At 37.8% G+C, this 50,732-nt stretch overlaps 2 protein-coding genes, 1 long non-coding RNA gene and 1 other non-coding gene across 4 annotated transcripts; 2 read left to right on the top strand and 2 right to left on the bottom strand.

Annotated features, from left to right (window-relative positions):
• The first annotated feature begins 12,124 nt into the window (after nucleotides 1–12,124).
• Nucleotides 12,125–31,254, top strand: LOC121242712 (ERAD-associated E3 ubiquitin-protein ligase component HRD3A). The gene is made up of 6 exons (XM_041140647.1): nucleotides 12,125–12,782; nucleotides 13,346–13,837; nucleotides 25,817–26,032; nucleotides 28,903–29,226; nucleotides 29,350–29,592; nucleotides 30,812–31,254. The coding sequence occupies exons 1-6, from the start codon at nucleotides 12,219–12,221 to the stop codon at nucleotides 31,031–31,033; spliced, it is 2,061 nt and encodes a 686-aa protein (XP_040996581.1). The 5' UTR covers nucleotides 12,125–12,218; the 3' UTR covers nucleotides 31,034–31,254.
• Nucleotides 31,255–34,812: 3,558 nt separating this feature from the next.
• On the bottom strand, nucleotides 34,813–43,317 carry LOC121243027 (protection of telomeres protein 1b-like). The gene is given in 11 exon segments (XM_041141085.1): nucleotides 34,813–35,297; nucleotides 36,386–36,538; nucleotides 38,107–38,165; nucleotides 38,259–38,332; nucleotides 38,478–38,759; nucleotides 39,799–39,884; nucleotides 40,019–40,083; nucleotides 41,412–41,601; nucleotides 42,087–42,169; nucleotides 42,172–42,222; nucleotides 43,124–43,317. Coding segments are annotated over 11 exon segments (1,380 nt in total). The 5' UTR covers nucleotides 43,248–43,317; the 3' UTR covers nucleotides 34,813–35,084.
• Nucleotides 42,784–42,883, bottom strand: LOC121243761. The gene has a single exon (XR_005936250.1). It is a non-coding gene; the product is annotated as a small nucleolar RNA snoR113 (small nucleolar RNA).
• Nucleotides 43,318–48,627: 5,310 nt separating the features above from the next.
• LOC121241859 lies at nucleotides 48,628–50,428 on the top strand. Its single transcript, XR_005935822.1, has 4 exons — nucleotides 48,628–49,335; nucleotides 49,453–49,959; nucleotides 50,066–50,187; nucleotides 50,282–50,428. It is a non-coding gene; the product is annotated as an uncharacterized LOC121241859 (long non-coding RNA).
• The last annotated feature ends 304 nt before the right edge of the window (nucleotides 50,429–50,732 follow it).

Genomic DNA, 50,732 nt, shown 5'->3' with positions numbered 1-50,732 from the left:
AAGGGAAGTGTGACAGAAGCCTAGGCAGATTTTTATGTAATGCATGAAAGTCATATTTTTGTAAAAGGCCTTTTAATTTAACTTAATGATTCCGCTGCAAAACTCTCTCTTAGATTTATAAAGTATGTTTTAATTTAAAACATGGAATCTTTTATATCTTGGGAAGGAAAGAGAACAAGCTTTAAAAGGGTCAGTAATTCCCGTCTCATTTTCAAAAATTATTTTCTAAAGTCTCACCACAAGGACGGGCGTTACAGTAATGATTATGAATGATCACGACAGATACATTCTCCAAAATAAAAATAAAAATAAAGCCATTGAATTATTCTACCAAGTTCATTTCAATCTACATATCAAACCATTATCTACACATGTAAAGGTTATTATGAACAAAGTATCAAGACCTAAACAATTAGGAATCATTATTCAATAACTGTTATATCAAAATCAACAAAAAAATGTATAAAATCCAAGAGCAAAACTCTAAGCTACGACTATCAATCAAGAACACTAAGAAATATTCAATAACTAATAGAAGCAAAATCAATCCCATGCATGACAGTGTAAAAACAAATTAAAGTGTAAAAAAAATTACAAACCTTCGACACAAAGGAAGGGGACAAAGGAACCGTCGGCACAAAGGAAACTCGATTAGGACTCAGACGGAAGGGGACTATCGCACAAAAGGGATGAAGTTAGGGCTTAGGAGGAAGGCATGGACGAAGCTCAAGTGGTAGGAAGGAATAGGATGAACTCGGGAGGAATGGGGTATCAGACTCGAGAGGAAGGGGACGAACTCGGAAGGAAGGGGTTTCAAAGAGGAAAAGGGAAGGGGGAAGAGGTTTCAGTCTCCTTAAGCGTTTAGGATTTTCCCATCTAAAACAATTCGTTTCAACCATTAAATGAAACTGTTTGTTTCAGCCACATAGGGAGTGCGAAAGGGAGTCGGGAACTGCAAATAGAGTTTTTTTAATACTTTAGTTGTAATTCTACTATTTCTACTAGTGCTTTGTAACTTACTTTTTATTCACAATTTGCTAAGAAATAGTACCTTTGCTAAAGAAACTCTAAAACAAACATAGTAAATGGACTGTTATGAGTCCTTCATTGCAAGCGTCGAAGGACTAAAAGGTTGATTGCTATAAGATTATAAGGAGGAGCACTTTATAAAAAACTAGGTTGAAGTAGTCGTTGATGAACTCCAATTACACATATGTGCTTAGAAATGGGGGAAAACAAAATAAGAGTGCTAAAGCTTGGAAGACAACTAAAAATAAAGAGTTATTCTATTCTCAAACCAGTGTATAGAGTACATCATTCACATCACTTAAATAGTAATTGTTGATTTGTAAGATTCAAATTTTAAAATTTATATTTCAAGTTAAATTATGTCATGTAAACAGTTTACTAGCTGGCTAAATAATATAATTTTTCAAAAATATAGGATGTGGGTGAGAGTAGAATGAAGGAGTTATATGTAGACACAAAGAGTACCTCTCATAATATCAAAGCCTTTTGTTGCAAATAGTCATTAAATATCAATCGATAACATGCCTTGTACTTTCAAGTTTCTATCATTGATATCCTATTTAATCATTCATCCAAACTAAATAGAAAAAAAATGCTTTAACTTTAACATAGATGGACATGGATATGGAAAAGTTCCTGCTTGTATTCAAATTGTAGTCAATGCTTGATAAGTGCACGAAAGTATACTCTGAATATTACTTCTACGGGTCTAATTGCTAGATTATATGTGTTATTTAGGCAGTTTAATTATGTTTTTCCAACTTGAACTTTAATTCCATAGTATCCAAATCTTGATTCATTTTTAATGATTTTATGGCATGAATGAACTTAAGAACGATTGGGGCCAAGCCTGACATAAATAAGGAAGAAAAACACAATCAACTGAAGAATTTTCTATATCCAAAGCCCAATAGATAGTCTTCAACTCAAGTGGGCCTGATCCAACTCAAAAAGAAAACCTAGAACATGAAGCGCTGAGTAAATGAGTTGAGAGATGGAATTGACAAGAATCCGATCTGGAAGCTTCTTTGAGCAGCCGTTAGTATTATTGTCATATCTCTCTCGTCAGATATCTGATTGAGGCGAATCAAGATACATTGAAAAGCTAACTCAATGGGATACATTTGTTCAACAAAAAGTATTTTTCTAATGGGTAGTGATAGACTTACTATCCTATTACTACCCATCTACTATCCAAGTGTATTACAAGTTTTTTTATTTTTTTATCATTTTCTTTTAAGTATTTTTTTAACATCCTTAATCACTAAGAAAAAATTTAAAAAATATATTACTTTACTAATACTCACTTCCTTAATTATTAAGTGAAATAAAAAATTTAAAAAAATTAAATACAAAAAGAATAGTAGATGGATAGTAGTAGAGTAATAACCTTATCATTATTCTTTTCTGATACGAATGTTTACTAAGCGAAAAGTGGCTCGCAATCTGCGCCTGGAAATCTAGAGTATTACCTATGCAAGTTTTGTACGTGATTTTCTTTCCTTAGGAGGATGGCTGGTGAAGAAAAGAAGAAAGGTATAGTTTGGGAGAGGGCAATCTTTCATAAAAGAATTCTTTCTTGTTTCGAATGGAGGGCTGATTTTTTGGTGATGCTAGGAATGAACTTGCTTGAATGGTGATAATTTCAATTCTATTGAATTCATGTAATAAACTTTTATGCTGATACAATTTTTGTTTGTCATCTCTTATCAATAGACCTTTTCTTGTATTTGGATAATTTTTTAAACTGATTCTTTTCATAGATTTAGTCATGCTTTTTCTATAGAATTGTTAAGGTGCTTGATTATGTCCAAATCTAATTATCAATCTTATTGGTGTGATTCTCTGCTGCAATATTTAAAAAAAATATAATAATCAATTTGAATATGATAAAAGTGAATGGTACAAAATTCAAATAAATAAATTGGGTTATTAAATTATTATTTCTGGTCCGATCCGATTATGGTGCATATGGTTGGAGTGTAACACCCCGTATTTTAGTGTATTTTTATTGAAGGATTATTTTAATAATTCAAAAATTTATTCTCTTGTTTTAAAATTATCGGATATTTTAAATGGCTTATTTTTATGATCTTTAAATTGTGAAAATTAAATTTGATATGTTTTCTTAATATTTATTATTGTGATGCATTTAAATTGTTCTTTATTTTAAATTAATTGATTGTTAGATTTAATTATTTTATCTTCATTTTATCATTACGTTTAAATTATTTTAATTGACTTGCTGTTTTAAAATCTTTTTCGTTGAATCATTTTTGTGATCCAAGATGTGAGGATTAGACCTCATTTCTTTCCCTCTATTTTTTCTTTTTTTTTTCTTTCTTCTTCTTTTCTTTTTCTTCTCTCATCTCTCCTTCTCCCGCGCGCGCTGCACCTTTCCCCTCCGCCCGTTTTCTTCTCTTCCCCAGCCCACCGCCGCCGTGGCCGGCACCACCCCTCTCGTTCGCTTCCCCTCCCTCCGGCGACCACCTCCCTCCAGTTGCAACCTCCCTCGCGCCGCCGTTAGCCACCTCGAGCTCCTCAAAGCCGCAGCACTCTTTGAGTCCTAGCGCCACCGTCGCACCACCTCCGGCCACCACATCTTCACCACTTCATCCTCGACCTCCTAGCAACCCAATGCACCCATCCTTAGCTCCGATCAGCCACCGGTGAAGCACATTCAACTCCATCTCCGTTTCGGACTTTTTGGCCTTAAAACCACCATTTGCGCCGCCACCCACGGCCAACCACCACCACCATTGGCTTCACCAACCTCTCTAAACCCTACCCTATCAATTTCGGGTCTTGGATTGTCTCCGTTGAAAAGTGAGTTTTTGAGACCCACGGCCACAGTGTATTTTACACTGTTACGTTACTGTGTCGCCACATTTTGCAACTCCATGATCCTTCGGAAATTATTATATAGCACTGTAAGTATTTTTCCAAAGAACTATTGTGATTTAAATATATTTTTACACTAACTCATATTATTGTAAACTGGTTGGACATGCCGGACTGAGTCCGAGGGTTCGGGGGTCGGATGGATTGTGGACGGAGTTGTGTGTTTGGTTGGTATTGTGAATTGTTGGTTGTTGGTTTTGGTGTTATTCATGTACATGGCATATTGCACGTATGATCATTTTTGTAAAGGAAACTGGGTTTTCGTGTACATGCATTCATGTTCATGTGTTTCATGAAAACTGGGTTTTCATGTGTTAAATGATTTTGGGTGCGTGTGTATCACGACCCCAAGCCGAGATGGAGCATTATCTCGGTGGAACTCCTCTGGTCACTCAGGAGCGGAATATACTGAGTGACGTCCCCTGGATTGTCGCTGGGCGACGATGGGATCGGACGAGATGGTCTCGTGCCGACTCCGTGGCCCCTCTACTGGCAGGGGCTAGAGGATGCTTGGCCACGAACGCGCTGAGCGCGAAACTGGGCATCGCTCGTTGCGTAGTGGGTGCTTGGCCACAAACGCGCTGGGCGCGGAACTGAGCATCGCTCCGAAGCCAGGACGTGCGGATGATCCCTATGGGAGATCATGGTGCATTGGTTAATTAAATAATATGCTGTTTTCTGGGAAAATAGCGTGTGTTGATTAAAAGGATTTTATGTGATTCATTTTATGGGGAAATGAGGTTTTATTGATTTGTGTCATTTTCTGGGAAAATGACGGAGTATTATTTTTGGGCCAAAATGGAATTTTGGCGTGTGTTGAAAATATATATTTTCGGGAAAAATAGTATTTTTGGATCTAATGCATATTTCATCATATGCATGCATGTTGGTTGCATTAATGTATTTTTATCTCGTAGTTGTTTGGTCTATACTTACCTGCGGTACCATTTTGTGGTAACACAGATTTCGATGCAGATGAGGCTGAGGGTGAGCCTGAGGATTTGGCTCCGCCCGAGGAGTGATCTGGGATCACTCGTTTTGGTTTGAGACTTGTAAAATATTTATTTTGGATGACTGTATAATTTTTAATCCTTTTTACTGATTGTTTAAATTGTATTAACAATTCTGGTATTTAGTTGACTTAATTATCCGCTGCGTTGTTTATTGTACACTGTTGCATGTACACACACTTAGCACTATCGTTAGGATGTGTGACCCTGTTGTCACCATTCTAGCATCTCGATTCCCGTGTCTCCTTACATGGGGGTCGGGGGCGCCACAGGTGGTATCAGAGCAGTTCGGCTTTGGGTAAAACCACATGTCCCATAGGTGGAGTACCATAAAGTTTTAAAGTTGTGATTTGAAATTATTTGGTTTGACGTATGTTATTTTAATGGTTTTAATTTATTTATGTTTTTATATTTTGTTGGTTTTATTTATTTTATTGTATACTACTTGTTTGTTTATTTTATATTATTTGTTTTATTTTATGGCAGGTTATTTTATTTATTTATTTTTTAATTATTTTATTGTGTACTACTTCATTTGTTTTATTCATTTTATCTTATGATATTTTATTGTTGGTTTCATTCATTTTGTTGTATATTATTTATTTATGAAATTTTATTTTATTTTGTTTTGTTCGGAGTTGAAAAGTGGGTTAAGAGTTGTGCTATGGCATGAAGATGGTATAATTATGAATGTCATTGTTAGACTTGAACACTTAGTGTAGTAGACCTGAACTCTTGGCAACTGGTTTGTTTTAATATCGAGGCTTGAAGGGAACGGCATGATCTTGGTGAACTCTTTAGAGTAAGAACTCAAGTCGCAACTGAGGAGGGAAATAGTTTTAAATCGCTTAGGTTAATTGAGGTCGTAGCCTCCGTAGAAATTATGTAGTGAATTTATGGAGTAGGAGGTTGTAAGTTAAACGAATTCCAAGGTTAGATTTTTGGAAAGGTCACCTAAGGTTTGAGGCCACATAGTTTTTAGGAAAAAAGTTTATTGGATTTAAGGTGGTAGGTTCAACAAGCAATTGAGAGATTATTTAGATTAGAAGTTTTCGATCTTGTCGACCTTGATAAGCAATTTGGTAACATTCGGGATTTTAGAATTTACAAGTTTTATAAGGTGAATGTTTTAGATTTAAGGTCATGGATCTTCAAGGTTTTGGGAAATGATTTTTATCTGGTTTAAGGTTTTAAAATTACAGAGTTGAAGGGTTGAATTATAATAGGATTTGAGTTCTTAGTTTTGTAGACTTGGTACGCTAGCTTGGTCTATTCTATCAATTGATTAGTTGGACCATTAAATTGGGATTGATCAGAGTTGAGTTACTGATATTAGAAATTTTAGGAGAGAACTTCTTTGGAGATGAAAGGTAATGATCTAGTTTGTGTATTTTCTGAGGATTGAAGATGTTGATCTAGTTCTGATAATGATTGTTTTTAGCTCAAGGTTAGTGACAGGTTGAGGATTTAATCCATATCAATTTTAAGGAATAATAGATGGTGCGGACGTAGGAAATGATTCTTGTTGATTTCGAGGATATAGGCCCGGATGATGGAAATGGTAGTGACAGATCACTTTCACGTTTGGAGGATTATTGGTTATGGCTAAGTGTGCATGAGATCGATGCGTAGTAGTGGTGAGTGTGTATGCATTTCAAAGAGTACAGGGGTCCTTGTCTCATTTTTGGCTTGGAAGAAGTGTCTTGGGTAGATGTTGAAGATGAATAAATACAATAATATTAAATTCAAGAGATTTTGGTTTGGAGTTTTTGGTGAGTCAATCGGAGTGTGTAGTCGAAACGGATTACTTAATGGAATGATGGTTGACAATAATTATTGTGATTATCTATAGGAATTAATTGTGACTTGAGGTTACTTAGGAATTTAAATTTTGAGGTTATACTTTCTTTGGAGATTGAGCATCCAGTTGGTTGAATTAAGGACATTGTTATTTAACTTGAATAGAGATTGATGGGTCGTCATGTTTGGTGTATGATAAGATCTTGGAAGTTGAAGCTTAGGCATTAGCGATGAATAATATGATCAAGTATGTGAGTTAATCAAGCATTAGGATCCTTGGGTGATTTGCATTGGCTTTTGGTGGATTGATGATTTGAGTAATATGGCTGGTCTTGAGGTTTAATAGTGATGTGTTATTGAAGGAACTAGTCGTACTAATACTAGCTTATAGGAGTAGAAGTAGGCGGGCGAGTTATCAAATAGGTTTTGATAATGTTTTGGTGAAGTCAATGATGGTTCGTAATGAGTTTAGTCACCGCTAGAGTAGATGTTATTCTGAATGTCGATGATGAGCTTTTGGGTTTAGATTATTGGATAGAAGTTTATAGGTGCTCTTTTTGATTGGTCGGGTTGGAATTGAATCTTTTTAAGGTATGTTCCTTATTGTAGATGAGACGGATATATTTTGGGTTGAGGTTGCTTATTTTCAATTTGGGATGCTGAGGTTGGTTTTCTGTCTATGATCATAGATGTATTTTGCGGAATATTGATTTTGATCAAGGCAGCAGGAGTTAATTGAGGAATATGAGTGATAACTCCTGGTGTTAGGAAAAAGGGTATTTTCTACCAAAAGGTAGTAAGAGTTTTCTGGTTAGTAGGTATGGAGCCTCCTTGTACTCGATGATGCTAGTTTTTATGAGGACATAAATTTTATGCATGTGGCGAATTATCAGAGTGTGCAGCAGAAGCGTGATATTTATGGTTGTAGTTAGGAGTTCAGATTTTGTGCTGATCTTGAGGAATTAGTGGTAACTTGAATTTTTAGATGATGCTTGTAGTTGGAGATTAATCTTTTGATTGTGCAATTTGTTATTGATGGTTAACCTTGGAAGTGGCCATTAGATTACCAAATGTAGAATTCAATGGAGGTTTAGAAGTTGTAGCATAGGAGCTGATTGAGGTTAGTATGGATTATTGTATGGAGCTATTGATCATTGGAATTTTCTGGATATTGTATTAAGGTTCTTGTGGAAAATAAGATTTTGGTTAGCATAGTCATCTAGGAATACTGGTTGTGATGTGCTGCTGGAGGACTAATACGAGTATATTGGATATCGCCATAATTTTTTTTGAGAAATGTGCCACGTGCCGTCAAGTTAAAGCTGAACATCAAAGACCTGCTGGTAGGCTTCAACCTCTCCCTATTCCTGAGTGGAAGTGGGATGATATTTCTATGAATTTTGTTGTGGGTTTGCCGAGGACTCCTAGTGGAAAGAACTCAGTTTGGGTGATTGTTGACCGGTTGACCAAGAGTGCCCATTTCTTGCCTATCAATAACATTGACTCTTTGGGTAAGTTGACTCGGTTGTATGTTAAGGAGATAGTGCGTTTGCACGGAGTGCCCAAGAGTATCGTGTCAGATCGAGACCCGCGATTCACGTCCCATTTTTGGAAGAATTTGCAGGCAGCTTTAGGCATTAAGTTGAAGTTTAGTACTGCATATCATCCACAGACAAAAGGTCAATCAGAGCGTACTATCCAAACTCTTGAGGATATGTTGCGTGCTTATGTCATGGAATTTCAGGGGAGTTGGGAGAATCACATGCCGCTAATTGAGTTTGCTTATAATAATAGTTTTCATTCCTCCATTCAGATGGCCCCGTATGAAGCTTTGTATGGGAGGAAGTGTAGATCACCGTTGTGTTGGGATGAAGTTGGCGAAAGTAAATTGATTGGGCCTGAGATAATTCAAGAAATGAAGGATCAAGTTCAATTTACAAGGACTAAAATGGCGGAAGCCCAAAGTCGCCAAAAGAGTTATGCAGATACAAGAAGAAGAGACTTATCATTTGAGATAGGTGATTGGGTTTACCTTAAAGTCTCTCCGATGATGGGGGTTAAGCGCTTTGGCAAGAAGGGAAAGCTTAGTCTGAGGTATGTTGGTCCTTTCCAGATTATAGAGAAAGTTGGGCTAGTTGCTTATAGAGTTGCCCTGCCGGATTATTTTGGGATGTCCATGATGTGTTCCATGTGTCGTCTTTGAAGAAGAGTTTTGGACAGCCAGAGCCGCGTTTTGTCGACCCTGAACGTATTGAACTTCGGCCTAATCTTTCTTATAAAGTTGCACCGACGCAGATTGTGGATTGGAAAGAGCAAAGATTAAGGTCCAAGACAATACCGTTGGTGAAGGTGTCATGGGGCGATCCATTGGTTCAAGATTTCTCTTGGGAAAGAGAAGCTGACATGAGAAAGCAATATCCGTATTTATTTGATTGACTGGCGGTATGTTTCTTAAGTCTGCTCTTAGTCAAATCTTATTCCTGTTTTAGCGTTAATGTTTGACCTTGCTATTTCGAGGACAAAATTTTTTTAAGGGGGGATGATGTAACACCCCGTATTTTAGTGTATTTTTATTGAAGGATTATTTTAATAATTCAAAAATTTATTCTCTTGTTTTAAAATTATCGGATATTTTAAATGGCTTATTTTTATGATCTTTAAATTGTGAAAATTAAATTTGATATGTTTTCTTAATATTTATTATTGTGATGCATTTAAATTGTTCTTTATTTTAAATTAATTGATTGTTAGATTTAATTATTTTATCTTTATTTTATCATTACGTTTAAATTATTTTAATTGACTTGCTGTTTTAAAATCTTTTTCGTTGGATCATTTTTGTGACCCAAGATGTGAGGATTAGACCTCATTTCTTTCCCTCTATTTTTTCTTTTTCCTTTTTCTTTCTTTTTCTTTTCTTTTTCTTCTCTCCTCTCTCCCTCTCCCGCGCGCACTGCACCTCCTCCCCTCCGCCCGTTTTCTTCTCTTCCCCAGCCCACCGCCGCCGCACCGCCGTGGCCGACACCACCCCTCCCGTTCGCTTCCCCTCCCTCCGGCGACCACCTCCCTCCAGTTGCAACCTCCCTCGCGCCGCCGTTAGCCACCTTGAGCTCCTCAAAGCTGCGGCACTCTTTGAGTCCTAGCCCCGCCGTCGCACCACCTCCGGCCACCACCTCTTCACCACTTCATCCTCGACCTCCTAGCAACCCAATGCACCCATCCTTAGCTCCGATCCGCCACTGGTGAAGCACATTCAACTTCATCTCCGTTTTGGACTTTTTGGCCTTAAAACCACCATTTGCGCCGCCACCCACGGCCAACCACTACCACCATTGGCTTCACCGACCTCTCTAAACCCTACCCTATCAATTTCGGGTCTTGGATTGTCTCCGTTGAAAAGTGAGTTTTTGAGACCCACGGCCACAGTGCATTTTACACTGTTACGTTGCTGTGTCGCCACCTTTTGCAACTCCATGATCCTTCAGAAATTATTATATAGCACTGTAAGTATTTTTCCAAAGAACTATTGTGATTTAAATATATTTTTGCACTAACTCATATTATTGTGAACTGGTTGGACATGCCGGACTGAGTCCGAGGAGTTCGGGGGTCGAATGGATTGTGGACGGAGTTATGTGTTTGGTTGGTATTGTGAATTGTTGGTTGTTGGTTTTGGTGTTGTTCATGTACATGGCATATTGCACGCATGATCATTTTTGTAAAGGAAACTGGATTTTCGTGTACATGCATTCATGTTCATGTGTTTCATGAAAACTGGGTTTTCATGTGTTAAATGATTTTGGGTGCGTGTGTATCACGACCCCAAGCCGAGATTGGGCATTATCTCGGTGGAGCTCCTCTGGTCACTCGGGAGCGGAATATACTGAGTGACGTCCCTTGGATTGTCGCTAGGCGACGATGGGATTGGACGAGATGGTCTCGTGCCGACTCCGTGGCCCTCTACTGGCGGGGGCTAGAGGATGCTTGGCCACGAACGCGCTGGGCGCGGAACTGAGGATCGTTACGAAGCCAGGACGTGCGGATGATCCCTAGGGGAGATCATGGTGCATTGGTTAATGGAATAATAGGCTGTTTTGTGGGAAAATAACGTGTGTTGATTAAAAGATTTTATGTGATTCATTTTCTGGGGAAATGAGGTTTTATTGATTTGGGTCATTTTCTAGGAAAATGACGGAGTATTATTTTTGGGCCAAAATGGAATTTTGGCGTGTGTTGAAAATATTTATTTTTTCAGGAAAAATAGTATTTTTGGATCTAATGCATATTTCATCATATGCATGCATGTTGGTTGCATTAATGTATTTTTATCTCGTAGTTGTTTGGTCTATACTTACATGCGGTACCATTTTGTGGTAACGCAGATTTCGATGCAGATCCTGCTGAGGGTGAGCCTGAGGATTCGGCTCCGCCCGAGGAGTGATCTGGGATCACTCGTTTTGGTTTGAGACTTGTAAAATATTTATTTTGGATGACTGTATAATTTTTAATCATTTTTACTGATTGTTTAAATTGTATTAACCATTCTGGTACTTAGTTGACTTAATTATTCGCTGCGTTGTTTATTGTACATTGTTGCATGTACACACACTTGACACTATCGTTAGGATGTGTGACCCTGTTGTCACCATCCTGGCGTCTCGATTCCCGTGTCTCCTTACATGGGGGTCGGGGGTGCCACATGGAGAAGAGGATCGTAAACAATAACATTTGGAGAGTGGGATGAGATGAAAATTTTGTAAATAGTAGTAAGATAGTTTATGAATAGTAATGAAATAGTTTGAGCCAAACATTTTTTGAGTTTTGAAAAAAGAGAGAGAAAAAACTGAATAAAAAATATTATAAAATTAAAATATTGTTAGAATATAGTTTTATAATATTATTTTTGTTTGAAGATTTGAAAAAGTTGATTTTTTTTTAATGTTTTAAAAATTTGTAATGATTAGTTTGAAAAAATTACAATGATTAATTTAAAAATTTTATATTTGAATTATATTTGAAAAGAAGGTAGGATGAAATAAAAATTTTGAGATGGAATCTATTTCCAAACAAGGCCTAAGAGCTTATAGCGTTTTTTACAAGTATCTTATTTCATTCGTCGATTGTAATAAATTTTAATGGTGTAAACTTTCATAATTATTAATTTTTTTTTGGGTTTCTTTGAACAATCATGCATAAGTATTCCTATATTTTATGTTTACTCTCCTCTCATAAAGTTTTTATTTACCTATGAAAATAAAATAAAATGAGTTTCAATAAAATAAAAAGAAGATGTAATTCAATATCTGACATGGCAAAATGTGATTGGCCAAGTAACGTAAATTGAAGTGGCAACCAAACATATTTATACGTGTGAAATCCACCAGTCCAGAATTTCACCCTCACACACCCTCACCGTCCGGCGTCAGTGTCGTAATCCCTTTCTTCCTCCTCTTCCTCCTCCTCCTCGTCGACGAAACGATGCGTATCGCAACTCTGAAGCTCTTACTCTCTCTCCTCATTCTCTCTCTCTACCCTCTATCTCTCACCGCCCGACCCTATATCCTCATTCTCTCTGAAGATGATATCAAAGACACTTCAATCTCCTCCGACGACTCGCCCGACCCCACTCGCCTTGACAATCCCGAGTGGGATGAATTTGGCGAGTCCGACTCACCCCATAAGTCCGAGGACGAGCTCGACCCCGGCTCTTGGCGCCCGATCTTCGAACCGGGCTCCTCTTCGGCTGCCGGCTCGTCCGATCCCGTCCCTGAAAACGATGCTCTGTACATCTCCGGTGTTTCGAAGATGTTATTGGCGGCGAGCTCTGGCGACGCGCGGTTGACGGAGGAGGCGGTGGGGGAGATCGAGGCCACCGCGGACGAGGGCAATGCGCACGCGAGGTCGGTGCTAGGATTTCTTTACGGATTGGGGATGATGAGGGAAAAGAACAAGGCCAAGGCTTTTATGTACCATCACTTTGCTTCCGAGGGAGGTAACATGCAGTCCAAGATGGCCCTTGCGTATACCTACTTGCGCCAAGATGTGAGTGCTTCATAGTTCTAGAAATTTCGTATTTTCCTTTCAATTTGTGAACTTTTGTGGTTATGCAATTGTGTTCGCATAGGGACTGATTGAAAAAAGAAATTGATAAGTTCATGAATGAAAGCCCTAGGCTCAACTTGGTTGCTGGGAAAAGACCTCGAGCTTAGTGGTTCAATATCAAAGATAATACGAGTATTTTTTTTTTCTTGTTGTGTTCCCTTTCTTTATTTTCCTCACATGTATCATCTACCAAATTGAGTTATATGGTACATTTATATTTGGATGTGCAACTGGCTCTTGAAATTATTTAACACAAAAAAAAAAAAAAAAAACTAAATTTTTTTTGATAAGTTGAAAAAAAAAAAAAAACTAAATAAACGTTTCAAATCTAGCATATTCTTTTAAAATTAAATTTTGTCTAATTCTAATCATCGTTGAGGAAAATTGTGTCCAGTAATGTATGGCAATTTAGCTCTAGTAATAATGGTTTTGGAGTTCATGTCGTAAGGCTATTCTTCTTGTTAATAATTTTCTGCCAACTGTTTTATCTTGACTATTTGCAGATGCATGAAAAAGCAGTGAAACTTTACGCCGAGTTAGCAGAAGTAGCTGTAAACAGTTTCTTGATTTCAAAATATTCTCCTGTGATTGAACCGATCAGGATCAACAATGGGGCTGAGGAGAATAAGGAGGCCCTAAGAAAGTCCAGAGGGGAGGATGATGAGGAGGTCCAGATTTTGGAATATCAGGCATTGAAAGGGAACGCTGGAGCCATGTACAGGATTGGGCTGTTTTATTACTTTGGGATGAGAGGATTGAGGCGTGATCATGCCAAGGCAATGTCGTGGTTTCTGAAGGCTGTGGAGAAGGGGGAGCCGAGGTCAATGGAACTTCTTGGGGAGATATATGCTCGGGGAGCTGGGGTTGAGAGGAACTACACCAAAGCGCTTGAATGGCTTACCCTTGCATCCAGACTGCAACTTTATTCGGCTTATAATGGGATGGGGTATTTGTATATCAAAGGCTATGGAGTTGACAAGAAGAATTACACCAAAGTAAGATTATCTTGGTTTATTGATTTAGGGAACATTTGGATATAGAGTTGAGATACAGAATTCTCAAAACTTCACATAATTTCATTCTCAAACTTCATTCAAACATAAAATACCTTTCAATTTCAAATTTTTAACTTTTTCATCTAATCATTACCTAATCATTATCCTAACACAAAAACCAACACAACTTTTACAAACTTCAAAATAACAATAATATTAAAAAATTATATTCAAACAACTTTTTTAACTTTATAATATTTTTATTCAAACTTCTTTACTCTTATTTCTCAAAATTCTATAAAACATCTAACTCAAACATTTCACTACTATTCACAGAATTCTAAGATATTCCAAGTGTCCAAACGAGCTCTTATATGCTAAACTTTACATGTTTGTCTATACTCTGATTATGGACTGAGTTGCTTAACTTGCCCCTCCTACTCACTTTTTTCTCTACGTTGTTATGTCTTTCTCTTTTCTTTTTTTCTTTTTTTTTTTTTTTTTATAGGTAATAAGTAATTGTATTGATAAAGATAGGCATAGCCTAAGTACACCGGAGGTATACATATGAGTATACCAAATTAAGAACTAGAAATTGTTATAAGGAAATCATGGAAGCTGAGATCATTTAACTCTGAAGCAATGGCTCACATAAATAAAGTCTTCCAAAAAAAGCTCTTAAACTCCTCCGAGGAGCGTTGATGATCCTCAAAGAATCTACCATTCCTTTCACTCCAAATACACCAGAAAATACAAATAGGTGCCATATTCCACACCGCTACAATATGTAGTGTCCCTGTGATCCCTCTCCAGCTAGCTAGTAATTCCACCACCGTTCCTGGCATTACCCATGCGACTCCCTAATTGCTGAAAAAGTAAGTCGATATGTCTCTTGCAAAATCACAATGTAATAGTAAATGATCTACCGTTTCTCCACTATTTTTACACATACAGCACCAATCCGTAATTATGAGTCCACGCCTTCTTAAGTTGTCCATGGTTAGTATCTTCCCTAAAGCTGCTGTCCAAACAAAGAACGCAGCCTTGGGAGGTGCTTTACTCCTCCATATGTTCTTCCAAGGAAAATAGGGTCTATCCTGAGCTGAAAGAATGTCATAAAAAGAGTGTACCGAAAATTTCCCATTCTTGGAAAGCCTCCATTCCATCATGTCGTCAGCTGGACCCGCGGTAGTGATGTTATATGATAAGCTGAAAAAATCCACTAGCTCACTCACTTCCCAATCTTGTGCCTCCCTAATGAGATTAATGTTCCACTCCTGTGAACCTTGTCTAACCACCCTCACATCAGCCACCATAGCTTCATTTTCTATTGCAATTCTGAAAATGTTAGGATAAGCATTTTTGAAGGCCATATCTCCCACCCACACATCATTCCAAAAGCTGATTTTACTGCCCTCCCCCAAACACAGCCTAGTATTATTCGAGAAAGTCCCCCACCCTTGCCTTATGTGCTTCCACAACCCAACCCCATAAGCCCCCCTCCCCTCATTAGAACACCAACCCCCCCTTGCACACCCATACTTCGCATCAATTATCCCTTTCCATAAGGCTTCCCTCTCATGATTAGAACGCTACAACAATTTTCCTAGTAGAGCCTTATTAAAGAATCTAACATTGCGAACCCCCAACCCACCAGCGCTCAAAGGAGTACATACTTTATCCCATCCAACTAAGTGAAATTTAAACTCATCCCCTAGTCCACTCTACAAAAAGTCACGTTGGGGTTTCTCAATTCTGGATGCAATGCTTACCGGGAGGGGAAATAAAGACAAGAAGTATGTGGGAAGGTTAGATAGCGTGCTCTTGATAAGTGTGATCTTTCCCCCTTTCGATAAGTATAACCTTTTCCACCCGGCCAGCCTACGCTCTAGTTTCTCTAACACCTCCTCCCAAATTGTCTTGGATTTAAAATTTGCACCCAACGGAAGACCAAGATACTTTAACGGCAACGAGGAGACCACACATCCCAATGAGCTGGCCAACCCACTAATATTTCTCACCGCACCCACTGCAACCATCTCCGTTTTAGCAAGATTAATCTTTAACCCAGAAACCGCTTCAAAACAAAGTAATATAGTTTTTAGAGATTGAATATGTCCTGCATTATCCTCGCAAAACAACAACGTATCATCAGCAAACAAAAGATGAGAAATAGTGATGGAGCCATGGTTAGAAGCCCCCGCTGAAAAACCTGAGAAACCCCCCCCCCTGCTACAGCCGCCGACACCATTCTACTAAGTGCCTCCATCACGAGGACAAATAAGAGTGGTGAAAGTGGATCTCCTTGTCGTAGTCCTCGTGAACTATTAAAGAAGCCCACCGGGTCCCATTTACCAAAACCAAAAAGCGAGCCGTCGACACACAATGCATTATCCACCCCTTCCATCTTTCCCCGAATCCACATCTACCTAACAAACAAACCAGAAAATCCCAATTGACGTGGTCATAGGCCTTCTTCATGTCCAACTTACATAAAATACCTGGTACCCCCAACTTAAGCCTGCTGTCTAGACATTCATTGGCTACAAGAATTGAATCCAGTATTTGTCTACCTCTCATAAAGGCATTTTGAGACTTAGAAATAATCTTATCCATTACTATGCTCATCCTATTGGCAAGTACCTTGGCTATTATCTTGTATATACTGCCCACAAGACTAATCGGCCTGAAATCTTGCACCTCTCCATGGCACCCACCTTTTTAGGGACAAGTGCAATAAAAGTAGCGTTTAAACTTTTCTCAAATTTTTCAAATGAGAAAAATTCCTGAAACACCTGCATGACATCTCCTCCCACCACCTCCCAGCAAGTTTGAAAAAATGCCATAGTAAAGCCGTCTGGACCTGGCGTTTTGTCCTTGTTCATTTTTCTGACGACGAGTCATACCTCTTCCTCTTCAAATGGTCTCTCCAACGAAGTCATGCTGTTTTGATCAATGGCCTCAAAAATTAGACCATCCACTTTTAGCCTCCATTCATGGGGTTCTGTCAACAATCGTTCGAAATGTACAGCAACATGATCTTTAATTACGGCTTGATCTGAGGATATACCTTCATCTACTGTCATGGACTATATGGCATTAAACCTCCTGTGTGAGTTTGCAACTCGATGAAAGAATTTTGTGCATCTATCCCCCTCCTTGAGCCACAAAGCTCTTGACTTTTGCCTCCACGAGATCTCTTCCATTAATATCAACCTTTCTAACTCGGATAATACTTCGCCTTTGCGTTCATTCTCATCTTCAACATCCTCCAAACTTTGTAGTTCTTGTAGGAGATTTTTTTTTTTTTTTTTTTTGTAATATTACATTTCCAAAAATCTGTTCATTCCATGACTTCAAATCCATTTTCAAAGCTTTTAGTTTTCCAGCCAATATCTTACTTGGAGTGCCCTCTAGTTGATATGAATTCCACCAGTGCCTAACCAGTTCCACAAACCCTTCCGTCTTTAACCACATATTCTCAAATTTAAAAGGTCTTCTCCCCCTTGGAATTCCTCCACAGTCTAACATTATAGGAAAGTGATTAGAACATACCTGTGGAAGTCTCTTTTGGCATACATCTGGAAATTATGTTTCCCATAAGGAAGATATGAGGAATCTGTCCAGCCTTGACCAAGCTTGGTTATTAGACCACGTATAATCACCTCCCATAAGAGGAAGGTCCATAAGTTCTAGCTCAGATATTAAGTCAGAAAATTCCACCATTGCGTGATTATTTCTCCCCTCCCCGGATCTTTCATTGGAAAACCTTGTCATATTAAAGTCTCCACCAATGCACCAAGGAACCTCCCAACAAGAACATAAACCAGCCAGCTCATCCCAAAGCAAACGTCTTTTGCTATCTAAGTTAGGTCCATACACCCCAGCAAAGGCCCATACAAAACCATCTATAGTATTTTTTTAAAAACATCCCACTGAGTATTCTCCCACAAATTCTTCCATATTCTCCACCACCATTTTGTCCCACATAACCAATATACCACCCGAAGCCCCCTGCAAAGGTAAGTATGACCATCCTACATATTGACAACTCCAAATACTCCGTATGGTTTTTCTTGTAATAAGCTTCAGCTTCGTTTCTTGCAAACAAATAATGTCCATCTTCCATTGTCTTAATAAGGATCTTATTTGGAGGCGTTTGTTAATCTCATTCAACCCCCTTACATTCCATATCAGAATTTTTGGCTTCATTTAACAACCATAGCAGCCCTCCCTTTATTCCTACCACGACTTGCACTCCCCTCCTTACTGTCATAATTAATAGACCAATCCAGCCGCTGCAGTTCTCTGTTTCTTTTTGGCCTTGCTTCCTGTTGATAATGGCCTGCCTCAATGGCTGTTAACAATGCCCTAAATTGATCTGCATATCCCACGCAAGAAATCCCCACACAACTCTGTAATTCTTCCATCTTTTTCATAACCCAATCTGCAGGTAAAGGATGCATAATTCTTATCGGAGAGGGATCCTCCCCTGCAGGCTCTTCAGTCTCGGATTCAGCATTGAATAAAACAAAGGAGCCTTCACCTTCCCCCTCCCTCTGCTCCTCCTCCTTTACAGTCACCAGTGTTCCCATATCTTCACTATCAGACCCTTTCTCACCCTCCCTCCGCGTGTTCTGTATTGGCCCGAGATTCTTTGGTTCTTCAGTCTCGGACTCATGTGGTATTTCACCAGCATGATCCCTTCCTTCATCTCCTACCTTACTTCCCAAAAATTCCCCCTCTTCCATTTCCAGCTCCTGCAAAACCACCATAGGCCCAATCGGCTTACTTATTTTTTTTTCTTCTTCCTTCGGCGACGGCATCGACTCTGACACGCGACCGGATGACTCCCCACGGGACGGCGACACTTTCTGTGTAAGTGGTGGCTCCGTCATGTGCGTAGACGCCGTCGTGTGAAGCCCTGTTAGGGACCTCGGTCTTGTCCTTAACACTAAGGTCCACTAGTTTGCCTTGGTGAAGATGACGACCGAGTGACCTTGCCAACTTGCTTGGCCTTCCATAAAATGATGGTGTTTGAGTGATGGAATGATGATGTATTTGGGTAGGCTAAGTGTTTAGGCTATGACAAATCAGTGTGGGTGGCTAGACTTGTTCTTGAGTGAAGTGCCAAGATGATGGAGGCTAGGGTGGAATGGATGAGATGAGGTTAGGGTTCGGGTTGGAGGCAACTAGGGTTGCCGTGGACTATGATGGAATTAGGGTAGGCGTGGTCTTGGAAGATTGGCTTAGGATTATGGGTGATTGATGCAATGGGAATGGCCTAAGGTTTACCCTTGATGTTTGGGCCACTTGGATGGTGATTTGGGTAAGTATGGTGTAGTGTAGCTAGGGTTTTGTAGGGTGGCTAAGATGGATTTCGAGATTAGCAAGAGATGGCTTAGGGTTTGAGTTTAGGATGATGTTAGGGTTTGGGAATGAGATGGAAGAGTCAGGCTAGGGTTTGGTTGGCTTAGGAATGGATATGGTAAGTTTGAAAGATAGAAGGAATCTTTGTGTGAATAGGAAAATTTGAATTTGAATTAAGATGACAAGTCAATAGTTGACTTAGAGTGATTGTAGGAAGAGTGATTTAAGGAATTGAAGAGGATTTGCAATTCTCTAAATTAAGGGATTGGATTTGGGATTTGAATTTGAAATTGAATTGGAGGAAGTCAAGACTCCTAAAAGGAAAGAACCACCTTAGGGAGCCTTGAGAGATTTTAGGAATTGGATGAGTGATTGGAGGGATGGAGTGATTCTAGGGGAGTTCTTAGAATTATGGGATTGGATTGGATTGAGTCAACTTTCCTTGAATTAAAGAAGTTGCCAAAGAGGACTCTTGATGGATGGCTAGGTCAATGGATGATGGAGTTGGCGCCACTGGGGTTTAGGGTTTGGTGTTGGGAAAATGATGATGGGCGGCTAGGTCAAGTCTAAATAAGGCAAGTAGTAGCCGAATTGGACTTTGCACCAAGGGGGGAAGTGTGTTTCCGCTAGGCTAGGGTTTGAAGAGGCAAATCAAATATGGAAAGTGACAAATAATGTGTTGGTCGACTTTGGTGGCTTGGATGGATTGGAAGAGCAAAAAATATGAAGAACACCAATAACAAATGAAGAACACTCAAGAGCAAAAGCAATAATACTTAACTATTTGAATGAACCAAAGAACAAATAAGATAATTCAAAACTTGGTTCACGAATTGCACAAGAATTGAATAAACCTCATATATTGATAAACACAACTTAGATTCACGAATTACACCAAGTTACAAGAACAAGATAGATAGATTGAACCACACCTATTCACGAATTGCAAAGTGTGATTCTCTCTTTGGGATTCACGAATTGCACCCAAAAAGTCCAAGTGCTTTAGCACCGAAAGATGATCTCAAGAACAAAATAGTCTACCCACTAGGAAATTTGCCAAAAGATATGAATGCAAAGACTAAGGGTCCTATTTATAAGGATTACAAGTTGGAAACCCCCAATAGGTCCCTTGGAAAATAAATAATTAAATAAAAATTAATAATAAAAAATAACATAGTTGGCATGGGCCAAATTGACCCATGGCATGCATGAGCCCATGGGTGGGCTAGGCTGGCTGTTGGCATGTGGCTGACAGGGACCTAGGCTGGTTTGGGCGCTAGCATGGCCCAGGCAAGGGCCTGGGGCACTGGGGGCATGCTGGGGCGCGCTGGGCTGCACATGTTGTGCGCGCTGGCCATGCTGAATGGGCTGGTTTGATCACCAACCTCCTTGGGCATCCTGGGCATGTCAAGGCAGGCCCCATGGCATGCCCGTGGGGCTATTTTGGGGCTGTCCAACCTTGTCTTGACTTGGCTAGTGGCTTGACCATGGGCCACAAAACATGGGTTCCTACCAAGCCCCCCGTAACGCCGATATCATTTCGGCTTTTGGGTCTCCACACCCAATACGGGCCTTCCTCCTCAACTGGGCCTTCCAACTGCCCAACTCCCTTCCCCTTCAACACCCCTCCAACGGGCCTTACTCTTGACCCAAGCCCACCCCAGCCCACGCCATTATCAATTAATAATCCGCACCGTTTTACTTCCTACCCCCTACCCTCCACTCCACACCTTTTCTTTCCCTCCTCTTTATCCTCCTCTATATACCGAATTAAACCAAACATCTACCTCTGCAACTCTCCCACTTGAGCCTGCATCTCTGCCAGCACCCGAAGTATTTCTTCCTTATTTGGGCAAACAGCTCCCCTGCCATCAACCCCTCTATGTTGTACCTCTGCAAAAATGGCAACCTCACGCCTGCTAGGATTATGTTAGGGACCCCGGTCTTGTCCCTAACACTAAGGTCCACTAGCTTGCCTTAGTGAAAATGACGACCGAGTGACATTGCCAATTTGCTTGGCCTTCCACAAAATGGTGGTGTTTGGGTGATGGAATGATGATGTAATTGGGTAGGCTAAGTGTTTAGGCTAAGACAAATCAACGTGGGTGGCTAGACTTGTTTTTGAGTGAAGTGCCAAGATGATGGAGGCTAGGGTTGAATGGAAGAAATGAGGTTAGGGTTTGGGTTGGAAGCAACTAGGGTTGCCGTGGACTATGAGGAAGATTGGCTTAGGATTATGGGTGTGTGATGCAATGGGAATGGCCTAAGGTTTACCCTTGATGTTTGGGCCACTTGGATGGTGATTTGGGTAAGTATGGTGTAGTGTAGCTAGGGTTTTGTGGGGTGGCTAAGATGGATTTCGAGATTAGCAAGAGATGGCTTAGGGTTTGAGCTTAGGATGATGCTAGGGTTTGGTTGGCTTAGGAATGGATAAGGTAAGTGGGAAAGATGGAAGGAATCTTTGAGTGATGAGGGAAGTTTGAATTTGAATTTGAATTGGATGAAGTCAAGTCTCCTAAAAGGAAGGAATCACCTTAGGGAGCCTTGAGAGATTTTAGGGATTGGATGAGTGATTGTTGGGATGGAGTGATTCTAGGGAAGTTCCTAGAATTATGGGATTGGATTGGATTTTGAATTTGAATTTTGAATTTGGTAAGAGTTGTATAGGGCTAGGGTTTGATGGGTGGCCGACTTTGGTGTGGTTGGATTTGGAAAGTGGAATGGGCGGCTATGGGAATTTGATTGAGTCAACTAGGGTTCCTAAATTATAGGAACACTAGTTTGGCAAGTGTAGTGGGCGGCTAGGTCACTCCCAATAAGGCAAGTAGTTGCCGAAATTGAGTGGGACTTGGCAAGGGTTATGTGTTTCGGCTAGGGCAAGTTTGATGGAGGGAACAATTTATGGAAGGTTTGACAAACTTATGGAAAGGATGACAAACACTAAGGTGGTCGAAATTTGTGTTGGTTTGGATTGAATGTATGTATTGGAATGGATGACACCAATGAACAATGGATGAACACTATGACTGAATGGACTCAACAAAGAATATGAAGACTCTTTTTATGATTTAAGGATATTTTGTTATGCAAGAAAATATATGAACAAGATGAAGAACATATATGGACAATGATAGATAATGGATGAACAAGATAATACTTCAACTATTGATTCACGGATTGCACAATAATTGAAATAAACCTCATATATTGATGAACACAACTTGGATTCACGAATTACATCAAGTTGCAAGAACAATATAGATGGAATGAACCACACCTATTCACGAATTGCAAGGTGTGATCCTCTCTTTGGGATTCACGAATTGCACCCAAAAAGCCCAAGTGCTCTAGCACCGAAATATGATCTCAAGAACAAAAAGTCTACCTACTAGGGAATTTGCCAAAAGATGTGAATGCAAAAACTAAGGGTCCTATTTATAAGGATAACAAGTTGGAAACCCCCAATAGGTCCCTTGGAAAATAAATAATTAAATAAAAATTAACATAGTTGGCATGGGCCAAGCTGACCCATGGCATGCATGAGCCCATGGGTGGGCTAGGCTGGCTGACAGGGCCCTGGGCTGGTCTGGGCGCTGGGGCGCTGGGCCTGCGCGCGGGGCGTGCTGGGGCGCACGCACGGGTGAGGCGTGCGCCCGCGGGGGCTGGGGCGCTACGCGCGCGGGGCGCGGGCTGGGCGTGCTGCGCGCTGTGTGCGCTGGGCTGCGCGTGCTGTGCGCGCTAGCCATGCTGAATGGACTGGTTTGGTCACCAACCTCCTTGGGCACCCTGGGCATGTCAAGGCAAGCCCCATGGCATGCCCGTGGGCCTGTTTTGGGACTGTCCAACCTCGTCTTGACTTGGCTAGTGGCTTGACCATGGGCCACAAGACATGGGTTCCTACCAGGTTAGCAACAGGCGTCGGTTTGAGTTTCTGTAAAGCCTCCTTATACGACTGCGACGAAGGTTGAGCTACCGACGTCGCTGCCATCTTCATTGAGGCCACTCCAATGTGACGGCCTCCTCTGCCCTCCTCCTTCAAAACCTCCACCATTTTCCTCCACCCATTCCCCTCTTTACCTTCAGGAATGATAATGCAGTTGCGCCGGCCCCCCTGTTTGTATTCCACCAGGGCCATGAAAACCCCTTGTGCATTGGAGCTTCTCTGAGCTATGAAGCCCCTATCACCTTCTCTGTGTGCTAAGTAAAAACCCTTTCTCCCTGACTTTAAGCAATCCTCTAGTGCTTTTGTGAACCACCATGCCGTGGCTAACTCCAGATGAAGATTCTTAACCCACTTCTATCCCCTCTCAGTAATATGCACCCATCTTCCCTTCCTTACTATCTCAAAATTTTTTAAATCAATACTAACAACATTCAACGTACCCATGTTCTTTCCCACACTTTCTAGAATCACACACTCAGTCTCCCATGAACAGAGGTGAAAAAGTGTGATCACAGAGCAGTTACAAGAGCAAATAGCCAAGTTGTATTTTTTTTCCACTTTATTTAGAGAGCAATAAACCATTTTGTCTTTCTCTTTTCTAACAAATTACTCTTTTCTCTTTCTCTATTTTATTAAACTCTGAATCGAATTTATTCCCATTGAAGCTTTTTTTTTTTTTCAATTATTATTCACATGGTGTATACAGTAGATACATCTGATTAGATCATTTCTTAAAAGCTAAAGTTGGAACAACATTCGTATGCAAACATCAGTGGTAACGTTCTAAAAGGGGAGACTCAAGCTCCTGCACAGTCTTCTTGTTTCTTGTTTACTCTAAGCTTCTGCTAATCCTCTCTCTCTCTCTCTCTCTCTCCCAAATATTAGTTTCACTTTGTTGGTTATCAAACCGACCTTTCCAGCACAATAGAAGGTTCATCGCCCGTTGTGGAATTACCTATTTGAATCTGATAAGGCTAAAGACAGCTTGCCTTAATACACTAGCAATGTCATCCTCAAAGAAGAAATGGTCCACAGTTTTTTTTTATCCTTATGCACATACCACATCAATTTATCACTAACACATCACCTCCTTAAATTATCCAGTGTTGGAATTTTCTCTAACACTGCCACCTCAACAAAGGAAGCCGCTCCCAAATGAGCTTTACTTCAGATATTCTTCCATGAGCTTTCGTGGGGAATAACTGTGTGGTGAAGTGATTTCACTTCAAATACCCCTTGCTTGGAGGGTGCCCAACATAACCAATCTTCTCACCCTGCTCGCAATTGAACCAAGCACAAGCGGGCATAGAATGAAAGAAAGAGACTCATCTCCCAATCACGTGTCGATCTAATACATTCCACTTCCCATTGGGTGGAGCCATCCAAATTTACCATATTGTTAATTAGTATGACACCATTTTTTCACCCTTGACAGAGAATAAATTGCTTTTTAATCCATATCATAAGGATTAGCGCCACTATATTTGAGCTGAAAGAGCACTTGCTGCACTTTGTTTACTAGTAATTCATGCTATATTTTTTTTTTAGAAGTACTAATAGCTTGTAATAGTTTTTTTTAATAAATACTAATAGTTCATAATATATCATCTAAAAAAAAAAAACAAATAAAAAAGCAACAGGTTTGGAAGGAAAGAATTTTTTCGAAAATCACATAGTTTTGTTAGTTGGTTAGTAAAGATAATAAAAGTGAACAAGGTGAGCCTGGTAAAAGCTCTATGGACATACCATGTGTATTAGTACATGTCAATATGTTTGGTGAGGGGTGTAAATTGCTCTGCTTACATGTCCATTGTTTAGGTGAGGGCGTGTTAAGTTGCATTGGATGAAAGTTTATTTTGATTTACATGTCTATTTGGAGAGCTTGGTGTTTATTTTGTTTTACATGTAAAATAATTGTCTAGTTCATGAGCTGCTACATGGAAGGGGTGGCCAATGTCTGTATGTTTGTGATATAGCATGCATTTCCGTTAATGGGAATGGACATATGTCCTTGGCACCTTATGCTCTTTGATCTAGTTCTCCACGATGTCATCATCTCTTCTCGCATTGATGCGCAAAAAATCTCTGTTGCTTTTCTAATAATTTAGTCAATCTTATGACAGTGCAAAGATGCACAACCCAAATACACAGGAAATGTGCCGGAGATAGCACCCAATTAATGAGAGGATAAAGAATAGAAATTCAAAAGCTCTACTGAGGTAGAAAATCAATAGCTATTAAGAGCAGTCACGTCTGTTCTTGGTGTCTTTTAACCAATATATGACCCTTTTTGTTTCTTTCTTTCCTTCCTCAAACATATATTATATCATATGTTTCTTTTCCCAATAATTTTGAAAGGCTCAATTATGTTGCTTGTTCACCTGCATGAAAAAAATATGCATTTGAATTTTAAAGATGGTCTTTGAGTTTTCTTTCTTTTAACCTTCATTTGGGAGCTGCAAAGCTGTTCTATTACTTCTACTTTAAGCATTTGCTTACCTTTCCTTGACCAATGTTTCATTTCTTTGTCCTCACTGATGTATACTCCCCATCAAAAACTGATGTATACCTATAAAAAAAAAAACTGATGTATACTCAAGTGGTTTTAGGTCTATTGGTAGGGTAATTTCAAATTATATGCCACGAACTAATCCTTTCCATTACAGGCAAAAGAGTACTTTGAGAAGGCTGCTAATAATGATGATGCTGGCGGCCGCTATAACCTAGGAGTAATGTATCTAAAAGGGATTGGGGTAAAGAAGGACTTGAGGATAGCTTCTGAACTGTTTATGCTGTCTGCTAATATGGGTCAACCAAAGGCATTCTACCAGCTGGCAAAGATGTTTCATACCGGTGTGGGGCTTAAGAAAAACCCTATAATGGTAAATTCAGTTTTTTTTTTTTTTTGGGTTTGTGTTTATGTTTAACAAATTTAATAATTTACTTACATTACAACTAAGCTTCTTTTTTTCTTTTTCTTTTTTGTATCGTTTAACAAATATCTCTTTCTGTTTGGTGGTATTCCTGCTCAGAATTGTTAGAAAATCTACTCTTAAAAAATGTATTATTAGAAAACCATATGATGAGTTGACATCATCTTGTGTCAAGATTGGTTGTTTGGGGTACCATGATCTTACAAAGTAAGTATAGATTTCAATTACTGGCATTAAAACTAATATCATTTTCCACACAATTGTGATTTGTGAACTACCACCTAACCCTCTCCAAGCAGCGAAAAGGTTCACTATTCTTTTAGGCATGGCCTAAGCCAAACCAACCTGGCTGAAAAAATCACTCCATAAAATACTCGCCAACTTGCAATGGAGTAAAAGGTGATCCACAGATTCCCACTCTACTTACACGTGTAACACCATTTAATCACAAAAACTTACCTTTTTCATAAATTAATCTTTCCTAGAGAAGCTGTCCATGCAAAAAATACTACTCTCAAAGGTATCTTAGTCTTCCAAGGAAATGGATTATAACCATGGGGATAAGGACATTTTAAAAAGAGCAAACCTTGAATATCCCTTTCTTGGAGGGATCCCAAAGGAGCTTGTCTCCACCTCATCTCAAATTAATAGAGTTTAGTATATTAAAGAACGCAGTAAAGGCTTCTATCTCCCAGTCATGAGCTGCTCTAAGGAAGCTAACATTCTATTGAGGGAGATTACCAGAAATCTTCAAATGGTCTGCCACAGCAACATCCTTCGCAGGAACAACATTATACACATCTAGGAAAGCTTCCTTGAGGCTGTCCTAGATGTGGATATAATTGCAGCTTGGGGATTTATAGTTGGTTGAGTCATGGGCATACACATCAGAAGGATGGTCCTTTGTGCTTGATGTGGAGTATCTGGCATAGTTTCCAAAACTTGGAGATTGCAAAAGAACTTTGTCAGAGTTTAGAACTCATGTATAAATCTTTGTATGAGTGGACTGATTCATAAAAATTCTAGCGTTGAGTTCTTTATGGATTCTTATAGTTCTTGCTTAGTTATGCCCCTAGCGTTTATCAATAATACACAATATCTTTACTTATCAAAAAGAGGGCCCTACCACCACACCACACATCATTCCTAAATCCAATTCCAGCTCCATTTTCTACTTCAAATCTAATTTGATTAGAAACCTATTCCCAGCATTTTCATTTGTTCTTCCATAATCCCATCCCATAAGATCCTTGGATTAAAACACAACTCACCCCACACACACCCATATTTAGAGTCGACAATTGACCTCCACAATGCTTCCATTTCATTCTGATCATGCCAAAGCTACTTCCTCAAGAGTGCACAACTAAACAATAGCAGATTCCGAACTTCTAAACCAACTTCAGAGATTGGAAAACATACTTTATCTTAGTGGACCAGTGAAATTTGACATCTTTGCCTAACCCACCCCAAAGGAAGTCTTGTTGTAGCTTCTCTTGGTGGTTGGCCATGCTAGATGGAAGTGAAAATAGAAAGACAAAATATGTTGGCAAATTAGGGAGAGTGCTCTTAATCAAAGTAACAACTCTAACTATGGTATTCATTCCCCTAAGTTTAAGGTTATTTTCTTGTTAGAGCGAGTCTCATTCTCTTTCCTATTTTAGGAAAAGTAAGAAGTTAAAAGAAAGGCGGGAGGTTTATGTTTTTCGTCTGCTAGAATAAGTAATGCTATAAGCAAGAATTTGGGAAAATAAAAATTGGCTCAAAAAAGTTGAAGACTAATTCCTGAAGGAAGTCATCCTTCAAAAAATTACTCTATGTTGTTACTGATAAATTAATAAATAAATTGCTCCATGTAACTTCTCGTTTTTTAAGAAAATCTTCAATTACTTATAAAAAAAAATCTCTTTGTAACATCTGAGGAGTATAACTTAAGTCACATGGAAGAACATGCTCGTCTGAACAAGCTGTAGATTGGCCTTGGAATGCAGTTGGTTCCTGATCTAAAATCTAAATGCAAACATTAATTGGGTCAATGACAAACCTGCTAATGGATTGGATAAGTGCTAAAAAGTACTACTTGCATACATATTTGAGCTTAGTGGGAAAAAAATAGTTGCATATATATGTAAGTACATTTTTAGTATATTGGTCGGATTTGGGATTTTAATACTAATTCAATTGGTTGGGTTTGGATAGTGGTAAATGCATGTGGCATGTAGAACAGGAGGGGGGATCGGCGGAAGGAGGGCTCTTAGTTGAAATGGTTGTCTCACTTTTCAGTATGGAACATCTAACCATATCTAATTTTAATGCTATTTCAAATAGAATGATAATCATTTTATATGTGATATTGTGAAAGTAACTTGTGAGCTCATTAATTAAAAAAAAAAAAAAGGTAACTTGCGAGCTCATACTGATAATAAGATATTTGGAGAGACTGACTTCTTTTCATTTTCATAAAGTATACCAAGACTCTCTCCATGGACAAAATTGGCGCTTCACAAATGGAGTTGTTTCTTTTTTTGATAACCAAGAATTCTTTATCAAAAACTTCTTATAAAAAAAAGTAAAGCACAAAAGTCTTGCGTAGTTAGAGACAAAAAGTTGATATTTGAGTTGCATTTAAACTCCATATAGTTATTATGGAAGTTATTAAGATGCCTAACACTTATAGATCTACCCATCTACGATTGAGCTTGGAGACAAAAAGTTGATATTTGAGTTGCATGTACATTCCAATTAGTTATAATGGAAGTTGTTAAGATGCCTTACACTTGTAAATCTACCTATCAATAATTTGGCTTATTTGATTTCAGGCAACTGCATTATACAAATTAGTTGCAGAACAGGGACCATGGAGTTCCTTGTCTAGATGGGCCCTTGAATCGTACTTAAAAGGTGATGTGGGTAAGGCATTCCTCTTGTATGCAAGGATGGCTGATCTAGGGTATGAGGTGGCACAGAGTAATGCTGCATGGATACTTGACAAATATGGCGAGCGTAGCATGTGCATGGGAGAATCTGAGTTCTGCACGGATGGAGAAAGGCATCAACGTGCACATTCTTTGTGGTGGCAAGCTTCCGAGCAGGGTAATGAACATGCAGCATTGCTGATTGGAGATGCCTATTACTTTGGTCGGGTATGTATCACAGGATGAAATAGGCCTCTGTGCGCTCAAGGTTCAGGATTATGATTTCAATTAACGGTCTAGGATCACTCCACGATTCCTCAACGTTCTATCTTTCCCCTCTTCTTTTCTTAGGGTACTGAGAGGGACTATCATCGTGCAGCAACAGCTTACATGCATGCCAAATCCCAATCGAATGCACAAGCCATGTTCAACCTCGGGTACATGCATGAACATGGCCAAGGACTTCCATTGGATCTCCATCTTGCCAAGCGATACTATGATCAAGCCCTAGAGGTTGATCATACGGCAAAATTGCCAGTTACACTTGCCCTCGCAAGCTTGTGGATACGAAAGAACTATGCAAGTAGTTTCCTGGTGAGTTTCCTTGTCTGGTTTACCAGCTTGCATTCTTGAAGCTCTAATTGCAGTAGATTTTGATTTCTAAGATTAGTATAGTGCTCCATTTAAGGGTGGCAAAACGTCTCGTAAAAGATCTTACTACTGTGCCCAATACCCCCTGGGCCCCATTATGAGATATACTTGGTCCAAATATTGAGATTAATAGAAAAACTCTGCAATAACTAGAGTATTTCTATGATTATTTTATAACATTTCAAATTCCTTTAACTTGCAATATCATGATAAATTAGGTTGTCTATTTTAGGTGAAGGAATTAGGCCCTCTCTGATAAGAGGAAGGAACATGATAATTTGGTTAAAAATACTTTCATAGGTAATTAGAAAACCCACAACCTGTGAAGATGGTAGCAATTCTAAGCACGACTTTTTGCTAGTGCCCAGTTTACAAAGTTTTGCACTTACTTCCTCTTTCAGATTTTTTCTTTTCTTTTTTCCCTTTGCACATTTTTAATGCTATTATGGTAGTTATAAAAAAAGATTTATTCTGGATGGATTCGAAGACAAGTTGGGCACCATAAAATGTTGGGCACTGAAGGGGTCAATAGCCGGAATCGCCACCACCCACAGACCAGGTAGCCCACAATAGAAACAGAGATGATGATGAAGCAAAAGGAGAGGGGACGAATCTTGGTTTTGCATCTTCCCAGCGGTTAAGGATCTTCAAATCCATTGGTGGTGGCAGAAGGGGGAGATACTGTTGCCGCAGGAGAGCTCCTGAGGCATGGTGGGGGTGATCATGGCTGCCTCAGTCACTTAGAGCTATTTGCCTCCGTAGATCCACCCCTCTCTCTGTTTTTTTGGGGGAAGGGGGTGATCGGAGGTAATATCGGGTGACAAGGGGATGGGGGGAGGGTTCTGTCAGTCGGTTTGGGGTCGGTATGTGGACCACCAATACCAACAGGTTAGTAGGTGTTGGGGTCAGACAGTATGGTCGCCCAATGCCAGCTCTATCTGAGATCCTCCTCCCTCTTGGAAAATCAAAGAGGAAAAAAAGTGAGAATTTGTTTTTTTTTTGTTTTTCTTAACTGGTTGTCCAATCTTAAGAGTTTACTAATGTTAAACATTGTTTTCTTCTTTGTGCTTGGTACTGTCAATTATAAAAATCAAGAGCATTTATTAGTGATGAATATTTTTGCTGACAATGAATTATGGGGTTTGTTTCATGTAAATCCTAGGTCCATTTGATTGATTCGCTGCCTGAAGTCTATCCTAAAGTAGAAGCATGGGTGGAAGATGTGCTAATGGAGGAAGGAAATGCAACCATACTGACACTTTTCCTTTGTCTCCTTACTGTCCTTTATCTCCGTGAGCGGCATCGTAGGCATGCTGTTCCAGCCGCTGCTGAGGTGGCTGTGCCACAGAACCCTAATGAGCATGGTGCACCTGCACCCATTTAATTCCATGTATTCAGAAACTACAGGGTTATTTTGCTGTCTCTGTTAAACGAGGATATGTAGGTATATGTTTTAGGGCACATTGTAGCATAGCGTTAAAGTGATATGAGCTCTGGTGCTTGAATCTATTTTCTTCCGTAGAAACGAGTGCAAAAGTTGTACTTGTTAGCACAATATTCATACTGTTCTTTCATATTATAAAGTGGTGATTCTTTTGGAGAGCATCACAAGGCGCAATGTTGCAAGATCCACGCATGGGGACTCAATTGTCCATCAGAAACTCTCTCTCTCTCTCTCACTCTCACTCTCTCTCACCTTCCTGTTCTCTTTTTCTCATCTACTGCCCATATCGGACAAGCCTCAAGTCTATGATATATCAATACTGCTATGTTCTTTTTATTATTTATTGGCACCAGATGTCCGAGAACAGCGTCTTTACTAATTCTGAGAATGCACAAGCCCTTGGCAAGAAGTTTTCCGCAAGTGCACAATACTCCGACTTTGGTAATTATGGAACTTTACTTTCTCCCATATTTTCTTACTTTTTCTTCACCCTCATTCTACGGCATTTAGGTTTTATTGTTCTCGTTGATATAATTCCCCGCAACGCTTAGATCTTCACCTTGAGATCCTAACTCGAGAATCTATATGCCTTGTTTGATCATTTATTCCTGAAAATCAGAAGTCTAATTCCGATTATAGTAGTATTAGCTTTTCTTCTCCTATTTTTCTCTTATTTTTAGAGTGAAAGAATTCACTATAAAATTAGTAGGTGTAGGTGGCGAGAGGAGAAGTTTTCTAACAGGGAATGCATTTAACAATATCAAGAAAATCTAGCGAGACTGGGCTATGAAAAATTGACATGTATTTTAAGAGACTCATGGTATTCTTGACATTGGGGCTGATTTTCCAATATGTTGTGAAGTGGCTATTCTACATAGAGAAAGTCTACTTTGCCTCCCTAATTTGACACCTCTATTTGACCCCTAATCAAAATTTATTTATTTATTTTTTTTACTTAGTGGTTAAGGAAGTAATTTTAAGTGTATTGGTATATTTTTTTTATTTTTTAAATATATTTAAATATGTTAAAAAATGTGAAAAGAAAAAAGAAAAAAAAAAAAAATTTACGCTGGGCGGTATGCCCAGTGGTCAAAATGGGGCGGCATTGTAGCCACCCCCTTCTACATAACAGTAATGATGTCCAAGAAGTCTCCTTCCAGGCGTTACGTTTTCTTTTCTTTTTTTTAGAGAGAGAGAGAGAAAGAGAGGCATCATGTTATTAATGGATTCCAAAAGCTTTGGTTTATATGATCACAAGAAGAGCTGGTTTTGTAGTTGGATCATATTTGGCCAATGAGTAATTCTACTTATAAGCTGATGTGAAGAACACACCGACATAATAGAATTTAATTTATAAGAGATTTATATTTTAGATTTTTCTTATAAATCAAATTCTGTCATATCTGAATGGTATATTTTACAAACCGGCTTATAAATAGATTTTTTCAGAGCCCAACTCCATCTAAGTTAATAGAAGATGGCAGTTCTCATGAAAAAATCGATGACATAGAAGTTGACTGGAAATTGTTTGTTCTCCCAACCCAAATTCTGTTTATCAAGTATTTAATGTTGCTTTAGAGACCCACATGAATATAGATGAATTTTGTAAGACTATATACTGTTGATCTCTTTGAGATCTATGCCCTAGGGTTTGAATAAAAACTTTTTTTGATATAAATCCTATTTTCTTTTCTTTTAGCCCTCTTTTCAATCTCTTTTCTATCTTTACCATGCTAGTTTAGGTGTTCGCCCTTGGGACATGCTTCAACTTAGATCATTATTTCCCCCAACATAAAAAAGCTATAGATCATCTTAGCATTCCTAATAATGTAAAATGCACAGTACTGCCATAAGATGGCATATCTAAAATATATTGGACAGGTAATCAAGTGACTATTTCAAAGACAATGGTGCATATTTTCTTAAGATATTTGATACCAATGTTAGGGGAATCAAGTTTGTCAATTGAAATATCATTGCCAAACTTGGCATCTTGTATTAACCAAGAATGGAAGATAGATGTATTTATTCATTTCTGTCTCTGACTAACCTTTTTCATGCTGATATAATATACTCTGATGAAGTTAGCAGCTCTATTAAGTGCTGAGATGAGGGGCTCGTCATATACATGGTCTCCTCCAATATAGATTAGGTTTTTCAGCTTTGGAAGAGAGAGGGATATATATATATATATATATATATATTTATATGTCTGTATTTCTAAGGTTTCAAATGGTTCTCCCGGAGGTACTAACATGGGTATGTTATTCTCTATATATTCATGTGTTAAGATGCAATAATGGTACACAAAAGTACATTAATAATGAAGACCTTAACATACCGGCATGATATGAAATAACTGAACAAGTCAATTAATATGAATTGTGTTCGACTTCAACAGCAACACTTGAATTAGTTGAGGACTATGAAATGCCCACTCGCTTTCTTCGGCCACTGGTTGAACAATCTCTAGTCAAGTCCTGTTAACACTTGTGACTGAATCTTGTTAACACTTGTTTTTCATTCTTTATAAAAAGAATGTTATACACCTTGCTGCCATGAAATTAAGAGTCATGACGAGCCCCTCATCAGCAGAATAAGTAAACGTTGTCAACAAAGCGGAAACATCCAGCCATTCTAGACTCAAGTCCACTAGGAGACAACACTCTGGAAGACAATGTCAAGCTCATTGGTGAGAGACACCTCCAGACAAGAAGGGTAAGAAAGAAGAAGTTCAGAGAAGGTTTCAGAGGCTGAATTGAATCACACCTTAACTCGCATGACCGCTAACAGAAACACTTGCATTGTGGAGAGAAGAGAAGCGGTCACCAAGGTGGAGAGTAATAGAATTGAGTTATTTGCACTTAAAAAGAAGATCGATATAGAGGTTATGGAATTAGATCTTGTTGGCATGAATGCAATGCAGCAAGACTATTTCCAAAATCTTCAAAAGGAAATTTAGAGGCTTCAAAGAGTAGGTTTTCATCTACACCTTTATCCCCATTTACACCTTTTGGAGGTAGGTGTAGCTGTTTGATCTTGACCTTTCTAGACAGTTGTTATTGACATAAATGTAGATCAACGCCACACTTTTTTTTTTTTAGTGGCTGCCCAGCCACATGTGCTGGAAATACATGTGGCTGGGCATCAACTATGTGACTGGTCTGATTGTGTAGTGATTATGAAGCTAGGAAATACACTTCAGATGTGATAGTTTTGGGCCTGTGTATGGAGGTGCTGCATGTGTTTGGAATGTGCAAGTAGGTGCTATATTTGGAATGTGTATGGAAGCACCTACTTGACTATGTGTTGAATGTATTTGGAATGTGTATGGAGTCAACTATGTGACTGTGCTGAATGTGTATGGAGGTAACTATGTGACTGTGTTTGGAATCTGTATGGAGGCAACCATGTGACAGTTTTGGGTTGTGCTGAATGTGTTCGGAATGTGTATAGAGGCAACTATGTGACTATGTGCTGAATGTGTATGGAGGCAACTATGTAAATTTGTTTGGAATGTGTTGAATCAAATGATTTGGATCAAATGTAAATTTGATAAAAAAAAATAATAATAAATATTAAATTAATCATATTTTATTATTATATAGAGAGTAGATACCTAATCCAATGTGGGAATATGTTTTGAATGGAATAGGCAAAAAGCAAAACATGTAATATTAGCCAAAATTTGAGTTTGCCTTTACCTAATCCAATGAGAATGCTCTAAAGGAACTTATATAAGAACGATGAATAGACATACCCTTGTTACAAGGGAAAACCGTTGATATCAACAAGATTTTGCAGCCTACCGTCTATGAAGAGCCAGTCTCTGGTGGGAAAAAGAAATTAAAATGAAATGCACTAATTTATTTACAGTGATATAAACAGGATAATATAACATATACAAAACAATGCCCAGTTTAGCAGCAGTTACAAGCATGAAGGAAAAAAAGTAGAGAGAAACAATATCTGACAATGCTTGTAGAACTCCTTACTCCAGCTTGGTGCCAAAGATTCGATAGTGTCTACTCCCCCAAACATCAATTTTAGACAGGTAGTAAGATTTCAGGCAAAACTGTGCCCAAGGGGGATTTCTCAAAGCATTTTTTACCTCCTTGCCAGTATAACTTACTGTTATTCCAAGCAACCTGTTTAGCTTCCCTGTCAATACATCAATGGAGGGATACCCGCCAAAAAATTTCTCCTATCATAAATGAAGACAACAAAATAAAAAAGAATCCAACCAGTATAGATCAAAGAAGTAGCATATGAAACTGATTGACTTAAATTAATTAAATCTAATCCATCCGGTAAGCATATGAAAAAGTATTTATAGTAGAATATTTTGTCATGCAAACTCGTTGGCAAGTAGATTGGAGGCTGGCTAGAGAAGTATGTGCAGAAATGTTCAGCATTTTTGGGTTTGGGTTGGTCATCCCCCACAAGTGGAGTTGGTATGCTTGATGGAACCCTTGTGGAAGTCATAGAAATTCAAAGGTTTGGAGAACGGTGTCTTTGCGTGTCATGGGGTGCATTTGAAAAGAACACGATGCTTGAATATTCAAAGATTGTGAGAGGACAGTATCAAAGTTAAGCCATTGTATTCAGCACCCTCTATGTTTGGATGACTGCTCACACAAGCCCCCAACTCGCTAGCTTTCTAGAATTCCAAACCTATTGCTATATTTCTTCTGTGTGCTAGTAGGGTGTATCCCTTTGTGTTCTTCCTGTGTGCTAGGGATGTCTTCTTTTGTGCTTTTGATAAAATTACATTTCTTATCAAGATGATAAAAAATAAATAAAAAATAAAAAAACAGCTGTCGGTTCTTAAGCTTGTGCAAAATGTAGTTTATATATGGCCTAAGGAAGTACAGGACCAAACCGTGATCAATTGGACATACCAGAACTGGTAAGAAACAGCTGATTCTTCACCAGACCGGTTGGTCGTCAGTCCCATTAAGAACCAACATGTATCAGTTTGATCCAAAGTTTGATATCCAACAAATCAGGACCAAATCAAACTACATTATTTTTAATTATTGCTATATTAAAAAAATCTCCTTGAGAGAGAATACTACCCCTTTCATTTATGAAGAAGAAGAATATATTGGTTTTAATTTGGTTCTGTTTAAAAACTGAAGTGGCCAGAACGTATGTCTAGATTTGAGCTGAAACTCAGACTGCTAAGCAGGAAATACATGAGCAAGAGGAAGGAATTATTTATTTTGAAGGGACACCAAGCTCATGTAAAAGCATATCGAATGAGGTCAAGTTGTTGAATTATGTTCTTACCCCATCTTCACCATACAAAAAAGCATGGATTCTAGCAGTCGGATCCTCCAGGGTCAGCCTGATCCTGTAAGTCCCAAGTGGAGAGCAGAAGTCCTCAGCCTGCCATGGAAGTACTGCTACTACTCGAGCTACACACTTGAATTTAGCTGTTACCTGTAAGACATGTAGTTCACTCAGCAAAAATGAAGATTGAGCCATAAGACCACGTCATACTTTAAATGCTCAAATGAATGCCAAACTCCAAGACATAAAGTAGCATCCTCACACAGTCATTTGGGAAAGAAAAATAAAAAAGCACCAGCATTTCCATAAAAGTGAGGGTAATTGAAGAGATTGGCGGGAGGGGTGTGAAAAAAAGGGAGGGTGTGAGAAGACATCTCAAAGATGAATACCTCCTTTTTTTTATGATGAGGAATCCCAGAGACCATGCGACCATGCAATGCAACATCTTTTACCCAGTTAAATCCCAAACCCATGTATCACATTCCTCACACAGATTAAGTACATCATTGGTTAAAATGACCCCTAAAAATTGTTTGCACCAAAAGGTTAGAACCTTAGACCTAGAGAGAGCATACCATCAAGCCCAAGGCCCTTACCACTCGAGCCAGCCCCTAGGGGTTCTCAAAGATGAATACTTCCTTCCCCAGTTAATCACTGGGTCCCAGCCAGTACAAGCCCTCTCTCAGTCACAAAATTTGTATTTATTTCCAATGAACTTTTAGGATTTAACCACTACAAAGAAGCTATCTGTTTGAGACTATGGCCACAGAAAAAGAAATCCATCATTAAGATTTACCATCAAGTTTCCCCAACCAATTATATCTCTTTAATATTTCATTGGTTCTCCATCCACTTATGGGAAATCTAATATTTCTTTAAAGAATCACAAGCACAGAAACCATGCCTTTGATTTAATTGTAATGAAACAATGCTAAGAAGACAAATACTTGCACATTGAATGGACATGCCAATGGTCGGAGAAAGCTGTAATATTACCAGGAGATTCTACTTCCAATCACATTTGTGATTGGACACAAAAGAAACGGTCATCATTAAAACCTAAAAACTCTACCTTTGAAAAACGCTATGAAAAATCAAAATTTTCATAGACATGTACAATAGCACGATAAATTCATTTATGATACTATGCAGAACAAAAAGGACTGGTTTCCAGTCAAGGATCATTGGGAGTGTCTTTTATTCAATGGGAAGAATTCCCAACTTCAAAATAGACAAAATAGTAGTGGTAGTAGCAGTGATAATAACGATAACGATAACAATAATGGTTATAGTTATAACAACATAACTCATAAATAAAGGCCTTGGTCTTGGTGGTATGCTCCCTCCCTCCAAGGTCTAAGGTCTGAATACTCTTCAGTGCAACCAAGCTCTAGGAGCCATCGGACTGGGGATTTTCCTCTTGAATTACCTGAGGTGCACTTGCAGGAAACTCCTTGCCGAAGGCCCATGTACCCCCGGGATTAATCGTGATATTGTTTTTGGACACCCAATGCCAATAAAAAATAAATAAATAAACAACTAAACTAGCACGCATATGCAATACTCTTGTATATGTCCCGTATACTTAGGCTCTTGCCTATTCTTATGATTAATAAAATTTTACCAATCAGAAAAATAAATAGATAACAAAGAGTTTACGGGTTATATTTGTAAGCATAAAAAAACAAAACGGTTTGGGAGGGAACAGATATGGATACCTCTCTATAAGTAAGAACGTCCATGAGTGTAACAAATGGCACGTGATCATAATCAACTTCTGCGGGGGGGAAAGGATATGCACCATCAAATAAAGCTTCCAGAACACAAAGGTGATATCATTTATTACCGAAATCCAAAGGCAATGTGAAACCTGTAAGGCGTGCCCATGGAAAGCACCAGTATGGAATCCGTCCAAACTCCAATGATAACCGCTCATCATATAACCTGACAAATAATCACGCCGTGGCATTTCCTTAGCAAAAGTTTGTGCAGTACCCATTTTTCCTCTTTAAACTGAACAAGCATGTCTAAATAAAAAGAGAGAAGATATTATATTATTAATAATGTGTCCATTCAAAGCAGTAACCACCTTTGGCGTGTTGATATTAGATGGTCCTCATTCTGCGTACATCGAACCTTCGTGAAATGTGTCAACACACCAAGCCATAATCCTGAATGCACTTCACAGAGAACGTTCACAAACTTTACCCATTTCCCAACATGCAGCAAGTCAAGGTAATGCTTCTGAATGCCTTGGTGGAAGATCACCCTTAAGATGGTTCCGACAGTGGGAAAAGTACATAACAGATCTCTTGGCAAAAATAGGGGTTCTAATTGTAAAGGAAGAGGGTTATTCTGTTCATCTTCAAGCCTGTGATTCATGGTTTAAAACCTTAATATTCTCTAACATAAAAGCAGAAACAATTCTTATAAGTAATTAAAATTTCATTAAAATGCACAAAATGCAAAATCCAAGGATACGAGATATTCAAGAGAGCCACCTGTCTAGAGATGGGAAAAGTAACAATAAAATCATTAGAAATTAAGCTCATTAAATTCTATAGGAATTGTCCAAAGGGGACAAGGATCCCTACCCATTTCACTTGTCAATTTACTCACTTTTTTCAGGATAAAAAATTCTATTAATACTAACAGAGGAATGGGCAAATCCCAACTACACAAGATGTATACAAGAGAAAACACCAAGTTAAGAGCTAGAAATAGATACAGGGAAATTATGGAAATTAAGCTCATTAAGTCTATAGCAATAGCTCATAGAAACAAATTATTGAAGAAAACACTTCTAAGTTCTTTCAGGGAGCATTCCTTATATTCAAAGTTCTCTTCATTCCTTTCCCTCTAAATGCTTAATTTGAAGCATATGGGAACCAACCTTCCAAATTGCCACAATGTGCAATATGCCATAGGGACCTCTGCAACTGGCAAGAAGATCGATCACCCTCACATGCATAACCCATGTAAGTCCAACTCTGCTAAAAAAATAAATCCACATAGCCCTGGCAACCTCACAATAGAGTATCAAATATCAACTATTTCTCCACTTTCCACACACACAACACGAGTCAATAAGTATTACCCGATGCTTCCCTTGCTTGTCCGTGGTCAAGATCTTCAATAAAAAACCAATGAATGCAAAGAAGGCAACCTTAAGAGGCACTTTACTCCTTCAAATATCCCTCCACAGAAAAGAATTATTAACTTGACTAGTGATGATGTCATAAAATGAACGTACAAAGAATTTCACTATCTTAGAGGGAGTCCAAAGGTCCTAATGGAATTATGCTAAATAGAGTGTCAATTGCAATATGTCTGCTTAATTGCAATATGTCTGCTTTACAATAAAAAAAAAAAATTGAACATAAGTAGTGACAATCAACTAATCAACTCACTTTGTAGGTCTAATTGGCGGAGCATCAGTTCCATCCCAAAGATACATCATCCATTCATCTTTAGCAACCTCACCGATATGAACTATCTTAGGCACAATAAATTGAACCGATATAACTTCATCAAGTTAGACCATTGGATAGATAAATAAATAATAAAATATAGTAATCATTATCATTAAATCAAATACACAAATAGTACCCACAATAAAATTTGAATTACCTTGCATGCCAAATTAACCCGTTGCCCTTCCTTGATTTCTCTCAAAAACAAGAAGTCAGTTGACCCTACAAAGAAAATCCATGGTTTGAAGTTTGCATCAGAATGAAATGCATGGTTGAACTCCAGCATCAAAACAGAAAGGAGGGGACAAAGAAGTTGATAGACGTATTAAGAAGTGTAAGTATCAGGAAAACAAAGTTCTAGTGTTGCTTTTCTGTTTGTGTGTAAATCTGTTACCCTCTTCGAAATTCATAGCAACATCCAAAAGTTAATATTTTTATACATAATCCAAAAAAGTGATCTCCAAGATTGAGAAGAAGCCTTGTGTAAGAAAATACGATTATATAATATTTTCTTTAGTGGAGTATTCTTTAATACACGGATTATAAATTCAATTTCTTCAAAAACTTGCTCACAGTTAGGTATGTCAGAGAGCTCTTATAAACTGCCAATGAAGTAATGTATGCAGTTGCACTCAAAAATACTAGCAAGCAAAGGGAATGATACATAGCAGGACATAGGTGTCACGATCATTTGTTCCTTTTGCTTAGCATGCACCCGCTAAATTTATTTTTACTTATTTATTTACCACTAAATATATTAACTTGGACATTCATAAGAAAAGAGAGCATTTAAAGTGAGATGACATGAAAACCTTCCCCTTTTTTCTCTCTCTTCTTGATACGGAAATTTTTGGAATTAGAAAATGATCATAATTTTTTTTATAAGATAAAAAATGATCATAATGATCATAGTACTTATAAAAAATGATCATGATAACTTTTCCTTCCAACTCATTAACCCTCTGATTTCGGTGGAATAAAGATGGCCAAAAGTGGGATTTTATCTCACCAAAACCTTTCCTCCCCACCAACCTTTTAACTTTCCCGTGAACTCCCTCCAATGCCCTCATACCATTCATCCAATTGCATGAGGAGTGAGGAGAGAAAATGGGGAGGGATGGAGTGGTTCCCTTATGCCTAGTTGGATGAGAGAGAGAGAGGATTGCAATGTGTTCCCCTTTTCATAAATTATAAATGCTAAAAATGAAGCAAAGAAAATTCATAAAATTTGGTTACCCCCCCCCCCCCCCCTCCTTCGAGTCTTAATCCTCAAAACATCTAAAACAAAAAAGAAAACTAACAAGCATTCATATCTCATATTTAATAATTTCAAAGGAACATTCACAAAGTTTTCAGTTTCTCATATTTAACAAGCCCTCATACCATTCACAGTAGCCAAAGCAATAACTCTTGATGGGTATTTATGTACGGATTCAAACAGTATATAGCTTCAGCATAGCAATACCTTTGATAATCACTTCAAAGAGAGAGCAAATATAAACAAGGAATGAAGTCATTGCTTAACGATATCAATTTAATGTTAAGAATACCTTCATCAAGCTGAAAATTTACAAACCATTTTCTTAGGCCTTCTATGAACTTATTGTCCAGCTCTCTTGAGCGAAATTTTGAAGAAACTTGATAAGGAAGTAAGTTTTCACTTTCTTTCGCTTCATATAGAGCAAAAGAAGAAAACCTCTTATTGAAAACAGCATTCACTTCCCAACCATGGGCTTTCATCTGCAAAATAGCACATCCCAACTTTTACCACTTCAGAATATTAATCCCATCAAATATAAGGAAAATGCTACCTTAATAATACTATAGGCAATATAGAGGACAAAGTCAAGTTAGAAAATAAAAATTAGTGGATACATTAGCATCTCAACTCCATTTCTTTCAGAAGGAAGCTCCCCGCTGACCATAAATACCATAAAAAAGCATGTGAAGAGTAATGTTATCCAAAGCTAAACCAAGATACACATAAAAAGTCTGTCTCACTTCATCATAAGAAACTCACCAACAAATTTCGCTGTTTAACCTGTTGAACATTTTCATACACAAATAAAAACAGCTAATCAAACCAGAAAATATATACTATGAAAACCTGGGGCATGTCCAAAACTTTTATATAAACCAGATAACTCCAAGAAAAAAAAAAATCATTGAATAAGAAAAGCAACACGGAAATCATATTTTTTAAGGAATATGCAATCTGGATGTACCACAACATGAGAAAGCTGAATTATGTCCCCAGCTGATGCGATGTGAGGGAGCTTTTCAATGCTTTCATCAAAAACATTAACTGAAATCCATCTTTTGGATGTGATTCATCAATTATTCTTAATGTACAACAGCAATCTGCAAACAAATAATAATTACAAAGACCAGTGGAGAACAATCAAAGCACACACAGAAACATACCTTTAAAGTAAATATTTCCCAAGTGACAAGATTACAAAACTTAACAGATGTTGGATCTGCAAACTTGACTTTAGTATTTAGTAGAAAATGCAAGCAATACAGTTTAGAACCAACTGGATATCAAAGGTTACACCACACCCAATTAAAATGTAATGCAAGGAGCAAGAATACATTGATTTCCTCAGACAGAATAATTTTCCTCTAAGTCCGCTGAAGAACATTTATTTTGTTTGAAGATTTGCATAAGGAGGTTGAGTGAAAATTTGCTACCCACGTCAATGATATGATTACAAGATATTCATAAATCTTCCACAACTCTCATTTGGTAATTTTGCTTTACTCAAATATAGAGTTCCGTGACTTAAAAAAAGAAAAAGAAAAAAGAGTTCCGTGTCTTTATGAGATCTGATAACCAAAAAAGCCACATTCTAAGACGCATATCCAAAAAAGAACAACCAAAAATATGAAACGATGTTTTCATTTCCAACATTGTATGAAATGGCTCAGAACAGAAACCTTACAGCACTTTTCATCACTCTACTACCAACCAACCAAAGTGATAGCAGCCGTGAGTCCGGCCTTTGTGTCATCATCGCCAGAAAAGTCATCAATGGTCCAATGTTACCTTTTTCATTTCCGCAAACTCAAAATTTCAAAGAAATTTACTTTCTAAAAGGAATGTGAAACGCTTAACTAATTTAACTTATGTGAAACTAAAATTAGAACCACAAATTTTGAGAAAGAGACTATATTAGCAGCACATTTTGGAGACAGAACAACAATCATGATATTCCAGGAAATGTAGAACTGCTAGAAGCAAATAAGAGGGAGAGAGTACCAGTTCCCTTGGTTTGCCTTGGAGCACTGAACTCAATGATCACGCCGATGAGGTTCACCCGCTGATTGATGGAAGCAATGGCGTCTCTTATCTTCAAGAACTTGTAGTCATCGCCACCCCACATTTTCCAAAACCCTTTGGTAGGGTTTCTGCTTCACTCTGATTGGCATATATACCCGGCTTTTATATAGCAGAGCGAGTTATGCTCGGCATTGGACTGGAGGGCGCTTTTGTCAATTTGCATTTCGATGTTGAGATAAGTTGATATGAGTCGAGTTTTTTATAAATAATAATGAGTTGAGATTATTGAATGAGTTTGGTGAGATCCATTTAAAATAAGTTTATGTGTATTTAAATGTTAAAATGAATTTAGATATATTTATAAAAAATTATAAAATAATTATGATCCACTACAATGACCTGACATTTTTGTTCCCAAAGCGCTGTTCACGGAGATTCTATAAAAAAAAAAAATTGTCTCCCGCACAAACCGAGAGAGATGATAGCAAAAAGACTAAAAATAAAAAAAAGGAAAAATCAGCTTTTATCAGGAGAACTATTACCTCACGCACAGAGATGTCAGGTGGGATCTATTCAACGACAGAATTTTGAAAAGTTGTGGGCCCAATTTCTTTCATGTTTAGACTGCGTTAAGAAGAGATTCACTTGCATTTGGATGTTGAAGTTGGTCTAAAAATGAAATGAACTTAACTGAGTTGTGGGCCTAGGATTGGTTTAAATGTTGAGATAAGATGATTTTAGATTAGTTGAATAAAATATTATTTTTTAATATTATTATTATTTTAAAATTTGAAAAATTTGAATTATTTATTATATTTTATATGAAAATTTGATAAAATTATAATGATAAAATAAGATAAGATGAGATGAATTGAGAGTATTTATATAGTTCCACCTATATTTAATTCAATAATGCTGCTATCCTCTCCATTTTGCTCATTAGTTTTAATTGTGTATTTAATTTTTTTAAAATATTTTTTACTTACTAATTAAGAAAATTATTCGTATTTTTTTTATATCTTTTAACAATATTAAAAATATATAAATTAAAAAAAAAAGAATTTTGCCTAGATGTACACCCAGGGGTGGTGGCATCCTAATAGCACTCTATTTAGGCTACGTGAGCTGAGTTGAGTTCTTTATAAATAGTAGTGAGTTGAAATGATGGAGTGACTTATGTAGGATCTACCTAAAATGAATTTAGATGTGTTTAGATGTTAAAATAAATTTAGATGTATTTCTCAATTTAAAAGTTATAATGAAAAACAATATCCATTTTCAAAAATATTCCCAATTCTCTTTTTCATTTTCTACTAGCAAAATTGTTGTCTCGATCCAAGTTGATCTAGGTTTAGTTATAATTGTTCTCATTTGTATCTTATAATTTGATTTGTATGTAGAAAGAAGCTTTTTTTCCTAATGACTCACATTATATTGTATAAAAATAAGAAAAATTATATTCGGTAGCCTTACTCCACACACTTGTTTTTATTTTTTATCTTTTTATTTATTTTTCCCTCGATAAGTATGTGGTATAGGATTGTTAAGTAAAATAACTCTAAAAATAAATTTCCGGTCACAAATGAGAGTAGGATCCTTGCCGTTATGAAAATAAAATAGACAATGATCTTGTTGGGAGGGTATGCTACCAAATTGGTTTTAGGTGGCTGGCCATTGTCTACCAATTGCAGTCTTTTGTGCTTTCCAATACTAATAGTCAATTATTTTTTAGATAGTAGATTTACGTTTGTATGTTGAGATGAGTTGAGTTGAGTTTTAGATAGTAAACTTTTGTGGATTCCATTGAGATAGATTTAACTTTTTTAGATCAAGATAAGTTTGACTTTTGGGTTGTTCTACAAACACCAACCATTGCTCCCACTTGACATACCATGGCACAGTAACATTTTCTAATTAAAAAAAAAAAAAAAAGGCATTTCCCTCATTTATTTCTCTTTTCATATCCAAAAACCCCAATCTCGTAAATCCCGAAGCCTACCCCTCATTTCCCTCCATCAGACCTCATTTTCCTCCGTCCGGCACCGGCATCCAGTCCGCGCGGTAGAAGAGACCCATTTCTAGTGCCATCTTCCTCGGTCTGACCTCCAATCCGAGAGGTAGATTTCTTTCCCTCTTCCTCGAATCGAATAAGGTTTTGATCTATAAGATCTATAACAAAGGTGACCAAACCATTTTTATACGAGTTACCATGTATAGTTGATGGATGATAAAAGGTGGTGACATTAAAAGGAATTCAAACCCAAAAGGATTGCATCTACTGGTACAATTATCATCTGGAGCAAGATCTTTAAATGGATTGAAATTGTGGTTCTAGAATTAAATAGAAGTTTTACGTTTGGGTACTAAGAGTACCTCAAGTACTCTCACTACTATTCTTTACTTTATTATTACTTTTTACCTACTTATTTACTATTCATTACTTTTACCTACTATTCATTATTCTATTATTACTTTTTCACTACTATTCACAAACATTCTCAACACTTCTCAGGTATTCTCACTACCCAAACGTAGCATTAAAGTTGTTCGTTATGTTATGTTTGATTGTGTTTGCATTTTTTAAATTTTTGTGTGGTTAGTTAATCTCTATGGGGATTTTTAAAGGAGTTGGAATGTTGTAATTGTAACAACTGAATAGAAGCTTATAATTGTGTCTTAGGTTGTATTTACTATAGTTTTTGTCAGCATTTCATGACCACAATTATAATTTGGATGAGGATCTTGAAGGGATTAAAATCATTAGTAATTCTTAGAGTTTAATGGAAGGATAAAGTTGTCTCTTTTCTTCAATTTACTAGCATTCTAATTTGTTAATGGAGAGTTTTCTTGTATGTCTCTTTTTTCTTGGTTGGTATAGTTGTGCTCCCTTCTCTCCTTCCCTATCTTCTTCTTTTCTCTTCTTGTAATGTAATGTCTCGAAGCTATTTTGATACAATGTTGCTATTTAGTTAATCCATTTTTCATACCTGTCTTTCACATCTAATTTTGCTTCAATTTGAAATGGATACAGACATCCTTATTCATTTAAATTTACCAATTGCAAACTCTATTTTCATATCTAATTCAAGATAAAGAAGTGTAGCACAATTGTGGAAGTTAGATGTCGTGAAAGATCCTCTCTCTCGGATGAATTAGTTTATTTTAAGCATTTGTCCGTGGGAGTTTAGCAGGGGATTGTTGTCTATATGACGATGGACTGTAATTTTTATACATCTATGATATATGCTTGAAATATGGTCCACTTGGAGTCCATGAAAAGCAAAAATAATATTGAATAAAAAATAGTGGAATATTGTGATTAGATAATGATAATGTGTTATATGCTTTGTCTTTTGTCTTTTGCTGAAGTGCATAGTTAAGTCTAGAATACATGGTAACGATATATCATATTGTTACAGGTTATGCCCACTAGTTTTTTGGGCTTTTTCGATTTTGTTTTTCAAACTACATTATGGTATTTTTTTTTTCTTTTTTAACTTGTTCTTTCATATATAATGCATCTCCCTTGTTTTCAAACGTGCTAACAATTTGTAGACAATTCAAACGTTGGATGGATAATGGATGCTAACATAGAACATTCATATAATGAGTGTGATAAGGTAAGAATTGATAAGGAAATTGAATGTGATGAAACTATTGTAGAACCTACGGTTGGAATGAAATTTTCATCTATAGAAGAAGTTCAATCTTACTATATGAAGCATGGTACGCAGAAGGAATTTGGGGTGTGCAAAAGGAATTCAAGACAGGATGACGATGAGAATGTAAGATGGTTTTGCTTGGCATGTGCGCAAGAGGACACATCAAAGAGTAAGGTTGTCAATGTTATAAAACAAAGACAAACATAGGGGTATATGGTTAGAATTAACGCAATATTGAATGAAGAAGGTGGATATACCACATTTAATTTTTTAGGATTTCTTTTAGATGATAGTAATGACTTTTTGTTCATTTAGGCGCAATGGAGAGAATTGCATCAATCGGACTGGGATACTGATCCGAGAAATTAATCATAAATGATGCAGCTTTGGTGATTGGAAGATGCCATGCTTTTGGAAGATAGTTGGTTGATTTTGTACATTTGCTCCATTTTTCTAGTTGCTTTATATTTTGTAATGAAACTACAGTTTTCTGGGAGAGACCAATTTTCTGGTTGCTCCATATTTTGTAATTAAACTACATTTTTCTGGTTGATTAATGAAGGGAGAGACCAATGCAAAATGCAAAATTGCTTCATATATTACATCTTATTTTCTGGCTTGTTGCAAATAAATTATTTGTAAAGGTCCTTGATGTGGTCCTAGTTCTTGTGTAGATAAATAGGTTGGCTGTCAAATTGTTATTTTCTTGAGGGAACACCTACATAGAACTTCCATTGTTTATCTTTTAAAATCAATTTTGGAAGTTGAAGATGAACTGAAAACTGTATTTATTTGTTCATTTAAATTGTGTAGAAAAATGGTGGAACAATTATTGAAAGCATACTCCTGACATGATAATCGAGTATATTAAACAGATGAACTAGAAAATGCTCAAAATAGTGCAAATGAACATATCGACAAGCTTAACTTTAAAACCTAGTGTTTCTTCAATTCTCCTCTACAAGTAATCTACTAGACATTCCTTACAAGCTAAAATGCAAAACTGCTTCATATATTATATCTTCTTTTCTCAACACTTCCCAAAAAGCATGCCTAAACAAAGTATCCATAACATTGAAATTACTAAAACTATACTGACCCCCTCAAACTTTCTTTTGCACCTCCCAGTCTCTATTTCTAGTTGATGTCGAGTTGTTTGGATATCCATTGCTAGTTGCATCTTTTGAATTTCGGTTTTTAAACGATTGATTCTTTTCTCGCCATATGGTGGTATTTCTGGGTCATACCAATAAAAAGGCCCGCAAGAATGCCCAGCCTGCAAAATCAACCAACACATATTAGCAAACAAAGATTACTAATCACTTCTTAGCAAACAAGAGTTAAATAACATACCTCAAAGTTTTGACAACTGAAAAATCGGCTCCCCTCATTATCTTTCGTATGCGTGGTTTGTTGACATGCTTTAATACCACAAAAACATATTGGGTATTCAGTTTGACAAGAGTTTCTTGAGCATGAGATATTGCTAGTACTACTATGTGCTTTAGACATTGTGTCAATATTAACAGTATCTATTTCTAGACTACTAAATGATTGATTAGTGGCCTCACATATATATCTTTCTCTATTATATAAGTGGCTATGAAACGGCAGAAACGGAAATTCTTGTTTTTCGTTAACATTCTGTTAAATCAACGTTAACATGCTACGACAGCTTTGAGAATAATAATTTTCTTGTCTTTATGTGTATAGTCCGTATTAGGTGGAATTGTTTCAGTCAGTTTTGATTTTCCAAATCTTTATCCGTTGACTGTGATGTTATTTTAATCTGTCATACTGCTTTGCCGATTCTGATACACTGTCATTTTAAGTTCTAATGCAGTGACACTGTCTTTTATGTTTTGTCTTTTAGCGCATTGTGTCTTTTCTATCCTTCTATTCTCTTCTTTTGGGATCGTTTATACGAGGTGTTTTTGGTCTTTTAATTCAACTGTGTTAGGTGTCGGCAACTTTAGTCATATATTTGTCTGAATGGTTTTATTTGTTTGTGTCAGCTCCCTCAAATTCTCTCTCATTGTCGACTCTCTCCCTCCCGAGTTCTCTCTCAATTCAGACCCTTTCTCTTTTCTCTCTTCGTCTTCTCTCTTCTGTGCATCTTCTCTCTTCTTTTGGTTCTTCAAATTTGCTTTTAGTGTTGGGTTTATTTTTTCCTTTCATTTTGTTGAAGCTGATTTTTTTCCTTGTCTGATGTGCATGTTTTCACCTTCAGTTTTGTGGTGTTCGATTTGTGTTGATCGACTGCGTCTTCAATTTTGTGGGGGTCTAGATCTGACTGGTTTTAACAACCTTAGAGCTATGACTGAGGCCGAGGCTCTCAAAATGAGGAACTACAGGGTCTCAAGTTTTTTCATGTCGTTGCACCTGGTTTGAGGATTGTAGATGGGTTTTGGTCTCTAGATTTCTTAACAAAATAGATTGATTTCTTTTTTCTTTTTTGCTTTGCGTGCAGTGGTTGATATCCAAGATTTGATTTCTCTTCGTGTTCATCTCTGCCTCTTCTCTCTTCAGGTTTGGTTTTTTTTTTCTTTTGTTTTTTGTTTTCGCTACGGAGGGTTAAAATACTAAGTTATTTTTTTTCTTTTTTCTTTCTTTTCTCTTCTCCCTCATTTCTCCTTTGCGCCGCAGCCCACCCCGAGCCCTATCTCCCTCTCTACAACTGATGTATGGACCACGACGTCAACAACAGAGCCGTCGGCAAGCTCTGCACCACGCTAAGTCACCCCAGATCTGCCATTTCTCTTCTCGATCTCCTCCACCGAGAATTAGAAGTAGAGGATTCGGATCCACTGCAGGTCAGCACTCAGATCCACCATGGATCTCACGTTTGTTGCTTTCTCAGCAATTGCTTTTTTGTACAGTATGTTGGTGTGACTCTTTCAAAGTGAGGAGATGTTTTGGCCACTCAATAAGAGGGTTGGAAGGCAAGGTTATCAGTTATAGGTTTTTCTCATTTATCACAAATCTGTTGAATGTGAGGCCCAAAAAAAAAAAAAGTGTGTCGTAGTGTTTGGTTTGAGTTTTTTCTTGCTCAGTCTTTGTTCAGGTGAGCTGTGAGTATTGACCCCCTTGGTGTTGGCAGCAATCCATGGGAAGATTTTTTGCGTGCATAAGCTTTTTCAAGCAGGAGCGAATGTATGTTACTTTTTATTTTAGTTATGAGAACTTTCTCGATAAATCTTCTTACTTGAGCATCAAAATAAATCGATATTGATCATGGGTTTTATGTGAAATTTACTAGATACTAATGTTTGATTCTCTACATCGAAGAACCTGCTTGCATTATGCTGCTTACTATGACCATTCATATTGCCTGCAAGCTATTCTTTCTGCTACTCATTCCACCTCTGTTTCAGATTCTTGGTTTGTCTCTTCTACCCTTTGTCTGTCTGTTTGTCTGTCATTCTCTACATCTTTAAATGATTTGATTGGTTTTGCTTTATTTAAACGGCGACAGAGATGGGACTACAGCCAACGGGACTGCAAACGGAAAGGCTGGTGGTAGAAAGCCAAGTCTCACGCTGGGCAGAAAAAAAATAAAAAAGAAATGCATTCGCATGGGATTTCGTTTGATGGAGGCAAGATGACGTGCAGCTGGGAAGAAAAAGAAAATTCTTTCGGTGGAGAAGCCATTCATGCGGGACCCAATTCAAAGCTTTTTAGACAATTTATGTAAACAAATGAGGAAAACCCGGAAGGAATAAAAAAACTCCCAGTTTATTTGGCTTTGACGTAAGAGAGTTTGTTTTTCTTCTTCGCTTTTGGACATAAGACAGAAATGTAGCATTATTTCTTGTTTTTTTTTTCATTCTAGACATGGGACACGATCAGCGCGCATGGATATTAATTTATTTTTGCTTTTGGTGGTGGACACTCAACAGGTGAAAGAATAATATATAGATAATTAA

Source organism: Juglans microcarpa x Juglans regia, chromosome 8D (genome assembly GCF_004785595.1).
Source record: "Juglans microcarpa x Juglans regia isolate MS1-56 chromosome 8D, Jm3101_v1.0, whole genome shotgun sequence".
NCBI lineage: Eukaryota > Viridiplantae > Streptophyta > Magnoliopsida > Fagales > Juglandaceae > Juglans > Juglans microcarpa x Juglans regia.
The sequence above is the reverse complement of the archived record's forward strand: the minus strand, read 5'-3'. Positions and strand labels throughout refer to the sequence as shown.

Coding starts and splice junctions, on each gene's coding strand:
- LOC121242712 (XM_041140647.1), top strand. CDS start 12,219: ATGCGTATCGCAACTCTGAAGCTCTTACTCTCTCTCCTCATTCTCTCT. Junction 12,783..13,345: donor ATACCTACTTGCGCCAAGAT/GTGAGTGCTTCA, acceptor GACTATTTGCAG/ATGCATGAAAAAGCAGTGAA. Junction 29,227..29,349: donor ATGCCTATTACTTTGGTCGG/GTATGTATCACA, acceptor TTCTTTTCTTAG/GGTACTGAGAGGGACTATCA.